Below are 68,324 nucleotides of genomic sequence, written 5' to 3'. Positions count from 1 at the left end.
TAGGTTAGCCTACGTCCACGCGTGTACACAGGTTAACATAGTCTAACCTAACTTAACCAAACCTAGCCTAATCCAAACTACCCTGACCTAATCATCACCATCACTTTTCGTATGTCTCTCACCTAACCTAATCGCACTTCAGTGATGCGAAAGTAGTCTAACATAACCAAATCTCATCTAACCTAACTTAATCTAGTCTAATCTAACCATACTCACCGGAATAGGTTAGGTTAACTTATCATGAGTACTCATGATAAGCACATGTTTGTGCATGTGTATACATGTGTGTAACTTAGGCAAGGTAAACTAGACCCAGGCACTAGTGAAATAGTCCAACTCGTGCATTTCAACGAGAAAAATTCAAAATTAATTTGAGAAACAAGAAACTGTAACTATGATAATTTAAACCATAAACAAACATACCTTATATATTCCAACTCTTGAATTTTAATGAACGAAATTCGAAATTAAAATTTAAAAATCAATGAAATGTAACAGTGAGCAGGTACACCAAAAGCAAACACTTCTGAAATATTCCAAATCTTGCATTTCAAAGAAATAAATTCATAAATTAAATTTTAAAAAACAAGAAAATTCATCTTTGAAAAGTTAAACCAAAACGAAACACTAGTTAAATATTCCATATCTTTCATTTCAACGAAAGAAATTCGAAATGAGCTTTGAAAAATCAAGAACATGTAACTGTGAGAAGTTAAACCATCACCAAACACCTCTGAAATAGTCCAACACTTGAAATTCAATGATATACAGTCTAAATGAACTTTTAAAAATCAAGAAAATGTAACTCCTATAAGTTAAACCAAAACCAAACACCACTGATATTGTCCCACTCTTGCATTTCAAATACATAAATTCGAAATGAAATTTTAAAAATAAATAAAATTTAAATTTGACAAGGTAAAACCACTACCATACAAAACTTAAATAGTCCAACTCTTCAATTTCGACGAAGGAAATTCTCAATGTTCTTTGAAAAATCAATAAAATGTGAAAGTAACAAGGTGAACCATACCCAAACATTACTTAAATATTCAAACTATTGAATTTAAAAGAAATAAATTCAAAATGAACTTGGAAAAATCATGAAAATGTAACTGTGACAAGGTAAACCACTACCAAGCACTACTAAAATAGTCAAACTCGTGCATTTCAAAGAAAAAAATTCAAAATTAACATTTAAAAATCAAGAAACTGTAACTGTGACAATGTAAACAACTACCATACACTACTGAAATATTCCAACTCTTGCATTTCAAATGAAATAAATTCAAATGAAATTTTAAAAGTAAAGAAAATTTAACTATTACAAGGTAAAAAACAAGCAAACCATAATTAAATATTCAAAATCTTTCTTTACAACTAAATAAATTAAAATTAACATTTAAAAGTCAAGAAATTTAACTTTGACAAGGTTATACACAACCTGACACTTGTTAAATATTGCAACTAGTGCTTTTCAACGAAATAAATTAAAAATGAACTTGGAAAAATCAAGAAACTATATCTGTGACAAGGTAAACCACAACCTAACTATACTGAAATATCCCAACTCTTGCATTTCAACAAAAGAAATTCAAAATGAACTTTGAAAAATCAAGAAAATTTAACTGTGACAAGGTAAACCACAACCAAACACTACTGAAATATTCCAACTCTTGCATTTCAAGGAAGAAATTCAAGATGAACGAAATTCAAAATGAACTTTGAAAAATCAAGAAAATGTAACTGTGATAAGGTAAACCAGAGCCAAACACTTCTGAAATATTCCATCTCTTGCATTTCAACTAAAGAAATTCAAAATGATCTTTGAATAATCAAGAAAATGTAACTGTGATATGGTAAACCATAACCAAACACATTTGAACTAGTCCAACTCTTGTATTTCAATGAAAGAAATTCAAGATGAACTTTGAAAAATCAAGAAAATTTAACTTTGACATTGTAAACCACGATCGAACGCCTCTGAAAAATTCCAACTAATGCTTATCAACAAAATAAATTCAAAATGATCTTTGAAAAATCAAGAAAATTTAACTGTGACAAGGTAAACCACGGCCATACACTACTGAAATATTCCAACTTTTGCTTTTCAACGAAGGAAATTCAAATGGGCTTTGAAAAATCAATAAAATGTAACTGTGACAAGGCGAACCATAAGCAAACATTACTGAAATATTACAACTCTTGCATTTCAAAGAAAGAAATTCAAAATGAACTTGGAAAAATCAAGAAAATGTAACTATGACATGTTAAACTACTTCCACGTACTACTGAAATATTTCAAATATTGCATTTCAACTAAAGAAATTCAAAATTAACATTTAAAATTAAAGAAAATGTAACTGTGACAAGGTAAACCACAACCAAACACTTCTGAAATATTCCAACTCTTGCATTTCAAATGAAATAGAAATTCAAATGAACTTTGAATATTCAATCAAATGAAAGAAATTCAAATGAACTTTGAAAAATTAAGAAAATGTAACTGTGACAAGGTAAACCACAAGCAAACACTACTGAAATATTCCAACTCTTGCTTTTCAAGGACAGGAATTCAAAATTAACTTTAAAAATAAAGAAAATATAACTGTGACAATGTAAACCACAACCAGACACAACTGTAAAATTCCAAATATTTCCTTTAAAATAAAGAAATTAAAAATAAGATTTGAAAAATCAAGAAAATTTATCTGTGACAAGGTAAACCACAACCGAACGCTACTGAAATATTCCTACTCTTTCATTTCAACAAAAGAAATTAAAAATGAAATTTGAAAAATCAAGAAAATGTAACTGTGACAAGTTATCCCACTAGCAAACACTACTGAAATATTTCAACTCTTGCATTTCAACTAAAGAAATTCAAGATGAATATTGAAAAATAGAGGAAATGTAACTGGGACAAGGTAAATCATAACCAAACACTTCTGAAATATTCTAACTCATTCATTTCAACTAAAGAAATTCAAGGTTAACTTTTAAAAATCAAGAAACTTAAACTGTGACAAGTTAAACCACAAACAAACAATTATTAAATAGTCCTAATCTTTATATAAAAATTAAGTAAATAAAAACTTAAAATTTAAAAATAGCTAAAATGTCAATTTAACTTGGTAAACCACAACCAAACACTCGTTAAATATTCTAATTCTTGAATTACAACGAAAGAAATTCAAAATTAAGTTTGAAAAATCAAGAAAATGCAACTTTGACAAGGTAAACCACAACCAAACACTACTGAAATATTCCAACTCTTGCATTTCAACAAAAGAAATTCAAAATGAAATTTTAAACATATAGAAAATCTAACTGTTACAAGGTAAACCACACCCTACCTCTACAGAAATATTTCAACTCTTGCATTTCAAAGAAAGAAATTCAAAATGAACTTTGAAAAATCAAGGAAAGGTAAATTTGACAAGGTAAGCCACAACCATACACTACTGAAATATTCCAGCTTTTGCATTTCAACGAAAGAAATACAAAATGAACTTTGAAAAATCAAGAAAATGTAACTGTGACAAGGTAAACCACAACCAAACACCACTGAAATATTCCAACTCTTGCATTTCAATGAAATAAATTCTAAATTAACTTTTAAAAATCAAGAAAATGTAACTGTGACAAGGTAAACAACAACCACACAATACTTAAATATTCCAACCCTTTAATTTAAATTAAATAAATTAACATTTATATTTTTATATTCTCGAAAATGTAACTGAGACATTATAAACTACGACCATCCACAACTAAAATGTTCCAATTCTTGAAATTCCACAAAAGAAATTCAAAATGAACTTTGAAAAATCGGGAAAATGTAACTGTGACAAGGTAAACCACAACCAAACACTACTGAAATAGTCCAACTCTTGCATTTCAACGAAAAAAATTCAATATGAACTTTGAATAATAATTAAAATGTAAATTTGATAAGGTAATCCACAACCAAACACTACTGAAATATTCCAACTCTTGCACTTCAACGAAATAAATTCAAAATGAAGTTTGAAAAATCACGAAAATGTAACTGTTACACGGTAATTCATAACCAAACACAACTGAAATATTCGAACTCTTGTAATTCAACGAAATAAATTCGAAATGAACTTTGAAAAATCAAGAAAATGTAACTGTGACAAGGTAAACCACCACCAAACACTAATGAAATAGTCCAACTCTTGCATTTCATCTAAAGAAATTCAAAATGAACTTTGAAAAATCAAGAAAATGTAACTGTGACAATGTAATCCAAAACAAAACACTACTGAAATATTACAAATCTTTCACTTCAAAGAAAGAAATTCAAAATTATCTTTGAAAAAAAATTAACATGTAACTTTGACAAGGTAACCCAAAACCAAACACCACTGAAATATTCCAACTCTTGCTATTCAAGGAAATAAATTCAAAATTAGATTTTAAAAATAAAGAAAATGTAACTGTGACAAGGTAAACCACATAAAAACAATTCTGAAATATTCATACTATTGAATTTCAACGAAAGAAATTCAAAATGAACTTTGAAAAATCATGAAAAAATAACTGTGACAGATTAAACCACAACAAAACACTACTGAAATATTCCAACTCATGCATTTCAACAAAGGAAATTCAAAATGAACTTTGAAAAATCAAGAAAATTTAACTGTGACAAGTTAAACCACAATCAAACGCTACTGAAATATTCCAACTCATGCATTTCAACAAAGGAAATTCAAAATGAACTTTGAATAATCAAGAAAATGTAACTGTGACAAGGTAATCCACAACCAAACACTTCTGAAATATTCCAACTCATGCATTTCAATAAAAGAAATTCACAATGAACTTTGAAAAATCAAGAAAATTTAAATTTGACACGTTAAACCATACCCAAACACTTCTTAAATATTCCAACTCTTGCATTTCGACGAAAGAAATTCAAAATTAACTTTTAAAAATCAAGAAAATTTAACTGTTACAAGTTAATCAACAACCAAACACTTCTTAAATAGTCAAACTCGTGCATTTCAACTCAAGAAATTCAAAATTAAATTTGAAAATATCATGAAAATGTAACTGTGACAAGGTAAACCACAACCTGTGTGTGTCTCTGTGTGTGTCTCTCTGTGTGTAGGTCTCTGTGCGTGTTTCTGTGTGTGTGTGTCTCTGTGTGTGTGTCTCTGTGTGTGTGTCTCTGTGTTTGTGTATCTGTGTGTGTGTCTCTGTTTGTGTCTCTGTGTGTGTGTCTCTGTGTATGTGTCTCTTTGGGTGAAACAGTTTGAGGCATTTTAGGCGATGATTTTAGAAAACAAAAGCAGAACTTTTAAAATCACAAGAACTGAAGGTCAGTAAATAATTCCTTTGTGGGGCCTGGGGAGGGCCTTGGGGGGTCTGGGTGGGCCTTTGGGGGCGCCGGCGATCCTGTGGGCGCTGGGGGGGCCTTGGGGGCGCACTGGGAGGGCCTTTGGGTGCCTGGGGGACTTTTGGGGACCGGTGGAGGGTCGTTGGGACCCCGTTGGACCGTTGGGAGCTCGATGGGCGTTTGGGGACCGGTGGAGGGCCTTTGGGGCACCGTTGGGCCTGTGGGAGCTCGATGGGCCTTTGAGGACCCGTGGAGGGCCTTTGGGGCACAGGGAGGGCCCTTGGGGGTCCGGGGGGCCAGTTGGGGGTCTGGGGGACATTTGGGGCCTGGGGATGGCCTTTGGGGGTCTGGGTAGGCCTTTGGGGGCGTCGGTGGCCCTTTGGGAGCTTGGGGGGCTTTGAGGACCGGGGGCTTCCTTCGGGGTTGGGGTAGGAGGATCGGAACCCTTTGGGGTTGGGTTAGAGGACCTCACAACACTGTTCAAATGAAGCTTGTGTATTATAACGACCACAGAGTTTCACCATTAAATTCTCTTCCAAAATCTCTTCAAAAATCTTCTTTTAAAATGTCTCTATCTGTTTTGCCGAAATAGTTCCATAACCTGTCTAAAACGGTTTCGCCCAAATAATCCCTAAACGTAAATTCAGCGTGTTCCTTTGTTATTGGTATCTCTGCGCTAACGCATTTCAAATTAATATGAAACCATTTCGCGCGCTAAAACAATTCATCGCTAAGATGTTTCTTGCCTAATTGTTTCCATGGCCGTTGGTTATTAATATCTTTTGGAGTTCGACCAGTAGAACTGTTCCCGAGGCGAAGACATTAATGACTTGGATCTATTCCTGGAGAAATGTTTCTAGGCGAAAATTTTTAAAGTCTGACAGATGATGTCATTGATTGATTGATCTGTCAGGAAATGGGAAATTAATTTGTTGTTTCTAAGAGGAATTATTGATTCACGATAGGTGAATTGAGGTCGACAGCACAGGTGTTATGGCTCGTAACAGCACCACGTGGTTTATGGCTTTCTAAGTGACAAAGTTCCTGTTTTTCAAATTCTCACTGAACAAAAACATAAAACATACAAAAATTTGAGAAATTTCCTGTTTTTCAAATTCTAAATCACAAATAACATAAAAACATAAACAAATGTTACAAAGTTCCTGTTTTTCAAATTCTCAATGACAAAATACATAAAAACATACAAAAATGTGAGAAAGCCCCTGTTTTTCAAATTCTCAATGACAAAAACCATAAAAACATACAAAAATGTGAGAAAGTTCCTGTTTTTTCAAATTCTCACTGACAAAAACCATAAAAACATACAAAAATGTGAGAAAGCCCCTGTTTTTCAAATTCTCACTGACAAAGTCCATAAACCACGTGGTTCTATGCCCATATATGGACTCCCGCTGGGAGTAGCACCCCCCCTACTACTGATAGGATGGAGGAGGGCTGAGCAAGGGAATGTCAAATTAGTTTTTAAGAAAGGGGAAAGGTTTAACACATTTTTTTGTCCAACCTACACATAAATAATGTTTTTACAGTGTCCTATATTTTATGGACGGTTAATTAGCGAGAAAGATCAAAAGGCACTATGAGGTGCCAGGATGTCAAAGCGACGTCTCGGGAACGACTTAGGTTATTAAAATGAAATCTTAAGGGAAAGTTTTGGTGGGAGGGGGGTCAAATGGATGTTGAATTGTAGCTTATGGGAATGGATTGAACTATATAAAAATACACTAAGTTCATCTAGGTTATCAAAATACCATATATCAGGGAAATTAACGGTTTGAGGGATCCAGTTGGAATTTTGAAAAAGAAGTGGAGGGGAAGGTAAAGTAGATTTTAAATTTATACATGGGAGATGGGCTAGGCAAGCCTAGGCAATAAATTCTCGAAGAAGAATTTGGTTATATTGATTCTTAGAGTAAACTGTTCTACTTTCTTTCGTTGATGATCATTCAGGCGATGAAGGCAACTCAGTTATAATTTCAGAACCGAAACCATCTCGATCAGAAAACAAATCTGGTTGTGTGTTTTTTTTTTCTTTTTTTAATACAAAAACGGGACTCATTTTAGGAAATCACCTTAAATGCATTTATTTCATTTTGAGTTTGTGGTATTAAATAAAAAAACACATTTTTTCCGCTGAAATTAGGAAGCAACATTGAAACTTAAAATGAAACGACATCATTCCGAATATGAGGAGGCTGTCCCCTCTCAAATCCCTCACTCATTACTCCAAGGTTTGTTTGTACTTTAAAAAAATATGTTTATTCCATTAAACGAAAAGTTGAACTTTAGCATAAAGAGCAAGGGATTGAGGAGGGGTAACAAGAGCAAGGGATTGAGGGTAACCCCTTGGGATAAGAGCAAGGGATTGAGGAGGGATTGAGGAGGGGTCAATTACGGAATGATTTCAGTTCATTTTAAGTTCTAACGCTGCTCCTTTCTTTCGGTTGAAAAAACTTGTTTTTTTTTATTTAATTTCTGATCGTTTTTCAAATCCTACTGGGAAATCCCCATCCTCTTTCCGTGGAAAATTCCACCTCATGGGGAACACTTCCCGTGTAAAATCCCCCAATCGTGAAAAATTCCGTACGTTTCCAAATGAAAAATATTATACGTGAACAACGAACAAATTGCATAACCTATAGCCGTTTCCCCATGGGATATGGAGGTCAGGTCATCATCAGAGGCATATTTATTGGACCTTTCAACTATTTTGAACAAAATGACTATCTCAAAATTGTTATCGGTCTTTTGGGGAAAATGAGCGTGAGAGGGGGTCTATTTGCCCTCTAATCTTTTTGGTCACTTAAAAAGGGCATTCTAACTTTTAGTTTCCGTTTGAATTAGCCCTCTCCGACATTCTAGGACCAATGGTTCGATACGATCACCCCTGTTGAAAAAATAGGTTTAATATTGCTCTTAACTTTTCTTGGAAGAACCTTTTCTTTCGGAAAAGGTTTTATTTTAATCAACTACTTACAAAGGGCCTAGATTTTCAGATGTTTATTCGAATGAGCTCTTTTCTTAAAAAGCTAGCATTATAGACTATGGATGATTGGATACACGGTCATTCTTCTCTGGAAAACTAAGAAATTCCATATTCTGTTGATAGGGGCTTTAGGGTTCTCGTACATATCAACTTTATTCGCATAATTTCCATCTAGACAACACATTTTTTTGGGGAATTCAATTCCTGTTTCTAAAATTTTTCAAATTTTATGTGCTAATTGCTTTTGATAAGAAACTTTAAAATTAATTAATTTTACATTTTTAGAATCAGCATAAACAATAGAATTTGTTGTTGCAAATATTTAATTTCATTTTTTTTTTTTAGAGTTTTGGTTTCCGCTAACAAGGGTCGCTCTTCACTTACTGTTCATTACTATAACTATGAGCTGTTTGATCCAAGACTAGTAAAATGTGAGGAAGCTACTATTCCCTCCTTCAGCACCCGTTTATTAAATTAAGGGCTAATTGAATATTCGTACAAGAACAGAAAATGATAATCGCCCTCTAAGAAAGTGTAGGCTACTCCTACAAATATTGATCAGGAGCTAGGAAAGTTATGAAATATCAAACATTGATTGTAAGCTCATCATTTCCACGTTTTTAGAGTGAATTCTTCAAACAAATCATTTTAATAAGGGCGCCTCCCATGGACACCGGCGGAGGAGCAAGGGGCAATACCTCCCTGGAAACAAAACAGTTTTAAAAAACGTTTATAAACAGGAAAATGAGAAATATTCCTAGTGAGAGATGAGAATAAACTTACAAGCCATCTATTACTCAAATAAAGAAATTCTCTTCGTTCTTTTTTACTGCAAAACATTAGAGTAGTTAATGCATATTAATCCTAGAAAATGAAAATTAATAAAATACACACAGCAGTTTAAATTCTGACTTACCAATGGTTCTGCATTGTAATGAGGCTCTGGTTTGAAGTGCACTTCATTCTGACAGGTGTTGGGTTTTGGTTTCCCACTGAAATTTGAGCCACTCGGGCTCAAAAACACTAAAATTTCAACCCAAGCTAGTGCAATTAAGATATACCAAACATTTCTTTCAATACTGCTTATACTAATCTTATTAGACATCCTTAGATTCTTCATGGTACGCAAAACTGTACTGCCTCAGTTCCAGACGTTAAAAAACTGAATCTTCTGGTTTGACGAGAACCCAAATACAGTTGAATGTACTTGCTTTTTATTTTGCATGTGAAAATAGGAACCGTTGTGGCAGAGTGGTTTAATTTAGTCGCGCAAAGTGAAAGGTATAACATTTTTTGGCGAGTGTTTTTTTTTTCGGGGGAGGGGGTCTTCGTCTTATTTTTCTGTTTCCATCAGCAGTTATTTTCTCTTGGGAAATAACCGACGTTATTCAGCATTTTTATTTCAACATTCGTGTTCTGCCTTTCAAAATATTCTGTTTTAGGTGGCTCGCTTTGCAAAAATAGCCCTATACAACTGAAAACTAGCCTCTTTATATTGTTGATGTGAAAAAAGTCTGAATTTGAAGTCAATATGTGGTAAAAGGAAATACTTTTGACTGCGTATGCCGGGTATTTGGTCTTCCGGGTATCTTAGGGTGTTTATGGTTTTTCCAACGTTCGCTAAAATAAATTAAGGCATACTGCCAAATACCAGATGACCTGTTTTTATAACAGAAATGAATTTCACATACAACCTAAGGAGGTAATTCTGTATTTTTCCTTCGCGAATAAGGTAATTATTACAAACAAACAAATTTCTAGGCCAGTTCGTTCAACTTGCTGTCTTTTCAAACGAATTTTTAGACTAATTTATTTGTTTTCAAACAAATAATTTTGCTGTAACATTATGATGAATTTTGACTTGTCATAGCCCTTGTCATGGGCGAAAGTGCTTTAAAAGAAAAGGCAGGATGTAAATTCTGCCCTTTTAAAGAATGGCACCTTAAGTCAAAAATTAAAGTTGAAAAGAACACCCATGTCAGACAGGGAGAGCTACGATTAGGGACGTACGCAGGGAGTATCCGGATAGGCTACAGGGAGTATCCGGACGTACCTGAAGTCTCAAGATTTGTTTTTTATTTTCCAATAATTTTACGTACCTGAAGTCTCAAGATTTGTTTTTTATTTTCCAATAATTTTCTGATTTTTCTCACAGAATAATGGGTTTGAAGGATTTGGCCCCCCCAAAAAAACAAATTCGTGCGTAAGTGCATGGCTACGATCTATATACACCGGAGTTAGGAGGGGGGATTATGGCTCGGTAAAAAAATTTGCTTGTATCAAAACTAGACAAACTACAAATTCAGCAAAAACCGTCGGAAAATATTTTAAAAATCGTAGAAAAATGTATATTTTCCATGGAAGGGAGGAGGTACACGGAACTATGGGTTCCCTCTCTCTGTTTAGACATTAGGCATATCTATCATTCTGCATTGAAAGGGATATATACCCTTGTGTGGTGGAGATTTAGCAACGGAAGTGGTTTTCAAAAGCCATTAGTTGGTCAGAATTAGTACGCTTTCGTCTAATCAGCATGTTCATCAGTTTATTTTAATCTCCAGTCTATATTGTTTTCAAGCCTCTTTTTTTAGAGTTGTAAATATTCTGGACATAGGTTGATCTTTACTTTTTGTTTATTAACTAAAAATGCTTAAAAATTGAGCTTGTATATCTAAGACTTGCAAATAAGAGGAAAACTAAGTTAAATACAGTTTACTTGCGGGTGCACTTGCGGCTGCTTCCAAATACACCACTCGTTTCAAATAATATTTCTCAATTAAGTTTTTCAGCACAAATAAAATCCGGACAATTTCATCGTATGTTTTCTTATACATTTGAAGTTGAAGTATCAGTTGCAAAGCTCCCGTTTATTTGCAGAACAATTTATTCTTTCACAAAAATACACGACAACTCTACCTATAGGTTGGTACATATGCATATCAAACGTGAATACCGTTAATAAAGTCCCTTCTCGCATCTCCCAAAAATAAAATAAAAAATAGCTACTAGATCCAATTTAAACTAGCTTTAACAACCTTGAAATCAAATTTACTCTACTGGACCCAGCTTCAAGAAGGAAACGCGAATGCTGAGACTTTCGCAAAGGCCCATCAGTTAGCAGGCTCAATGGAGCAAGGACAGTTTCTGACCAGTTTATTCGTAGCAAAAGAACTGTTTGGTCTTACGCTGGCGCTGTGTAAAATTCTTGAAGCTGTTGACTGTGACTTGGCGCTTGCATGCGTTCATGTTGAAACTGTGGTGCAGACAGTTGTGGGCCTACGCGAAGACGCAGACTCTTCGGTCGACTCGTTTTATTCAAAAATTGATGATTTTGGCAGAGATCTGAAGATAGAATTAGCGTTTCCAAGAGTTAGTCGTCGTCAAAACGACCATTATGACATCGGTTCGCCGAAAGAAGCGTACAGAGATTCCATATACATTCCATTCATGGACTACTTCATGTCAGAACTCAAGGAGAGATTTACGGTGCATCGTACAATTTTGACAACTTTAAGTGGCTTCATAAGTCCGAACTTAGACAAAAGAAACTTGTCTGACGCAGAAATCAGTGAGAGTACTGATATTTACTCCGATCTTTTACCAGAGCCAGATACACTAAGCCACGAACTGAAATTGTGGAAAACGAAGTGGCAGAACGTTAAAAACAAAGAAAGACCAGTCTCGGCTTTGGCTGCACTTGATAGGTGCAATGTTGATTTCTTTCCAAACATCAACCGCCTTCTTACAATTGTAGCTACTTGGCCTGTTTCAACTGTTACACCCGAAAGGACTTTCTCTACCTTGCGACGGCTTAAGACATGGCAGCGAAATGCAACCGGTGAAGAAAGTTTGACAGGTCTAGTGTTACTGTCAGTGCACAGGAATATTGCTATTGACACTGATACAGTTATTGAAATGTTCGCAACTCAAAATACACGTCGAAACGATTTTTTTCTGTGAATTCATTTTGTAACTATCAAGTTTCTTAACTTCAATATACAGTATTTTATGTTCCTATCTATTGTCTTCTTTTACAGTTAGACATGGATTAGGTCCGACCCGAAGAGAACCCCCCCCTCCCCCGAAATAATTTCCTAGATACGGCCTTGGTAGAGGACCTATGAATAGAAATGCAAATTGGGAGAATGATATCAAGATAGTGCTAGAAAATCAAATAATCCAAAAATGGAGCGAGGAGATAATGAAATCGGAAACATTAAAGTTTTATAAAGATGTTAAGGCAGTTTATGGGCAGAAGTTCTACCTTAAGCTGAATTAACCAGCTAGATATCTGACTCGGTGGATGCAGCTCACGATTAATTGCCTGTCAATTAGCGCAAGATTTAAAAGATATTCAAAAGAAAGATGTTCCATTGAAATCAGATATACTTGCCCGCATTGCAAAGTTAAACAGGAGGATTTGGTGCATTGCTTGAGCCGGTGCCAGGGGCTCTCTAATATAAGGGAAGGGATATTTGAAAACAGTGAGTTGATACTTCCAGGTGTCTTAAATAGTAGGTCGCCTCAGTTTATTTGTAGAATAGCAAGATATCTGGATATTTCACTTACTTACCTTAGACCTTAGATCCTTCTGTGCCTCCAGAGGCGCTTAGGGCATCCAAGAATAGTCGCCAGTCATCTCTCATTGCTGCGGCCGCCCAGACATCTTCCCATTTAGGTTGGATTGAGGCATTGAGGTTTGTGATGCAAGCCCGGTAGGTACATTGTAGGGGATTTTTGGGACGTCCTTTTCTTCAGGTACCATGTAGCCGCAACGGAAGGAGGGACTTTAGTAGTCAAGTTTCAGGCGGACGGATCATGTGGCCGAGGTATCTCCACTTCCTATATTTGATCACTTTGGTTACCAGTGACCGAGATGCCTTCTGTTGCATAGTAGCGTTTGTTACTTTTTTGGACCAGTGGATATTTAGAATGCGCCTTAAGCAAATGTTTTCAAACGCGAAAAGTTTCTTTTCAAGTATTTGATCTATGTGCCAAGTTTAAGAACCATAGCAAAGTGTTGAGAGGATGTTGCTGTTGAACAGCCTCAGCTTGAGTCGGAGAGAGTACTTCTGGCTGCGCCAAATTTGAGACAGTTTACTGAAAGATGTATTAGCCCGGCCGATTCTTAACTTGACTTCTCGCTGACACGATTCTGAATTGTGGATGGTACTTCCTAAATACTTGAACTCTACGACTTGCTCTATCGTTTGGTTGTTGCATCGTAGGTCGATTTCACTTACTAAAAAACCTAAATGTAGTGTTTCATTTAAGTGTTTTTTGATGATGGCTGATGCAAGTTCATTATATTGTGATTTTTTCTGATATGATTGCTGATGTAATTTTATGATATTTGTGCCTTTTTTTGCCTTCATGGCCATAGTTGTGGCTTTAAAATACACTTATCTATCTATAGAATTGTAAAAACTAGCGCTTTACTAAAAACTGAGCTTGCTTACAGTTTTTAGAGGATTAACTGTATTCTAAAAGTTATTGATATACTCGTCGGTAAAAAACCAGTGACAAAGTCATAAATTATTCTTTGATTTTTGCAGACTATTAATGGAACTTAGTAGAATTTTCCACTCCTAACAGGACATTCTGTTTTTTTTTTAAGTCGGTTTTCTATTTTCAGCAAAGCGCTAATTTTTTTTAGATTTCTACAGATATTGCAAAATATCACAAATTATTCTTTGATTTTTGTAGGCTAGTAATAGAATTTGGTAGAATGTTCTACTCCTAAGAGGACATCCTGTTTTTTAAGGTCGGTTTTGTTTTTTCAGCAAAGCGCTAATTTTTTATAGATTTCTACAGTTATTGCAAAATTAGCAAAGCGCTAATTTTCTTAGATTTCTACAGATATTGCAAAATATCACAAATTATTCTTTGATTTTTGCAGGCTGGTAATAGAATTTAGTAGAATTTTCTACTCTTAAGAGGACATCTTGTTTTTTTTAGGTCGGTTTTGTGTTTTCAGCAAAGCGCTATTTTTTTTTAGATTTCTACAGATAGTGCAAAATTAGCAAAGCGCTAATGTTTTTAGATTTCTACAGATATTGCAAAATATCACAAATTATTGTTTGATTTTTGCAGGCTAGTAATAGAATTTAGTGGAATTCTCTACTCCTAAGAGTACATCCTGTTTTATTGAGGTCGGTTTTGTGTTTTCAGCAAAGCTCTAATTTTTTTTAGATTTCTACAGATATTGCAAAATATTACGAGTCAGTTTGTATGAGCTCATTTTTTAGATATATCTTGCGTAATCGACAAAGGAATAACTTTTGTTCGTTTCAAGTTTCAACCTGGCTCTATACTTCCATGCGCCAGGTTATACATACTTTTTATATATATACTTTTTATGTATAATACATTTATACATAAATGTTTAAATGAACATTATACATTATATATATATTTTTATAGACTTTTTAGTTATAGGTTATACATACTTTTTATCTAGGATACGGAGTGTATTTACCATTTGGCAGCTTTAAGAGACCTCCCCCAGGCCATATACTTCTTCTCTTAAAATTAATCTGACGTTAAAGAAAATAAGAACAAAAAATATATGATTCAGAAAAAGCTATTGGCAGACAAGTTTATTTAGGATTTCCTTGTTTTTACGTAAATTGGAAGATGAATTGATACCTGAATAATTAGCCAGCCAAAGCCCCAGAATGGCCAATAGAGGGGGCATTTCCAATGAAACTGCCGTTCCTATTTACAGAGTAATAGGAAATAGTCTACACCGCTTGAACAGTTTAGTTGGTCTCGTATGATTTCCTAGACTTAGGTCACCTGCCGGGCGCTTATCGACGTAGAGATTGACACCAACCTCCTCCATCCGCTTCGATCCAGTGTGAGAGTTTTCGCTTCGCTCGGTCTGATGTTTGCTATCGCCAGGAACTCGGACAGGCTGTCGGACAATCGTTTCTTCGGTCGGCCGCGAGGTCGCTTCAGACCGGCTTTCATAGGGTCAAAGTCGAAGATTGTCTTTGCGGGTAAGTGCATGGGCATTGGAAGTAGGTGTCCAAATTTCATGAGAAATTACTTGTTTAAAAAAAAATCACTTATCTTTTTTTTTATTGTAGTTGTTACTGCTATTCTATTTATAAGGGTTAAAGTCGCAGCGAAAGAATTGAAAACATTTCTGATAAAACTTTCTTTAGTTTACAGTGAAATGGAGCCTAATGTACACTTTTTTGAAGGGTATTGTATTTTCGTGTACTATTTTGTTTAAGCATTATCAATTCCTGTTGGAAAACCTGTTTTATCTATCTTATGTCATTGTATTCGCTAGTATTATTGAATATGCAGAGATTAAAATACTTACAACTTAAAAAGACTAAGCTGTATGACTTACAGAAGAACATGCTATAAAGAACTATAATTAATATATTAAAAAATTAAGTCAGACAAAATAAAATTTAGGATTATACCAAGCCATCTCATAACAGTAAAAATCACTCATATTTGCAATTTTATTAAATCTATCAGTACCCATTGCTGCTTGAGAATTAAACCTAATAAATCCATGCTTTTCCAGTTTCCATATTTGCTTGTATTTATAGTAATATCTTTGACGATCTTTTTCGTCCATTGAGAAGTTGTGAGTTTCTAACGCTATTTGCTTGATTTGTTCTGTAACACCTACGAAGAAAAAGAAAACTTAATATGGTCAGCGTTCAGCATTAGATGTTTAAACATATGGAATATATATATATATATATATATATATATATATATATATATATATATATATATATATATATATATATATATATATATATATATATATATATATATATATATATATATATATATATATATATATATATATATATATATATATATATATATATATATATATATATATATATATATATATATATATATATATATATATATATATATATATATATATATATATATATATATATATATATATATATATATATATATATATATATATATATATATATATATATATATATATATATATATATATATATATATATATATATATATATATATAAATAATGTATCTATTGACTTGACAACTAAGACGGCTAGGTAATTTTAGGTTATATATACATATTGGATAGCGTGAATTATATACCAATACACACACACACACACACACATACACACACACACATACAAACACACAGACACACACACACATAGATACACACACACACACACACACACACACACATATACACACACACATATACACATATATATATATGTATATATATATATATATATATATATATATATATATATATATATATATATATATATATATATATATATATATATTGCTTATAATTTACGCTATCCAATGTATATATATATATATATATATATATATATATATATATATATATATATATATATATATATATATATATATATATATATATATATATATATATATATATATATATATATATATATATATATATATATATATATATATTTAGCTTATAATTTTACGCTATCCAATGTATATATAGCCTAAAATTACCTAGCCGTCTTAGTTGTCAAGTCAATAGATACATTATTTTAAAGACAATTTCTTTCAATTTGGTTTTAATTTTCCTGGATGCAAAAAAAAATTTACTGTATTGAGGGTTTTTCTATAGCTCAGGGATATGGCGAATTTAATTAAAATGCCTGTTTTCTTTTGGGCAATGACATTAAAAGGTAAAATAATAGGGTAAGAATTCCAGAAAGAATCAGAAATAAAACCTTACCCCTTTTGCTCTAAGCAAATATGTAGGTTAGAGAGTGATCGATTAAGGAAATGAGAAATGACAACACCTCTTTTAACTTGCGGGGAATGATTGGAATTAAGGTGAAGGTGTCTATTATTTTGTGAGTTTTCTCTATACTGTAAAATCAAGTTTTCAATATAATGGATAATCAAAGGATCTAAATAAGGAATTTTGCAACTTTATCTGCGTCTAATGTAAATGGAAGACTCCTATCTTAAGAAATAAGATGTTGAAGAAAACACTGCTTCGTTTAAGATGTTGAAGAAAACACTACATCACTAGAACTCTTCATTCAGGGATGCAACATAAACTTAATCAGCATTAAAAATATTCTAAACATCTAAAAAGAAAGTCTAACTTCTTTCTCTACCTCTAATGTGAATTTATTTACGCTAACGCTTAAAGAAAAAAGTTTTTCATAGAAAAATAGAGAGGAGAATTAAAACCTGAAAGGTGCAGACGCAGTAATATGATAAGTTGAATCTAAATCAAGTAGAAATGAGGATGAACAATCGATTCAAACCAAAATCAGACAAAAATTACTATAAACAAAGAAGGGCCATTAAATTCTCTACAGGCTAGGGTGTCAATGATACCATTTGTGATTTACTGAAAACGATCTGTATTTTGACTACTGTCTTTTTTAAATATTAAATTAAAAAAATAAGTTTTTTCAACTGAAAGTAAGGAGCAACATTAAAACTTAGAATGAATAGAAATTATTATGTATATGAGGGGGTTCGACCCCTAGTCAATGCTTCACTCTTTATGCTAAAGTTCGAATTTTGTTCTAATTCTTTAAGAATGACCCCCTGAATCACAAAGGCCGTTTAAGTAGGATAAATAGCTCTTTTGAAAGTACTAAAAACACTTTAGCGGAAAGAGCGAGGTATTAACTAGGGGCGTACCCCCTCATATATGTAATAGTTTCTGTTCTTTTTAAGTTTTAATATTGCTCCTTGCTTTCAGTTGAAAAAACTTGTTTGTTTTTTTATTTAATTTCAGATCGTGTTTTAAATAATGCTGGCAAATCCAGCGCCCTCGTCATTGAAATATACCTTCCCCCATGAAAACTCCCTCCATGGAAAAATCCTCCCACGTAACCCCCGCCCCCACCCCCCCTCCACCAGAAAAATCCCCCTTGAAAACGTCTGTATACTTCCCAATAACCAATACTATATGTAAACAATGGGAAAAGTTCATAAATTGCATCCCTTTCCCCGGGGACTTTGGGGGATTAAGGTATCCATAAATACATAGTTATTAGATTTGTCGACTATGCTGAACAATAAGGCTTTCTGAAAATTTTTATCGGGTGACTTTGAGAAAACTTAAAAAGGCCACTAGAACTTTTAATTTTCGTTTGAATGAGCCCTCTCGCAATATTCTAGGACCACTGGGTCGATACAATCACCCCTGGGGAAAAGAACGATCTTTCTTCACCCCTGGGGAAAAGAAAGAATCCGTGATCTTTCTTCTGGCAAAAAATATAAAATTTCACATTTTTGCAGATAGGAGCTTGAAACCTCTACAGTAGGGTTCTCTAATACGCTGAATCTGATGGTATGATTTTCATTAAGATTATATGACTTTCAGGGGGTGTTTACTCCTTTTTCTAAAACAAGGCATATTTTCTCAGGTATAAATATCCGATTCTTTTGGTCTATAATGAAAGAAAGGTTGATGTTGTGCGAATGAAAGATGATAGATTGCCGAAGATTGTTCTTTTCGGCCAGCCATCTAGGGCTAAACGGAAAGCAGGTCGCCCCCGTCGGCGGTGGGGGTACGTCATCAAGAAAGATCGAAAGGACATGGGAACTTCGTGGGTGGAGGTAAAAAGGGAGGCTTTGAATAGATTGGGGTGGAGGAGGAGCGTGCGTAGCTGTGTTGGCCTCAAGCGGCTTAGTGCTGCGATGAGTTGTTAGTAGTAGTAGTAGTATCTATGGTACTAACATTCCGTATTTTAGAGTTTCGTTTAGGATTGTGCCGGGTCGCCCCTTACTTACAATTCGTTACCGCGGACTGTTTGAAATGGGAACAACAAAAAAGGAAAGTGCTATTGATGACTTAAAAATAAGATTTACCACGAATAGGAGTTAGGCTACCGCCTCCTCAAACCCTTTGAAAGGTCACAGTCATTTTTACTCCCTGAGAACAATGTGCATTTCTAATATAGTGTGCTTTTCAGTTGTCAAATCATAAAAAGTAAAGAAGAAGAAAATGTTGTTTAGGTAGTCATTATATGCATAGCTTTTAATTTAATTTATTATTTTAAAAGGACACTTTTTTATAAAAAATTTTCCCTTTGTTTTATTTAATTCAAAAATATAGAAAATTGATGTCCTGATAAAAACTTTTGAAAAAAAAAACATTGATAATTTGTGAAGCAATCTGTAAGTTTTGTGAACCAATATTTTAAAATGTGCAATGAATAAATAATTCATCTATTTGCTTTCTACATATTTGAAATATATTCAAAAGCAAGAACGTATTTATGAGAGTTTATTGGATATCAGACTATGAAACTAGATTGATGTTTCAACTATAGTTAAATATAAAAGAAAAAATTACTGGAAATTGGAGCATTTTTTTTTATTAAAGCTGTAATGATAAAAGTGAAACTATTTAAAATCTCTTTTAAGCCTAAAAATGTGTGCACTTTATAGTTTCCTTCACCTTTAGGACTTACAGAAGTAGATCACAAGCCGCTAGGGAAAAAGTTTTAGGCCCGTTTTCGGATCCATTTCTTAGCAATCCAATGTTTGTATTTTCTTTTTAATGCACATTAGGTTTCCCTTGGCCCAAGAGCTTAGGTGTTCTATTCTCAAACAAACAGAGAAAAAGTTTTTGGGTCCATGGTTGGACCCCTAACGCTGTTTCATCCCAGTTTTCAGTCTGATCGAAAAAACAATATCTTCTGGCCTTTTTTAGGCCTTAATTAGGCGTTCCAAGTACCAAACCTAAAAATTTGCTTCCGCATTAGGGTCCTCTTGGCCCAAAGAATTTGGATTTAGTTTCCACGCCGTTTGAAATAAAAAATTTCTCAGACCTTTTTTCGTACCCCTTTTGGGTAAGCCATTATATTTTTAGTTTTTCTTTCGCATTAGGGTCTCCTTTGCTCATTGTTGTTGAATAGACATAAGTTTCAAGGTACTTAAAAAAAGAAAAAAGTTTTGGTCCAGTTCAGGAGGCTGTGCCCCAACTTAAATTGTGCATATCCGAGCTCCTTTGGAATAAGGACTTAAGGTTGCAAGTTTCAAGACGTTCGGAAAAACAAGGTTTTGGTCTTTTTTTTGGGGCCCATTTTTGGACCAACCCATATTTTGATGCATTGAGATCCACTTGGCTCAAGGACATAGATATATGACTTAAAAGTCGAAAAATTAGTTTTTGACCCGGTTTAGGCTCTATTTTCAACCATCCCTTGTCCCAATCTATTTTTTGTGCTATAGGACCCCCTTTTCCAATGAATAGAAGCAATAAGTTTCAAGCCGATCAGAAAGATATACTTGGCCCATTTTTTGAGGGCGCGTACCTCCACACTTTTTTTCTTATGCGCATTAGGTTCTCTTTACGGCAGTGACTTACAGCCATCAGTTTCAAATAGTAAAGGAAAAAAAGTTTTCAGCTTTTTTATTTGGCTCCATTTTAAGGCCAACCAGTATTTTTCATTTTTGTTGGGCATTGAGGTCCCAAGGACTTGCACATCATATTTATAAAAAAACGTTTTGCCCATTTTATCCCTTGTTGTAGTAGGGGTGTGCTCCCCACTAAAATTTTGTGTGCATTAGAACCCCCTTGGCTGAGGAGTTTACGGATATGAGTGTCGAGACGTTAAAAGACAAGCTTTTTGGAACAATCAGGACTTAGTGAGTTCTTCAAAATGATACGGTAGTCAACGCCGGTTCAACGTGGTCAAGTAAGGTGGGGTGAGGCAGTGGAGTTGTCAAAAGCTCCAGGGTCCAGGAATTATGTGTAGCAGTATTTGATCTTGACCCTGAATCCAGTAAAGCATAAGAGTTTTGCAAAGAGTTCTAATAAATTTCATGAGTTAAGCCTTTTCGCATAATTTGGGGCTCTAGTCCAGTAGTAGCGTGCTCTTCAATTCAAGGCAAGCATGTTACTAAAATTGCATTTTTTTTAGATTTAGCCTTAAAGCTATTATCAGCTAGCTCACAAATCCTTAAATACCAAATTTAATTGGAACAAAAAACCATTTTTCAAACATTTGCTTTAAGTGTTCTAATTTTGGACTTTTATTCTTGCAATACAAGACTTAACTTCGTTATAAGGCAAGTTCAAAAATTATTAAATACTGACTTTGGATGAAATCAGACACCATTCGTGAAACTTGTGCTTAGTTTGTTTTATTGCGAATTAAATAATTCTCACTTAGTACCGTTATATACCTAGATCAATCCCTTAATAAACTTACTTAGAATGAACATGAGTCGAAAGAGGCAGAACATTTCAAGTTTGATGACGTTCAGGAGGGGGAGGGGGGTTAAAAGGAGAAAGGCCCGAAGTTTTTCCCATAGATTATACACATTGGACATCTTACCTTGAATCCGATACCAAGAAGGTATGGCATGTGAAAAATTTATATATGTATTTAGTGGTATTGATTTAAGACAGCCATATTTTAATTTGCATTGACCATACTTAGAGCCCTCCAATCACTCATATCATAAACCCTTGAATGGTGAATTTCAGCTAGGAGGGATAAGCCCAGTACATAAAAAATTTGTACTTAGCAAGTTTTGATGTTGAAGTCTGTACTGGATAACTAGCCTTAGATATACAATCAGCAGGCTCATCAACTTTAAAATGTTGCGCCCCTTCATGAACGCAAGGTACATGGTCTAGTTTCCCTCTGAGGTTCTTTCTAGTCATTTTCCATTCCTTGTTAAGTGCTTGAACAATACCGATGTGTTTATTTTATAGTTACATTTGTATACATTTCCCCCTAAAACGCTTAGGGAATAGACCCTGTCAAGTAACACATGGTATATCCACTTCTGAAGTTTAAACTCCAGTCGGGAGCACTGAAGAAGTTTTATCCATATTGAAGGGATATATTTCTCCAATTTAACCTTTGCTTAATCATAGCAATATTACCCCCCCTCCTTTCCTCTCCAGTACGTACCAAGTGGGCCCCTGAGCCTCAAAAGTATCGAAGACGTAGAGTACATATCGTTTACCAAAGAGGGCCAGAGACGTACAGCATCACTATTTGTCGGAGTGTGTACTGCAAACCAAAGGTAAGAATCACCGACAAAAGGAGGCACTGTTTATCAAAGAATGTAGGAAACGGAGCATATGCACTATTTACCTGAAGAGGTCAGAGACTGAGCGAGCACATTGCTGACTTAAAGAGGGTTAGAAACGTAGCGTACTCTCTGTTAGCCTAGGGAGGGTAAAGCATAGCATATATTAAATATGTAACTTAACATAGGTACCTCTCCCCCCTAAACCCCAGAAAACTAAAGTTTTAAAATTTTCGATGTTATGACGGGTCGAGGTTCTGACGGATTTTTTGTCGATGCTATGACGGATTTTGTACTGCTCCTGATGTTCGTGCTCCTGAAGGTTCGATGTTATGACGCCTTCCTGATCTGCACCTGTCATACCACCTCTGAAGGCATATCCATTCGACCTTTCGACTGTTTTAATTAAAATGACTACAGTAGACTGAAGTTTTGATATGATGCCTTGTTCAGCTACAGAAGCCGTCGAGGCACTGAAAATTCAAGTTAAAGGTCCATTTACTTCCATAAGATAACAATAACAAAAACAATATCCCAAAGGGCTCAGTGGCCCGTATTTGGGAAACGTTATTTTGTAATAAATAAATAATTTTACTTGGAATCAACATACTAAACAACGCCTAAATATAAATCTATAAGGAAAATAAATCAACTAACCGACAGTCCCCACAAAACAAGCGACCCTCCTATCACCCAAAAATAAAAAATAATTTAAAATTGTCTACGTCATCGAGGTTACAATACCAGCAAAACAACAACCCCAAAAATAAAACCACAAAACAACTAAAAATGATTTAATATTTTCCCTTAATAAGAAACCTTTCATCTGTCTCTTAAAGGAGCCAAGTGTTCGTGACTGCTGGATCTCCAGCAGGAACCAAGTTCCAAGCGCGTCCCACAGTCACGGCCAGACCGAAATCTGAACGAACCGAGGGATTAGCCGGAATCATCACACCCTCCCAGTTTCGAATTGTGTAAAAATTTACTTCGCTTACTAGTTTAAGTGGTCCAAAAAAACAACATGGGAGATCTCCGTGGAAGTATTGATATGCCAACGAAGATAGAGATATAACATGAATATCTTTAATCTTAAGGTGATCAGCAGGAGTGTGTATACTCGACTGGAGAGCTCTTGCCGCTTTCTCATGAAGATGATGAACAGGAGAAAGTACAAAAGAAAATGTAGACATTCACAGAGATGAAAAGTAACATATATAAGGGTAAATGAGAGAGAAATTTTAAAGACAGACGATAGCAAAAGAAAATAAACACTTTAATTTTCGGATGATTCCAAGTCCACAGGAAATTTTCACTCTTATTACTTGAACATGCCACTTAAATGACATATTTTGATCCAAAAGAACTCCCAGGAATCGCACATATCGATCCAAGGGCGACTTTTGAAGCCTCTTGGTGTACGAAGCTCAGTAATTGTGGGGCACCTCACACCTGTACAAGAAAAAATAAGAAGGTACGACTTTTTTACATTTAAAGCTAGTTGATTTATGTCAAACCAATTGAGTATCTTCTCAGTAATTGCTTGAAGCTTTAGAATGAGGGAAATAGAAGATTTCACCCCTCCCCCGAGGGGTAAAATGTATAGGCCTGCATGGAAGAAGCAACACTCTTTACTAAATCGAGTGTATTGTGTTAACGTTGAAGCTATTGACTATTCAGCCGGCTGGAGAGAAGGGTTTTCACTTTTGTTGTAGAGAATCACTAGTAATTTTTTAAACTTCACGGGAACTTTTCCTCTCGAATTCACGATCTCCATACCCGAAAAAGCTCCAAATTTTCATCTCTCTCCATTGTTGAACTAGAGATCATTGATCACGAAAAGACCACACAAATAACAAACTGTAGTGCTGATTCGCAACACAATTCATGTTAAACGAAATGGATTGAAATACATCATTTCGATTAAAAAAATAAAAAAATAAAAAAATAAAAAGAATCCGCACATTACCTGTTTCAATCATATTTGGGATAGCTTCATATTCAGACTCTTCAATGTCCAGCTTAATGAAGTCAAGTATGCGATTTTCGTGACCGAGAAGCTTCATAATAGATCTCAAAGTTTTCATCTGCCAGCCGTTTGCATTTACTTCGTCTTTACCTTGGAGACCTAAAAAATACCAAAATTTCAATGACAGGCATGTAGTTTTAAGTTAACATTAAATAAAAAGGAAGGTTTTTTCAACTGAAAATAAGAAGCAAGATTAAAACTTAACACGAATAGAAATTATTCCGTATATGAGGGGGGTTGCCCCATCCTTAATACCTCGCTCATTACGCTAAAGCTGGACTTTTTCTTCCAATTATTTAAGAATGACTGCTGAAACACAGGGGTCGTTTAATTAGAATAATCAGCTTTCTTAAAAATTCTAAAAAAAAAACTTTAGCGTAAAGAGCGATGTATGAGGAGTGGCATTCACGGTAATTCAGCTACAGCTGAGAGTATTTCATACTCTCAGTTTTATATGTAGGATTGTAGGGCATATTAGGGATATAGACTATTGATAGACTATTTGAATTATCCTTACTCCATGCCTAACTACCTTAGTATATCTGTCTTAGTATATTTAGATAGAATATCTATCAACAAGCGAAATGAATAATTTTTAACGTAATTCTGAATAAGTCTATTCCAGCTTTGTCTCTCACTGAGACAGGGGCGCATCTAGAGAAAAATATTTGGGGGGGGGGGGGGAATATGACAAGGGTGCCAATAAGCAAAATCTTGGGGGGGGGGGGATTTGACAAGAGTGTCAGTAATTGACCTAATTGACAAATTTATTTTTAAAAATGAGTGAAAAACAGAAGAAAACAAGGAACAAGGACATCAGAAAAACCTCGGTGGGGTGAGGTCCCCCCGCCTCCCCCTGGACCTGCCATTGCATTGAAACTATTTGTCTTGTTGTTTTACACTTTTCCTGAAGTTATTTTTTAGGCTTCATGGATTGTACTGAACCATAGTCAAAAAAGTATAGCCTACTCTAGGCAACTCTTTACATTTACAACCCACTAAACAGAAGGAAAAAGATTGGTGTGCTGTAGCAGCTGATAACTAACAAAAGAAAAAATTGCGTTGTTAATCATGGGCGTAGGGAGGAGGCAGGGGGGGCTGCTGCCCCCCCCCTAGACCTTTAAATTTACATTAGATATGGCTGAAAAAGCAGATGGTTGGAAAAGCAGTTGATAAAAGGCCCTCCATCACACTATCGACTGCCTCCCCCTAGACAATATGCTGCCTACGCCCATGTTGTTAATTTGCGCAGTTGGTTTCAGCATAATTAATTTAAGCAAGCGCCTTTCAGTAGTGAGCTTGACCATGTACCCTTTCTAAATCTTTAGGACTTGGTGTAAAAAAAAGAAATAAAACACTTGATTATTTCTACCTAAAAAATGGCAAGTTGACAACTCAGTTCTCACATAGCATTGCGGATCCCCCTAACCCAGTGGTGGTGGATTTGCAGTGCTAAGTGAGAACTTAGTTGCCAACTTGTCTTTTTTGAGGGAGAAATAATCAGTTGTTTTGACACCCAGTCCTAAAGATTTGGAAAGAGTACATGGTTAGATTTGGGTGGTGGCTGTACTCCTCTCTCCCGACCTCCATTAACAAAATCCTTAGCTTTCATTAAGCTAATGCCAGAATCCCGCTTAATTTTCTAATGACTTCAAGCAGTGTCTTACTTTTTAGGAACTTTCTTATGTCTTATATAAATTAAGATTAAAGCTTGATGCGAATTATAGTCACAGCTGTCGATAAAAAGCCAAGATATATGAAATATATCTTTTTTTTGTGATTTCAATTTCATATTGCACTACAGAGGTGGAAATTTGAAATGACTAAATTAATTTGAAAATTAGTATGAACTCTAATTTGTTCACGACTATTACCGCTAAAACTGGTGGCCGGCGTTTACCCCCTCCCCCCGGTGATTACCCTTCGGAAAATACCCCCGCAGAAAATACCCCCGGGAAAATCCCCCCGGAAAATTCCAATCCGTGGAAAATAAGGTTTTCCAAATTTTAGAATTGTATCTAAGTTTAATTTTTTTTAATTTCCACAGGGGGAATGAATTTTGATACTTGTGTACGCCACTCACTCAAGTTTACCATGTGTAAAATTCGAGAACACACCGGTTTTTTCGTTAGTTTCTTCGCTACTTCAGAAAAAAATTTGGGCTATATATTTGCACATTAGGGGGGGGGGGGTAAAGTAGGCACTATTGTTCTGCATATTATGAGGTAAGAATTATTTTCTGACTTCAAACTATCCAAATACTTTACCCCCCTTCTTATGTGCAAATATACAGCCCAAATTATATATTTCCCATATATTCTGTCACTTGCCTTTGTCTTGTCTCGCGCTAAGCTAAAAAAAACTAACGAAGAAACCGGTTTTGTTCTCGAGTTTACACAGCGTAAACTTCAGTGAGTTGCTCACAATACACAAGTACCAAAACTCCTTCCCCCTACGAAAATTAAAAAAAATAAAACTCAAATAAAATTCTCAAATTTGGAAGGCCTTCTTTCCCACGGGGGGGGGGGGGGTAATCTCCGGGGGGGTATAGTATTTGGACAGTTTGAAGTCAGAAAGCAATTCTTTCTAGATATATGGCCACTAAGAAATTACAGAGGAATAGCGAGGCATCTGGAAATTTTGTTGACTAAAAAAAAAAAAAAAAAAAAAAAAAAAAAAATCCCAGATAAAGTAAATGTAATGTTTCATTTAAGTGTTTTTTTTCCAATTTTTTTTGTTCTTTTTTCAATGACCGTTTTTCCAAATATTAAGTACTATTATTAGGTTAATGTAGTGTTTCATTTAAGTGTTTTATTATTATTATTATTATTATTTATTGGAAAATCCGTCATACAAAAAAGGAAAAGACGGAGCAATAAGCAAAACAAAAAAAAAGCAATACACATAAACTTAGGAGTTATACATGTGGTTTTTGGTGACGAACGCTGGAGCTAAGATCTAAATCAGCTCCTAGAACAAATTACACAAAACGAAAAAGAAAAACACAATTATACACTGCTCTGTAAGTACGCGACATGTTTCTTTTCTTTTTTTTTAGGCTCCTAAATACTGAAAAAACATAAATAATATGAACATCATTGCATCAAGCCGTAATTGGTAAAAAAAAAAAAAAAAAAAAAAAAAAAAAACAAATAATAAAAAGTTAATTAATTAATATATACAGTATATAATAATATTAACTACTTTAAATTTGACAAGAACCTTTAAAAAAATATACAAGACACTTGCGCCCGCTGGTCTTGAACTCAGATCACTCTCAACAAATGATTCATTTACTCCAATATTCATAAATAACAGAAACTAGGAAATTATTCAATCACGAATCCTTTTACAATTTTGCTTAAAGCAATATGCTTAAAAGAACCGATAATTAATAAACAATTAAATTATTAGTAATATACGCAATATATTATCAAAAAAAAAATTGAGTCAGTTTAAAAACTGCAACAATTACACTAAGCGCGAAAACAAACACTTAAAAAAAAAAAAAAAAAAAAAAAAAAAAAAACACACACACAACAAATACATCTTAACTAATGGGCCAATACTGACGACCAGGTATGATTCAACTTCATTAAACGGGAATTATAAGCACGAATTTGCTTTTCCACAGCTATAATTGGGTCAGCAATGCTGAATTTTCTAATCAGATAAGAATTGCGCGTCCAAGAGGGAAAACGTAAAAGATATTTTGCGAACCGGAAGGAAACTGAACGAATTTTTGACTTGTCAGAATTTGTGAGCATTTTCCAAAACGGTGATATGTTCAGATAGAGTAGTGGAGTTAAAGAGTTAAAAAATTTCGAGACAAGATAGCAGCTCAGCCATAACTAATTAGTTAAAAAAACAGCATAAGATGACACAACTCTGCGCTGAATTTGAAAACGTGACAACTGTTGTATGTGGGTAATTGATAAAACGCTGGGAAGACTGAGGTAGGTAACATGAGCTACTTGCTTAATCCTACTATTTCCGAGAGGAATATCCCTAGGCGACACTTGCTTCCAATTGAAGAATACAACTTCGGACTTTTCAGCATTGAACTGAAGACCTAGTTTTGCATACTCAGATTGTAGCGTTGCGAAAATCTCGCTTATGCGCTGGATAGTGCGGCTCACATTCAGAATGTCGTCTGCATAACATACGAGAGATAAATCAAGACCGGCAAAGATGAATGATGTGGGAACAGATGACTGTGCATCAAGACCTCCATACTTGAAGAGTGAAGGGGAACAAACAACACCTTGACGGGTACCTTTTTTAAAATTGACAAAAATATAAGGGGTTAGTGCGTAGACTTGAGAGCCGTCAGCTTTATCTAATGGATGAATTACTATGCGAACTTTGAGATAATAATACATGTATTGAAGGGTTCTGATGTATGAAGCGCTCACTCCACGTTTTGCTGCATGGAGTAGCATAGCGGCGTGAATGAGAGAGTTGAACGCTTTACGAACATCATGCCCAGCAAACACAAAAGTTTCACCTGATGCATCAGCATCGATCAATGCGTTCGCGACAACCGACAAAGCGTGGGCACAACCGAGACGTGGCTGGAATCCAAATTGGTTAGGTGGAAAATAGCATTTTGCGTTCAGTTGGTCAATGAACAGAAGTTCAAAAAGCTTACAGAAGGTAGTAGCCACTGTTATAGGGCGGAAGGACGAGCACTGTGTTGCGAGTTTACCTTTCTTTGGACTTGGATTGAGATCTCCGATTGAGAAAGAAGACGGTACAATTCCTTGGATAACAATCATCTGCATCAAAAGAGCAATATGGTTTACCAGCAGCTCGCTTCTATACAGAATGTGAGGAGCGCTCACTTTATCGATGCCAGAAGATTTCTTACGTTTTAGGCGTTGGATTGCTCGCAGTACAGAATCAGCTGAAACAACATAATTGTCGGTTGGAGCCCTAAACAGAAATTTATCAAGCTTATCTTCATATTCAGACTGTAGGGCGGCATCTGGTGGGGAGAATTCAGCAGAGAAGTCTGAATTCCATTCGGAATCAGAAATAACTTGAGCAGATAGGCGGGCCCTAGGAGGATCTCTTGATACATTTCTCCAGAAGGAAGGTTGGGACAGAGAAGCTAGCTGGGATGTTTCTTCAACTATGTGGTTCATGTGGATACATAGTTCTCTTGCAAACTTTCTTTTGGTAGAAAGACGAATGTCAGAAACCCAGCCAGAGCGAGGACGGTCGCACTGGAGCCGCAAATGGTACCAAAATTTGGATTTTCTCCAAGCTTTACCTAAGCTTGGATTACTGGAACAATGCTTCGTAATACCCCGACGTATACGCTTAAGAGGTATACTAGATTTTTCTGCGCATCGCAGAGCATGGCAAATTTGTGAAAGATAGATATCTAGCAACATCCGTATTTCATTTGCATCAACTTGCGGATTTTCCATGAGCAGCTGGAACGGAACATGAATTTTATGTAGGACAGAATTAGTTACTGCAGTAAAAAGATCATCTTGGATATTTTCCCAATCCCTGTAAAATTGGGCGTGGGGCTGAGGTGGCTGTGTAGTGGGAGAAGACTGAGAAGAAGAACAATAAGTAGATACAGATATTGGAAGGTGGTCTGATAGTTGGAAATCAGTAACGACGTGAACAGGTGACACTTGGAGATTTATAGAAGAAACTGCATGGTCAAGGTTCGACACGTGACTTGAATGGTGTGTGTAGGTGTAATCAACATCTTTCGGCAATATCCTAAGCCAATCGTCAAAAATACCAGACAAAATAGAAGTACGCAATAACGAAGCGTCAGTTAAATTACAGTTAAAATCTCCTATAATAATACAACACTTACATAACAAGCGAATCTTTGAATGGCAAGACCATAGTTTCTCACACGCAGACGTAAATAAAAATTCCGATCGGTCATTGCGATAATCTGTTGGGAGATAGACGTTTACAATAACATACTCTTTTACACGGACAGCAAGAAAAAAATCACATGAATCAAAAATACTCGACCGGCACGAGGTCCTAACAAGCATTGCAATACCACCCGAGGGGCTGCCACTAGAAGCGGATCGCTTAGCGGGCACCGAATAGCTAGTAAAATTATTGTCAATTTTCAGAAGGCCTAAACTATGACTCGTCAAAAAATGCTCTTGCAAGCACAATATGTCACAATTCGAAAGCAAACCTTTTATTACAGGAATTTTGACTAAAAGTCCACCATTAATATTCCACGAGAGTACAGCTTGCGTAGTAGTAGACACATCCATGTCATACCATGGCCTTTGCTAGTTGACTGTTGTTATTAGGACACTTTAGACTTTAACAAGTATGGCTAGCAACTTACATTCTAGAAAGAATATTTTTTACGAGCTCAGTGAGGCACTGTTAGAGGTGTGGTGGCATGATTCACCGCGACAGCAGAGGGCCCAATTGGTGCACTTTGAGGCCAGATGCCCAGTCTTATGACACGAGAAACAACGCTTGGGGAGATATACAAAATGCTTGTGCAGAAAGCTTTTCGTAGCCAACTTTCACAGAAACTTTTAAGAACTGATCCAGGTTTTTTTTTTACTCAAAGTAGACCTTGAACACTCGGGACTTTCCGCACTGTGAAACTTTCACGCAATTTGGTACAAGAGATTTTACTTGATTCTCATCGTATTCGATCGGTACACCTTTCAGGATCCTTATAAACAGTGGGGATTTCATACTCACCGAGATACCTGAGGTACTGTTTTTAGCATTCTCGGCTATTTTGTTCGCTGCACGCTTTGACTTAACAGCAAGTTTCCATTCTCAAGTCGATTTTTTATGTTCAGTTATTTCACCTGAGGCCTCAGGGCAAAGTTTATCGACGAAGTCCTTGCGAGAATTAGGTGAGGTCAGGTTTGCAGGACAGTAACCGCTGATCAAAGTTTATGTTATTTGTGCCTTTCATTTATGTTATTTTACTGTGTTCATGGCTGTATATTTGGCTTTAAAATACACTTATTTATCTATATATCTAATATGCAGAATGTGTACCAAACACATTTTGCATGCAGACCCGGTATACTTTACTCCCCCCCCTAATATGTAAATCTATAGCCCAAATTTATTTCTAAAGTAACGAAGAAACTAACGAAAAAACCGGTGTGTTCTCGAGTTTTACGCAGCGTAAACTTGTGTGAGTGGCGCATAATACACTAAGTTTTAAACTTGCTACTTACTTTAGTTAAAAAACCTTTACTATTTGTTTCATTACAATTCATGAAACTGTAAAGTTTTATGAATACAATACTTTGGTATCGCAGATAAAACTAATCAAAATTTCAATGATCTCTATTTGGATTTTGATGGATAATCAAAATGCAGAATAATTGTACCAGACACATTTTGCATGCAGAGCCGCTATACTTTACCCCCCCCCCTTCTAATGTGCAAATCTATAGCCCAAATTTATTTCTAAAGTAACGAAGGAACTAACAAAAAACCGGTGTGTTCTCGAATAATACACAAGTACCAAAATTCCTTCCCCCTGCGGATATTAAAAAAACAAAACTCAAATACAATTCTCAAATTTGGAAGCCTTATTTTCCACGGGGGGGGGGGTACTTACGGGGGGGTATTTTCCGCGGGGGGGGGTACTTTCTGGGGTATTTTCCGCGGGGGTGGGGGGGGTGTTTTCCGGCGGGTATTTTCCGCGGGGGGGTATTTTCCTCGGGGATATTTTCTGGGGGAGGTATTTTCCGGGAGGTATTTTTGTTTTCAGGGGTAATCCCCGTGGGGGGGTGGGGTAAACGCCTAGAACCGCTAAAAATATATCTTTGTGGCGGGTAGGAAAACTGATGCTCCACCCTTCTTTTTTTTTTAATTTCCAGAAATTGTGCCTTACATCTTTACTTTGATTGGTTAATTAAAAATACTACGCTCTAAACTTGAACATGGTTCAGTTACGAAGCAGTGCTGGAGAGGGGTTCTTCGTTCAAAAAGGTTGGTAGGATAGGAGATCATGCTCACCAAGTACAATTTTGATAAAGATCTTAGACGCTTTGGGGGAGAAGATCAAAAACACATTGATTGTACTCTGATGGAGAGAAGCAATCATCATGGATTATAGACTGGGGGAATCCATATCTTTAACTTATTTTTGTTATGATATTTTTCTTTTTGTATTTAGAGTTTTTGCCATAGGCAGGGGCATATTTTCATAGAGATTCTCCCAAATGACGTAGCAACGGGACAGAAGAGCTTGGAAAGAAATAAAAAGTAGCCTAGATACTGGGACAGTCACTTTAAAGCTCGAAAATCTCACCAATTTTATGAAAAATGAATTGTCGCTCTTCTGTTTGTTTTGGCACATCGATGCTTGGATCAAAACCATGGACTTCGCAGCCATAGTTCATCATTGCATTTTCAAAAGACCAGTCATTCTTCACTCCAAAAGAATATACGAGACAGTTACCAGGGACTGGTCTGATATTTTCGTCAAGACAGAGTGCTTTGTGCCCATCCATAAGTTCTTGGTATTTCACGGCACCCCTCCAAATCCATCCTCCAAAAAATCTCATATTTTTGCATGCTCCTAAGTTGTTCCAATAATGCCAACGGACAATATCCTATTAATTATAAACAAAATTAATATTTTTTATATTTAAATGCACCGAAGGAAATAGAAGGGGTGCAGCTGGACCACGCTGCAACGACGTTTCGAAAATGTTTTCTTAGAAATGAAAAAATATAATTAAGTAGACCTAAAACAATATCTCATCTCTTTAAATGACCAAATAATTGTGTATTTATGCAAGTTTTTTCCTTGAAAACGGCCCCATATTTTTTTTTTGGGGGGGGGGGGGATTTGGCGTCCTGGGATTTTCTGGCAGGAAAAATGTTTGAGAAAATTCGTTAACAGCCTTAATTTTGGAAAAATTCATATGACTGACGTCATATTTATGAACATATTTCACGATCATAAATACATTGTTTTCGTCTCGAGACTGGTTGTAACGTATTTAGTATTTATGACGCATGCAAAATTACACAAGAAACCTAGCTAAGTTTAAAATACCAATTGGAATGAATCTATTTACAAAATACGTTTTCAGCAATTTCATAATACCTAGGGATAAAAACGTAAATTAACAATTGCTCAAAATGGACAAACTGGACCATCAAATGAGATGAGATAAAGAGGACGACCTGAGAAAAGTAAATTCATAGTGGGTGAAAATGAGCAACCTAGAGCATTAAATGTGACAAAACCCATCCAAGCTGCAAAGGCAAAGGGTATTGAAAGAATATCTGAAATAATGATAGACGAAAATGAAAAACGAAGAAATACGTGGTTAGAGTACTTGCGAAAACAACAATTACAGTGAGTCAAAAACGAAAGTGAAGAACAAAGAAATATGCAGTTACAAGATATACGACAACGGGGTTCAGAACGAAAAAAATGAATGTGAAGAACAAAGAAGGTGTTTTCAGCAGTTTCATAATACATAGAGGACAAAAACACAAACTACCAATTGCTCAAAATGACCAAACTGGACCATCAAATGAAACAAGATCAAGAGGATGACCTGAGAAATGTAAATTCACGGTTGAAAATGAACAAACTTGACCATCAAATGTGACGAGACCAGTCCGAGCAGCTAAGGTGAAATGTATTGAAAAAAAAAATGTCTGACGTAATAATAAACGGAAATGAAAAACAGAGAAATATATGGTTAGAATATTTGCGAAAATGACAGTTACAACGAGTTAAAAATGAAATTGAAGAAAAAAAATATATGCAGTGAAAAGATAAGCAGCAGCAAGAATCAAGACGAAATAAAATGAAAGTGAAGAACAAAACAAACACATATGCGGTTACAAGAAATGCAACAACGAGGAACAGACCAAAAATAAACATGGAGAAAAAAAATATGGGGTTAGAAGCGACAACGAGAACAGAGAAATATGGGGTTGGAAGATAAGCAGAAGCGAGAATTACAAGCGATAGTGAGAATCAGAATGTGTCAAAAAGAAAGTGAAGAAAAAAGAATTGCGTGGTTAGCAGACACACAAAAGCGAGTATCAGAATGTGTAAAAACTAAAAGTGAAGAACGAAGAATTGTGCTGTTAGAAGACAAGCGACAGCAAGAATTCAACAGCAAGAAGCGACAACAGGACGAATCAAAAATGAAAGTGAAGAAGAAAGAAACATCACGTTAGAAGAACAAAGCCATCACAATCTTTGACGCTGACAAACTGTGGCGGAAAACCCAATACAAACCTATAAAGATGCAGTAAACTACGAAAGTGTTAATTACAAGTCATTGGAACCTTAAACGTTATATATTTTCACCGTGGACTCCTCCATTTTCCCAAAGAAAGAGCAGCCAACAAAGGTGATTCATTTGGAGGTTGCTGCTTGCTTGGTCGAACTGCATCACCACCTCCACAATTTCGAAATGAATTCGTTTGGCCTTTTATAGGACGTCACTTTCTCTCTAAAGAGTTCCAAAAACATATCCGAAACTTAAACTCTTATTTTGCTTTAGCTTCATTCAACGTAAGCGATGATCAAAAGATCAATAATCGTTATGTTTTCAGCTTCAAAGTAGCTGGCCAAATTTATCACAATATAAATTTAGTGGCACATCCTTTATAGACCCCTGAAGGTGATTTTGAACTACATTTAAATGGCAGACCGTACTTTTTAGACCCCGATGAAGCTGTTGAAGAATACCTTGCAAAACCTTTAAATTATGGGATCTCTTATAAACCAGAGGATCTCCTGGAAGAAATATTGCGAGGCACAAACAACTATGCCAAAAGTTAAAAGAAAATGCGAGAAGTGGATGATGATGTAAGTCAACTTGCAGATTCACTGGGACAACAGCCTCGGTTAAAAGACAAGCGACAATGAAAATCGATATAAAAAAGCCTGCCACATAGCTGTGCCAGGCACCAACGGCAAACCTATGTTTGCGAACTTATGGTACCGGTAAGCACCGGCAGCCGGTACTTATGTATTATAATATGTATAAATACTACAGTTACGATTTACAGAGATTTTGAGTTGAAACGTTAGTGCTTTTGGATGTGAATCTAATTTCTACAACGAGCAATTTTATCTGAATAGTTATAATATTGACAACGAAAACAGAACGAGAAAATGCAGCCATTGTGGCTTAAAATACCAAAGATTACGCATAGAGTATGGGTAACTTATAAGATTGGAGACTGGCACTAGCCTAGAAAAAAATCGATATAGTCATCGATTACCAGGTCTTGAGATATTATGGATAGGTCCTTTTGACAGTCTGGATGCATTTGATGCCTTTTGATCTAGATTGACAATTTCATTTAATGTCCTAGGCCATTGAAAGGACATTGTAGATACATTTTTCTGACAACCTGTCTGCACATTAGTTCAATACCCCTCTCAACACGACCTGAAAGTTCCAATTTAATAAACTTGACACATAGTTAAGTACTTAATCAAGACAAATAATGTCCTGATTTAGTTCTATTACTTGCCCTGAAAGTTCTAGCGTAATACCCTTAGCTCTTCCTTGGAAATTACACAGACGCCCTTTTGACAATCTGGATACATACCCCTCAACTTTCCCTATAAGTTTCAACTTAATTCCCTATTCTCTTCCTAAGATAATGCATCTATACCATTTTGACAACATGGATTCACTTAAACTCTTTTGACTCATTTAATACTTGTAGAAACTAATTGTAGTAGTGGCAGTAATAGCAGCAGAAGTAGCAATAACAATAGTCGTAACAGAGGAAGTAGCAGGCACAGTAGCAATCGCAGTACTAGTAGCAGTAGTTCTCTCAAGAAGTCAAAGTTGCAAGTAGTTGCTAGCCACCATCATCAGACAAACTTGAGTATAATAATGGGCCACCCCCCTCAAAACACCCTGAAAGTCATGACTTAATATCCTTAGTCACTCCTCGGATATTACAGATACGTTCTCTAGGCCAGCAGAAAACGCATAGTGTCAGTTGATTTAGCAAAACATGAAAAATTTACCTTAATATCTTTGCAATTCCTAAAATATTACGGACATGCCCTTTTGACAACCTTGGTGATATGGTTTTTTTTTTATTGAGTTCAACAACCTTCTCAAAATGCCCGGAAAGATTCAACGTAATAAACTTGACCGTTCCCTATATATTGCAGATATGCCCTTTTGACAACCTGGGATGCACTCAGTGTCTTTTGATTTAGTTCAACAGTCCTTAAAAAATGACATAAAAGTTCCAACGAGTTGTTTCTAGGATATTGCATAGACTCTTTTTGACAATCTGAATACACATAGTGTCTTTTGATTTAGTTTTTCAGTACCCTTAACTTTCCCTGAAAGTTTTAACTTAATACTCTATTCTGTTTCTGTATTCTGATTTAGTTCAATAGCTGTAACAGTAGCAGTGGTAGCAGTAGTAGTGGCAGTAATGGTTATAGCAGTAGAAGTAGCATCCGCCGTCACAGTCAGAATCACAGTAGTAGTAATAGTAGTCGTCGTCAAAAGCAGTAGCAATCAAAAGCAGTCACAGTTACAAGTAGTCGCAATCTCAATCGCAAGTAATCACAGTTGCAAGCAGTCGCAAGTAATCACAGCTGTAAGTAGTTCTAGTTGCAGTTGCAAGTAGTCGCAGCCACAAGAAGTCGCAGTAACAAGCTGTCGGAGTAGTTATTTTCGATTCTGAGTATTTTTAGTTTTCCCTCCAAATTTAACCCCCCTCCCCTGCTCTCCGAAATGGGGGAACGAAGGGCCTCTGAGCCTTCCCCTTGAGGCAGATCCCATTTATTTTCGATTCTGAGACTTTTTGGTTTTCCCTCCAAAATTGACCCCCCCTCCTCCTCAGCCCTCAGAAACGGGGTAACTTAGGCCCGTAGAGTCGGGAACTATATGCTGAGCACATTGTTATTCGAGGCGTATTTTTGTTGGTGGTCCATAAACAAATGACCCCCCCCCCTCCCGTACTCGCAGAAAGGGGGGTACGAAGTGGCTACTAGTCTTCCCCTTTATACGTATCCCATTTCTTTTTAATTCTGAGCTTTTTTAATTTTCTCCCCGAAATTGACTCCCCCCCCCTCCCCGGCCCTCAGACATGGAGGAAGGAGGACTGGTAGAAATATCTTCCTATAGGATCGGTAGAAATGTCTTCCTATAGGACCAGTAGAAATGTCTTCCTATAGGACCGGTAGAAATGTCTTCCTATAGGACCGGTAGAAATGTTTACCTATAGGACCGGTAGAAATGTCTTCCTATAGGACCGGTAGAAATGTCTTCCTATAGGACCGGTAGAAATATCTTCCTATAGGACCGGTAGAAATATCTTCCTATAGGACCGGTAGAAATGTCTTCCTATAGGATCGGTAGAAATGTCTTCCTATAGCACCGGTAGAAATATCTTCTTATAAACGTTAGACCCTATTTTAAATTGACAATAATGTTCAAACATCACTTGTGTATTATAGAGACCACATCGGAGAGGTAAAGCTAGGCCAAGTCACAATTTCATTCTATCGTCGTTAGCCATTTTCATAGACTGATGTTGTTTCAAATTTATAACAAATTACCTGAGTTAACAATCCCCTTCAGGGATTACCTTAACTGTTAATCAGTTTAATCCTTTTTTTTCTCCACCTTCATACAATCCAATCACTAATTAGAATCATTCACACTCCTATTATTCAAAACATTAATTAATATCGTTCATAGTGTCCAATTTGCGAATTCATTATCCCTTTTTGCAAAAATGTCAATCAAAACAATTCCTAAATACGCAATTTGACAATCTCTAGTTTTCGATTTAAAAAAAAAACAAAAAAAAAAACGAAAAAGTAAAGTGTAATACTCACTCTATTTGAAAAACCAAACCAGACGATACCCACCAAACCAGACTATACCCACCAATCCTGACTATACCCACCAAAACAAAACATAAATTACAAACCAGACTTTGACCACAAAGAAAGAAAATGACCACCAAACAAGAAAATAAATACACAAACATACTAAACCACCAACACAAGACAATACCCATCACTACAGACTATACCCACCAGAAACCTGTCTGGTTGGCCTTGGCAAGTCAATAAACCAAATAGCACAGGACGGAACATAGTCTAGGCAAATAGCATGGAGATTCCTATACGTCTCCGCAAATAGCATGGAGATTCCTATACGTCTAAGCAAAGTATAACATTGATTACTACTTACTGCTGCGACTGTAACTGTGACCGTGACTACTTGTGACTGCGACTAATTGCAACTTTGACTGCAGCTATTTGGAACTGTGACAACTTGCGACTGGGACTACTTGCAACCGCAGCTACTTGCGACTGTGACTATTTGCGACTGCAGCAACTTGCAACTGGTAATGCGACTACTTGTGACTGCGACTGCAACCACTTGCAACTGAGACTGCAAGTGAGACTTACAACCGTGACTGGAATTATTTCTGACCCCGACCACTTGTGATTGCGACTGCAACAACTTGCGTCTGCAAATATTTAAGAGTGTAGCTATTTACGACTCCAACAGCTTGTGACTGCGACTTCTTGTGGCTGCGACTACTTGCGACTGCGACTACTTGCGACTAGAACTACTTACAGCTGTGATTACTTACGACTGCTTGCAACTGTAATTACTTGTGATTGAGATAGCGACTACTTGTAACTGTGACTGCTTTTGATTGCTACTGCTTGCGACGACGACTACTATTACTACTATTGTGATTCTGACTGTGACTGCGGATGCTACTTCTACTACTATAACTATTACTGCCACTACTACTGCTACCACTGCTACTGTTACAGCTATTGAACTAAATCAGAATACAGAAACAGAATAGGGTATTAAGTTAAAACTTTCAGGGAAAGTTAAGGGTAATGAAAAACTAAATCAAAGGACACTATGTGTATCCAGATTGTCAAAAGAGGGTCTATGAAAAATTCTAGAAACAACTCGTTGGAATTTTTATGTCATTTTTAAGTACTGTTGAACTAAATCAAAAGACACTGTGTGCATCCAAGGTTGTTAAAAGGACATATCTGCAATATTTAGGGAACGGTCAAGTTTATTAAGTTGAATCTTTCAGGGCATTTTGTGAAGGTCGTTGAACTCAATAAAAAGAAACCATATCACCAAGGTTGTCAAAAGGGCATGTCCGTAATATTTTAGGAATTGCAGAGGATATTAAGGTAAATTTTTCATGTTTTGCTAAATCAAGTGACACTATGCTTTGTCTGCTGGCTGAGAGAACGTATCTGTAATATCCAAGGAGTGACTAAGGATAATAAGTCAAGACTTTCAGGGTGTTTTGAGGGGGGTGGCCCATTATTATACTCAAGTTTGTCTGATGATGGTGGCTAGCAACTACTTGCAACTTTGACTTCTTGATACAACTACTGCTAATAGTACTGCAATTGCTACTGGGCCTGCTACTTCCTCTTCTATGACTACTGTTACTGCTACTTCTGCTGCTATTATCAGCAAGATCCCAGGAATAGCTTAGAGTACTAAGTTGAATATGTCAGGGGGTATTAAGGGGGTTATAAAACTAACCAAAAGACACTGTGTAAAAAGTACTACTGCTACTCCTACCCCTGCTATTATTACTACTGTTTCTGCCACTACTACTGGTACTGCTACTAATACTACAAATAATACTACTACTGTTACTACTACTATTACTGCTACCACTACTACTTTTACTGCTACTACTACTACTAAGGCTAAGGGTATTAATGTGAAACTTTAAGAGAATGTTGAAATAAATCAAAACACAGTAAGGTTATGCAGGTTGTCAAAGGGCGTATCGGCAATATCTCAGGTTGGGGCATTAAATTGAAACTTTCAGGGCATGTTGAGGAGGATATTGAACTAATCAAAAGGCACTATGTACCTATTACTAATACTACTGATACTATTACTACTACTAATGCTACCATTACTACAACTACTACTATTTCTACCACTATTACTACTACTGCAGGAGTAATCAATGTTATACTTTGCTTAGACGTATAGGAATCTCCATGCTATTTGCGGAGACGTATAGGAATCTCCGAGCTATTTGCCTAGACTATGTTCCGTCCTCTGCTACTCGGTTTATTGACTTGCCAAGGCCAACCAGACAGGTTTCTGATGCGGAGAGTCTGGTTTGGTGGGTAGTGTTTTGTGTGTGAGGTAGAGATTGGTGGGTTAGGTATAGACTTGTTTTGTGGTTATTTACTTCTTTTGTGTGTATTGTCATGTGTGTAATGTATTGTCTTGTTTGTTGGGTTTAGTCTTGTTTTGTGATTAAGGACTGGCGTTGTGGGTTTAGTCTGGTTAGGTGGTTAAAGTCTGGTTTTTTGGGTAGGCTATGTTTTGGTATGTATATTCTGCTTTTGTGATTATCGTCTTTATTGATGTTTATATTATGTTGTGTTGGATTAATTCTGGTTTGGTTTTTCAAAGAGAGTGAGTATTACACTTTACTTTTTTGTTTTTGTTTGTTTGTTTTTTTGTCTTTTTAAAATAGAAAACTAGAGATTGTCAAATTCCGTATTTAGTAATTGTTTTGATTGACATTTTTGCAAAAAGGGATAAGGAATTCGCAAATTGGACACTATGAACGATATGAATTAATGTTTTTGAATAATAGGAGTGTGAATGATTCTAATTAGTTATTGGACTGTATGAAGGTGGAGAAAAAAAAAGTATTAAAATGATTAGAAGTTAAGGTAATCCCTGAAGAGGATTGTTAACTCAGGTAATTTGTTATAAATTTGAAAAAACATCAGTCTATGAAAATGGCTAACGACTATAGAATGGAATTGTGAGTTGGCCTAGCTTTACCTCTCCGATGTGGTCTGTATAATACAAAAGTGATGTTTGAACAGTATTGTCAATTTAAAATAGGGTCTAACGTTTATAGGAAGATATTTCTACCGGTCCTATAGGAAGTCATTTCTACCGGTGCTATAGCAAGACATTTCTACCGGTCCTATAGGAAGATATTTCTACCGGTCCTATAGGAAGACATTTCTACCGGTCCTATAGGAAGACATTTCTACCGGTCCTATAGGAAGACATTTCTACCGGTCCTATAGGAAGACATTTCTACCGGTCCTATAGGAAGACATTTCTACCGGTCCTATAGGAAGATATTTCTACCGGTCCTCCTTCCTCCATTTCTGAGAGCAGGGGAGGGGGGGAGTCAATTTTGGAGGGAAAAACAAAAATGCTCAGAATCGAAAATAAAGGGGATCGGCCTCAAGGGGAAGGCTCAGTGGCCCGTCGTTCCCCCTTTACTGAGGGCTGGGGAGGGGGGGCTCAATTTTGGAGGGAAAACCATAAATACTCAGAATCGAAAATAAATGGGATCTGCCTCAAGGGCAAGGCTCAGAGGCCCTTCGTTCCCCCATTTCTGAGGGCAGGGGGGAGTCAATTTTTGTGGGAAAACCAAAAATACTCAGAATCAAAATTAAACGGGTTCTGCCTCAAGGGGAAGGCTCAGAGGCCAGTCGTTCCCCCATTTCTGAGGGCAGGGGAGGGGCGGGTAAATTTTTGAGGAAAAATCAAAAAATACTCAGAATCGAAAAAAAATGGGATCTGCCTCAAGGGCAAGGCTCAGAGGCCCTTCTTTCCCCCATTTCTGAGGGCAGGAGAGGGGGGGGGGGTAAATTTTTGAGGGAAAACCAAAAAAAAACAGAATCGAAAATAAAAGGGATCTGTCTCAAGGGGAAGGCTCAGAGGCCCTTCGTTCCCCCATTTCTGAGAGCAGGGGAGGGGGGGTCAATTTTGGAGGGAAAACCAAAAATGCTCAGAATCGAAAATAAATGGAATCTGCCACAAGGGCAAGGCTCAGAGGCCCCTCCTTCCACCATTTCTGAGGGCCGGGGAGGGAGGGTCAATTTTGGCGGGAAAACCAAAAATACTCAGAATCGAAAATAAATGGGATCTGCCTCAAGGGCAAGGCTCAGAGGCCCCTCCCCCCCCCCCATTTTTTTAAAATAATTTTTGAATTTTTTTACTATGGCGTTTTTTTTACTTTTTTACGTATCTTAAAATGACATGAAATATGCTTACGGCTCTACCAATCGCACTCTGTGCTTGTTCATAGACAAGACGTGGCTTTCCCACTGGTACTCTATGGCAGGTTATCGACACTACCTAGTTTATTGCGTGCATTAAATCAGTATTTTTTACGCAGTGGAAGGATAAACACACAATTCATATCTGTAAAAAAGTGAAGATGAATTATTTGACGAAAGTATGTGCACATGATAAAATCATCGTCTTGTTGAATGCTGACAAGGAGAAATACCTGAACTATGAAACGAGCGCAAGTGGTAACACTATTGGAAATGTATGCATGTGTTGTCATGGCAGCGAGAAGTTAGATTTCTTTGGAGTACCCAAGAATTTCAATCGGGTAAACGGTGGATATGCGAGAGTAACATTACCAGAGAAATTAGTGCTCAAAGAGTATGCAAATTTAAAAATAATTGTCGATGATCGGGGACAACTCCTTGCTACTGTTGCCGGTAACACATTACTTGTTGATACATTCTATCATCATCTTTCTAATATTAGTATTTTAGAGAGGAGAAGTAGAAGACAGGCATACTCCTGCACTAATGTCATTAATCATATCTTGTGAATGTGACAGTACTGCTATCTATGTAAAAACAATGTGACAATAGACAGTGAAATCGCAGACAGAATAAAAAGGACGTTAGTAGAAAATACCATCAATGAATATAAAGATGAATTGTCGGAAAGTGAAGCGCAAGTGTACTAATAATGTATAATAATGTATTTAACATATTTTTATATTAATATTCTACATGTCGTTATTTCCTTAAAAATATCTTATGCATTATTTTGTTAAGTTTTCATTATTTTTAGGGTATGCTAGAACATCAAACGCTCAGAAGATCTATTGAAAAGGTCAGATATGTAAGAAAAAGAATTTTTAGTGATAAAGGTACTACTAACAGGCTCAATGTTTCTTAGAGGATAGAAACGTTCAAGTTCTTTTTTGAATTTCACCATAGAACACATTTAGATTCTAATTTCACCAAATAAAATAAAAAGCTTCCACTTCAGTTTCAAGTTCACCAAGACATAAAAAATTTAAATTTCACTTCTAAATTTTTCCATAGAAGATAGGAAAAGTTACACTATGATTATGATTATTTCCCATGAAGATAAAAAGTTTCACTTTAATTCAAAATTTTATTAAATTCAATTCCGACCTTTCTCAAAGATTCAAATTTAAAGTTCAGTTTTAAATATTTTCCTTGAAGAAGAAAAGTTCAACTTCGATCCAGAATATACTCAATGAAAATGAAATAAGTTATTGATCAATTCTATTTTCCCAAAATAATATAAAAAGTTTCCACTTCAATTCAGATTTTTCTCAAAGAGATGAAAAAAACTAAAATACTCTTCCAAATTTTTCATAGAAGATAGAAAAGTTCAAGTTCTCTTCTGAATTTTACCAAATAACAAAATTCAATTCTAATTTCTCCAGAGAAAATAAAAAGCGTCCTCTTCAGTTTTAAGTTCACCAAGACATAAAAAATTTAAAGTTCAGTTCTAAATTTGTCCATAGAAGATAGTTAAAATTATACTGTGAATGTGATTATTTTCCATGAACATAAAAAGTTTCACTTTAACTCTTAATTCTCTTAAATTCAGTTCCAACTTTTTTCGAAGAGATAAAAAAATTTTAAGTGTCGTTCTAAATATTTTGTTGGAAAAAGATAAGGTAAAATACATAAAAATTTAAAGTTCACTTCTAAATTTTTCCGTAAAAGATAGGAAAAGTTATACTATGATTGTGATTATTTTCAATGAAGATAAAAAGTTTCACTTTAATTCTAAATTTTCTTAAATTCAATTCCGACCTTTCTCAAAGAGATTAAAAAATTTAAAGTTAAGTTCCAAATATTTTTCCAGAAGAAGAAAAGTTCAATTTCGATTCTGAATTTTCTCTATGAAAATGAAATAAGTTATTGATCAATTCTATTTTCATCAAATAGTATAAGATTTTACCGTTCAATTCAGATTTTTCTCAAAGAGATGAAAAAATTTTAAATACTGTTCTAAATTTTTCATAGAAGATAGAAAAGTTCAAGTTCTCTTCTTAATTTTACCAAAGAAAATAATTCAATTCTAATTTATCCAGAGAAAATAAAAAGCTTCCACTTCAGTTTTAAGTTCAACAAGACATAAAAAACTTAAAGTTCACTTCCAAATTTTTCCGTAGAAGATAGGAAAAGTTATACTATGATTGTGATTATTTACCATGAAGATAAAAAGAATCACGTTCTGTCAACAGTTTCTTAAATTCAGGTCCATCTTTTTTCACTAATATAAAAGATTTAAAGTTCTCGTACAAATATTTCCTCACAAGACGAACATTTCAATTAAAATTCGGAATTTTTCTCAAAGAACATTAAATTAATCATTGATCGATTCTATTTTCCCAAAATAATATAAAAAGTTTCCACTTCAGTTCAGATTTTTCTCAAACAGATGAAAAAATTTAAAATGCTGTTTCAAATTTTTCGTAGAAGATAGAAAAGTTCAAGTTTTCTTTTGAATTTTACCAAAAAATAAAGTTCAATTCTAATTTCACCAGAGAAAATAAAAAGCTTCCACTGATTATTTTCCATGAAGATAGAAAAAGTTATACTTTGATCTTGAATGTTCAGGTTCTCTCCTGAATTTGACCAAAGAACATAATGCAATTCTAATTTCTCCAGAGAAAATAAAAAGCTTCCACTTCAGTTTTAAGTTCACCAAGACATAAAAAATTTAAAGTTCAGTTCTGAATTTTACCGTAGAAGATAGGAAAAGTTATACTATGATTCTGATTATTTTCCATGAAGATAAAAAGTTTCACTTTAATTCTAAATTTTCTTAAATTCAGTTCCGACTTTTCACATAGAGATGAAAAAATTTAAAGTTCTGTTCCAAATTTTTCATAGAAGATAGGAAAAGTTATACTTTGATCGTGAAGATTTTAAATATTCAAGTTCTCTTCTGAATTTTACCAAAGAACATAATTCAATTCTAATTTCTCCAGAGAAAATAAAAGGCTTCCACTTCAGTTTTAAGTTCACCAAGACATAAAAAATTTAAATTTCAGTTCTAAATTTTTCCGTAGAAGATAGGAAAAGTTATACTATGATTGTGATCATTTTCTATGAAGATAAAAAGTTTCACTTTAATTCTAAATTTTCTTTAATTCTGTTCCAACGTTCCTCAAAGAGATGAAAAAATTTAAAGTTCTGTTCCTAATATTTCCCTGGAAGAAGAAAAGTTCAACTTCGATTAGAGACGACATACATAGAGGGACAACACACACACACACAAAGACGAAAAACACACAGGGACAACACACACACAAAGATGCCACACACAGAATGAAACTGAATTACAATATGAATATGATCAGGAATTGTTTATAAGTCAGGTAGGCCGAGTGATTAAGGCACTAGACTCAAGATCTGATGCCCATACGGGGTCATGGGTTGCAACCCCACACCTGACAATTTTTTTCTTATGTACTTTTTTTTTCATCATGTCTTGTGATTTCACTAAATAACTTCCGTAAAAGGATTTATGCAGAACCTAAATTGTTAGGGCCTTTAATAGATTAAATAAAAAAAAAACTACAAAAGTGCAAAATGTTCAAATTCTCTTCTGAATTTTCTTAAAGAAGAGAAAAAAGTTAGCTCAATTCTGAACTTTACCAATGAAACTGAATTACAATATGAATATGATCAGGAATTGTTTATAAGTCAGGTTGGCCGAGTGGCTAAGGCGCTAGATTTAGGATCTGATCCCCATACGGGGTCGTGGGTTCGAACCCCACACCTGACAATTTTTTTTCTTATTCTAAATCTTTGGAAACATCCTCTATTTCTGACCGTTTAAGTTTTGATGTTAGTGTTGTCAGTCAAAAGCTATGAGCTTGAGAAAAGAGCTTGAGAAAATTGCCTGATTATCGAAAAATGGGGAAACACCCTCCAAAAGTCGACAGGAATGCCCCCCTCCGGCGTGCCGGAGGCTTCCACTGAAGCTTCCACTTCAGTTTTAAGTTCACCAAGACATAAAAAATTTAAAGTTCAGTTCTGAATTTTACCGTAGAAGATAGGAAAAGTTATACTATGATTCTGATTATTTTCCATGAAGATAAAAAGTTTCACTTTAATTCTAAATTTTCTTAAATTCAGTTCCGACTTTTCACATAGAGATGAAAAAATTTAAAGTACTATTCCAAATTTTTCTTAGAAGATAGGAAAAGTTATACTTTGATCATGAAGATTGTGAATATTCAAGTTCTCTTCTGAATTTTACCAAAGAACATAATTCAATTCTAATTTCTCCAGAGAAAATAAAAAGCTTCCACTTCAGTTTTAAGTTCAGCAAGACATAACAAATTTAAAGTTCAGTTCTAAATTTTTCCGTAGAAGATAGGAAAAGTTATACTATGATTGTGATTATTTTATATGAAGATAAAAAAAGTTTCACTTTAATTCTAAATTTTCTTAAATTCAGTTCCGACTTTTCTTAAAGAGATGAATAAATTTAGAAGTTCTGTTCCAAATATTTTCCCGGAAGAAGAAAAGTTCAAATTCTCTTCTGAATTTTACCAAAGAACACAATTCAATTCTAATTTCTCCAGAGAAAATAAAAGGCTTCCACTTCAGTTTTAAGTTCACCAAGACATAAAAAATTTAAAGTTCAGTTCTAAATTTTTTCCTTAGAAGATAGGAAAAGTTATACTATGATTGTGATAATTTTCTATGAAGATAAAAAGTTTCACTTTAATTCTAAATTTTCTTTAATTCTGTTCCAACCTTCCTCAAAGAGATGAAAAAATTTAAAGTTCTGTTCCAAATATTTCCCCGGAAGAAGAAAAGTTCAACTTCGATTAGAGACGACACACATAGAGGGACAACACACACACACACACACACACACAGAGAGAGACGACAAACACACAGAGACAACACACACAAAGAGACGACACACACAGAATGAAACTGTATTACAATATGAATATGATCAGGAATTGTTTACACGTCAGGTTGGCCGAGTGGTTAAGGCACTAGACTCAAGATCTGGTCCCCATACAGGGTCGTGGGTTCGAACCCCACACCTGACAATTTTTTTATTATGTACTTTTTTTTATTTCATCATGTCTTGTGATTTCACTAAATAACTTCTGTAAAAGGATTTATGCAGAACCTAAATTGTTAGAGCCTTTAATAGATTAAATAAAAAAAACTAGAAAAGTCCAACATGTTCAAATTTTCTTCTGAATTCTCTTAAAGAAGAGAAAAAAGTTAGCTCAATTCTGAACTTTACCAATTAAACTGAATTACAATATGAATATGATCAAGAACTGTTTATAAGTCAGGCTGGCCGAGTGGTTAAGACGCTAGACTTAGGATCTGGTCCCCATACGGGGTCGTGGGTTCGAGCCCCACACCTGACAATTTTTTTCTTATTCTAAATCTTTGGAAACATCCTCTATTTCTGACCGTTTAAGTTTTGATGTTAGTGTTGTCAGTCAACATATACGAGATTGAGAAAAGAGCTTGAGAAAATTACCTAATTATAGAAAATTGGTGAAACACCCTCCAAAAGTCGACGGGAATACCCCCCTCCGGCGCGCCGTAGGGGGGCATTCCTGTGTAACAATCGCTTTCTTGAATTCGCTTCCTGGACACAATACAGATATTTAATTCAAGAAATCATGATAAAATCGTAAGTAAGTAATAAACTCTTTATTGTTTTCAGCTATTGGATACACAATACGGAAATTTCATTCAAGAAATTAGTAAGAAATTGTAAATAGGTAACAAACTCTTTCTTGAAGTCAGCTCTTGTATACATAAATCAGAAAGTTCATTCAAGAAATTATAAAAAAATTGTAAGTAAGTAACAATGTGTCAGTGTGTGTGCAAGGCAGAAAAATTTCCTCACAAATTCCACTATTTAATGCCCCCCCCCCTCCACCCCACCGAAGGTTAATTTAGACGAGGTTACGTGCGTGCCCGTAACCTCGGCTAAATTAACTATAAAAAATGTATCAATGTTATGTCAACGGTCAATGTCTCTCTCACTGTGGATGCACCGTCGTGGTGTAAATTCAGTGTCTTTATAGGAGGTGACTTCAAGAAAGAGTTTTGCCAGAGGGGGGCATTAAATAGTGGAATTTACAATTTTTTAGGAGCCAATCAGAGACATCGGCGGTGTTCGCCCCCTAGTCAATACCTCGCTCTTTATGCTAAAGTGTTTTTAGTACTTTCAAAAGAGCTATTTATTCTAATTAAACGGTTTTTGTGATTCATGGGTCATTCTTAAAGAATTCTAGCAAACATCGGGGGCGGGAACGCCGCGGGGGGGGGGGGGGGTAGGGGGGCCGCTGCGGTGGGGTGGAGGGGGGCATCAAATAGTGGAATTTGTGAGGAAATTTCTCTGCCTTACACACACACAGACAAATTGTTATTTACTTACAATTTTTTCATAATTTCTTGAATGAACCTTCTGAATTGTCTATACAAGAGGTGACTTCAAGAAAGAGTTTGTTACCTATTTACAATTTCTTCATAATTTCTTGAATGAAATTTCCGTATTGTGTATCCAATAGGTGAAAACAATAAAGAGTTTATTACTTATTTACGATTTTATCATGATTTCTTGAATTAAATATCTGTATTGTGTCCAGGAAGCAAATTCAAGAAAGCGATTGTTACACAGGAATGCCCTCCTACGGCGCGCCGGAGGGGGGCATTCCTGTCGACTTTTGGAGGGTGTTTCCCCATTTTTCGATAATCAGGCAATTTTCTCAAGCTCTTTTCTCAAGCTCATAGCTTTTGACTGACAACACTAACATCAAAACTTAAACGGTCAGAAATAGAGGCTGTTTCCAAAGATTTAGAATAAGAAAAAAATTGTCAGGTGTGGGGCTCGAACCCACGACCCCGTATGGGGATCAGATCCTAAATCTAGCGCCTTAGCCACTCGGCCAACCTGACTTGTAAACAATTCTTGATCATATTCATATTGTAATTCAGTTTCATTGGTAAAGTTCAGAATTAAGCTAACTTTTTTCTCTTCTTTAAGAAAATTCAGAAGAGAATTTGAACATTTTGCACTTTTGTAGTTTTTTTTTATTTAATCTATTAAAGGCCCTAACAATTTAGGTTCTGCATAAATCCTTTTACGGAAGTTATTTAGTGAAATCACAAGACATGATGAAAAAAAAAAGTACATAAGAAACATTTTTTTTGGTTTGGGGTTCGAACCCACGACCCCGTATGGACACCAGAGCTTGAGTCTAGCGCCTTAACCACTCGGCCAACTTGACTTGTAAACAATTCCTGACCATATTCCTATTGTAATTCAGTTTCATTATGTGTGTGTCGTCTCTTTGTGTGTGTTGTCTCTGTGTGTTTGTCATCTTTCTGTGTGTGTGTGTGTGTGTGTTGTCCCTCTATGTATGTCGTCTCTAGTCGAAGTTGAACTTTTCTTCTTCCGGGGAAATATTTGGAACAGAACTTTAAATTTTTTCATCTCTTTGAGGAAGGTTGGAACAGAATTAAAGAAAATTTAGAATTAAAGTGAAACTTTTAGTCTTCATAGAAAATGATCACAATCATAGTATAACTTTTCCTATCTTCTAAGGAAAAAATTTAGAACTGAACTTTGAATTTTTTATGTCTTAGTGAACTTAAAACTGAAGTGGAAGCCTTTTATTTTCTCTGGAGAAATTAGAATTGAATTGTGTTCTTTGATAAAATTCAGAAGAGAACTTGAACTTTTCTTCTTCCGGTAAAATATTTGGAACAGAATTTCTAAATTTTTTCATCTCTTTGAGAAAAGTCGGAACTGAATTTAAGAAAATTTAGAATTAAAGTGAAACTTTTTTTCTTCATGGAAAATAATCACGATCATAGTATAACTTGTCCTATCTTCTACAGAAAAATTTAGAACTGAACTTTAAATTTTTTATGTCTTGGTGAACTTAAAACTGAAGTGGAAGCCTTTTATTTTCTCTGGAGAAAATTAGAATCGAATTGTGTTCTTTGGTAAAATTCAGAATAGAACTTGAATATTTAAAATCTTCACGATCAAAGTATAACTTTTCCTATCTTCTATGAAAAATTTGGAACAGAACTTTAAATTTTTTCATCTCTATGTGAAAAGTCGGAACTGAATTTAAGAAAATTTAGAATTAAAGTGAAACTTTTTATCTTCATGGAAAATAATCACAATCATAGTATAACTTTTCATATCTTCTATGGTAAAATTTAGAACTGAACTTTAAATTTTTTATGTCTTGGATAACTTAAAAGTTAAGTGGAAGCTTTTTATTTTCTCTGGAGAAATTAGAATTGAATTGTGTTCTTTGGTAAATTTCAGAAGAGAACTTGAATATTCACGATCAAAGTACAACTTTTCCTATCTTCATGGAAAATAATCAGTGGAAGCTTTTTATTTTCTCTGGAGAAATTAGAACTGAATTGTGTTCTTTGGTAAAATTCAGAAGAGAACTTGAACTTTTTTATCTTCTTTGAAAAAATTGGAACATATTTTAAATTTTTTCCTCTCTTTGAGAAAAATCTGAACTGAAGTGAAAACTTTTTATATTATTTTAGGAAAATAGAATTGATCAATAACTTATTTTATTTTCATTAAGAAAATTCAGAATTGAAGTTGAACTTTTCTTCCTCTGAGAAAATATTTGGAACAGAAGTTTAAATTTTTGCGTCTCATTGAGAAAAGTTGGAACTGAATTTAAGAAAATTTAGAATTAAAGTGAAACTTTTTATCTTTATGGAAAATAATCACTATCATAGTATAACTTTTCCTATCTTCTACGGAAAAATTTAGAAGTGAACTTTAAATTTTTCATGTCTTGGTGAACTTAAAACTGAAGTGGAAGCTTTTTATTTTCTCTGGATAAATTAGAATTGAATTATGTTCTTTGGTAAAATTCAGAAGAGAACTTGAACTTTTCTATCTTCTATGAAAAATTTGGAACAGTATTTTAAATTTTTTCATCTTTTTGAGAAAAATCTGAATTGAAGTGTAAAATCTTATATTATTTTAGGAAAAAGAATTGATCAATAAATTATTTAATTTTCATTGAGAAAATTCAGAATCGAAATTGAACTTTTCTTCTTCCGGAAAAATATTTGGAAAAGAACTTTAAATTTTTTCCTCTCCTTGAGAAAGGTCGGAATTGAATTTAAGAAAATTTAGAATTAAAGTGAAACTTTTTATCTTCATGGAAAATAATCACAATCATAGTATAACTTTTCCTATCTTCTACGGAAAAATTTAGAAGTGAACTTTAAATTTTTATGTCTTTGGACTTTTCTTATTCCGAGAAAATATTTGGAACAGAACTTAAAAATTTTTTTATCTCTTTGAGAAAAGTCGGAACTGAATTTAAGAAAATTTAGAATTAAAGTGAAACTTTTTATCTTCATCGAAAATAATCACAATCATAGTATAACTTTTAATATCTTCTATGGAAAAATTTAGAACTGAACTTTAAATTTTTTATGTCTTGGTGAACTTAAAACTGAAGAGGAAGCTTTTTATTTTCTCTGGAGAAATTAGAATTGAATTGTGTTCTTTGGTAAAATTCAGAAGAGAACTTGAACTTTTCTATCTTCTATGAAAAATTTGGAACAGTGTTTAAAATTCTTTCATCTGTTTGAGAAAAATCTGAATTGAAGTGGAAACTTTTTATATTATTTTGGGAAAATAGAATTGATCAATAACTTATTTCATTTTCATTGAGAAAATTCAGAATCGAAGTTGAACTTTTCTTCTTCCGGAAAAATATTTGGAACATAACTTTAAATTTGACTCTTTGAGAAAGGTCAGAATTAAATTTAAGAAAATTTGGAATTAAAGTGAAACTTTTTATCTTCATGGAAAATAATCACAATCATAGTATAACTTTTCCTGTCTTCTACGGAAAAATTTAGAAGTGAACTTTAAATTTTTCATGTCTTGGTGAACTTAAAACTGAAGTGGAAGCTTTTTATTTTCTCTGGTGAAATTAGAATTGAATTATGTTCTTTGGTAAAATCCAAAAGAGAACTTGAACTTTTCTATCTTCTTTGACAAATTGAGCCTGCTAGTAGTATCTTTATCTCTAAAAATTCTTTTTCTTACATCTCTGACCTTTTTAATAGATATTCTGAACGTTTGACGTTCTAGCATACCCTAAAAATAATGAAAACTTAACAAAATAATGCATAAGATATTTTTAAGGAAATAACGACATGTAGAATATTAATATAAAAATATGTTAAATACATTATTATACATTATTAGTACACTTGCGCATCACTTTCCGTCAATTCATCTTTATATTCATTGATGATATTGTCTGCTAATGTCCTTTTTATTCTGCCTGCGATTTCACTGTCTATTGTCACATTATATTTACATAGATAGCAGTTCTGGCATATTCAAAAGATATGATTAATGATTTTATTGCAGGAGAAAGCTTGTCTTCTTCTTGTTCTCTTTAAAATACTAATACCGGAAAGATGATGATAGGATGTATCAACAGGTAATGTGTTACCAGCAACAGTAGCAAGGAGTTGTCCTCGATCATCGACAATTATTTTTAAATTTGCATACTCTTTGAGCACTAATTTCTCTGGTAATGTTAATCTCGCATATCCACCGTTTACACGATTGAAATTCTTGTGTACTCCAAAGAAATCTAACTTCTCGCTGCCATGACAACACATGCATACATTTCTAATAGTGTTACCACTTGCACTCGTTTCATAGTTCAGGTATTTCTTCTTGTCAGTATTCAACATTACGATTATTTTATCATTTGCACATACTTTCGTCAAATAATACATCTTCACTTTTTTACAGATATGACTTGTGTGTTTATCCTTCCACTGCATAAAAACTACTGATTTAATGCATGCAATATACTATGTAGTGTCGATAACCTGCCATAGAGTACCAGTGGGAAAGCCGCGTCGTGTCTATGAACAAGCACAGAGTACGATTGGTAGAGCCGTAAGCATATTTCATGTCATTTTAAGATACGTAAAAAAGTTAAAAAAACGCCATGTTAAAAAAATTCAAAAATTATTTTAAAAAAATGGGGGGGAGGGGCCTCTGAGCCTTGCCCATGAGGCAGATCCCATTCATTTTCGATTCTGAGTATTTTTGGTTTTCCCTCCAAAATTGACCCCCCCTCCCCCCCCCAGCCCTCAGAAATGGGGGAAGGAGGGGCCACTGAGCCTTGCCCGTGTGGCAGATCCCATTAATTTTCGATTCTGAGCATTTTTGGTTTTCCCTCCAAAATTAACCCCCCCCCTCCCCGGCGCTCAGAAATGGGGGAACGACGGGCCGCTGAGCCTTCCCCTTGAGGCAGATCCCATTTATTTTCGATTCTGTTTTTTTTTTGTTGTCCCTCCAAAATTCACCCCCCCTCACTTGCCCTCAGAAATGGGGGAACGAAGGGCCTCTGAGCCTTCCCCTTGAGGCAGATCCCATTTATTTTCGATTCTGAGCATTTTTTGATTTTTCCTCCAAAATTGACCCCCCCCCCCTCCCCTGCCCTCAGAAATGGGGGAACGAAGGGCTTCTGAGCCTTCCCCTTGAGGCAGATCCCGTTTATTTTCGATTCTGAGTATTTTCGGTTTTCCCTCCAAAATTGTCCCCCCTCCCCTGCGCTCAGAAATGGGGGAACGAAGGACCTCTGAGCCTTGCACTTGAGACTGATCCAATTTATTTTCGCGGAGGTGCTTTTTCGATTTTCCCCTACATATTTGACCCCCCTCCCCTGCCCTGTGAACTTGGGGACCTAAGGTTCTAAGTGCCTTCCTCTGCGGGCCGATTCCATTTATTTTCGATTCTGATTTTTTTTGTTTTACCTTCCGAAATTGACTCTCCCCCCCCTGCTCTCAGAAATGGGGGAAGGAGGACCGGTAGAAATATCTTCCTATAGGACCGGTAGAAATGTCTTCCTATAGGACCGCTAGAAATGTTTACCTATAGGACCGGTAGAAATGTCTTCCTATAGGACCGTTAGAAATGTCTTCCTATAGGACAGGTAGAAATCACTTCCTATAGGACCGGTAGAAATATCTTCCTATAGGACCGGTAGAAATATCTTCCTATAGGACCGGTAGAAATGTCTTCCTATAGGACCGGTAGAAATATCTTCCTATAAACGTTACCCCCTATTTTAAATTGACAATACTGTTCAAACATCACTTGTGCATTATACAGACCACATCGGAGAGGTAAAGCTAGGTCAACTCACAATGTCATTCTATCGTCGTTAGCCATTTTCATAGACTGATTTTGTTTCAAATTTATAAAAAATTACCTGAGTTAACAATCCCCTTCAGGGGTTACCTTAACTGCTAATCAGTTTAATCCTTTTTTTTCTCCACCTTCATACAATCCAATCACTAATTAGAATCATTCACACTCCTATTATTCAAAACATTAATTAATATCGTTCATAGTGTCCAATTTGCGAATTCCTTATCCCTTTTTGCAAAAATGTAAATAAAAAAAATTCATAAATACGAAATTTTAAAATCTATATTTTTCGATTTAAAAAAAAAAAAAAAAAAAAAAAAAAAAGTAAAGTGTAATACTCACTCTCTTTGAAAAACCAAACCAGACAAATTAAAACAAACCAATCTTCAACAACCTATCCCGACTATACCCACAAAAACAGTCAATGCACATATTATCAGACTTTAACCACCAAACCATACTATACTCAAAAACCAAGACAATACCCACCAAACCAGACTATATCCACCAAACCAGACTATACCCATCAAACCAGACTATACCCACCAGAAACCTGTCTGGTTGGCCTTGGTAAGTCAATAACCCAAATAGCACAGGACGGAACATAGTCTAGGAAAATAGCATGGAGATTCCTATATGTCTCCGCAAATAGTATGGAGATTCCTATACGTCTAAGCAAAGTATAACATTGATTACTACTGCAGTAGTAGTAATAGTGGTAGAAATAGTAGTAGTTGTAGTAATGGTAGCATTAGTAGTAGTAATAGTATCAGTAGTATTAGTAATAGGTACATAGTGCCTTTTGATTAGTTCAATATCCTCCTCAACATGCCCTGAAAGTTTCAATTTAATGCCCCAACCTGAGATATTGCCGATACGCCCTTTGACAACCTGCATAACCTTACTGTGTTTTGATTTATTTCAACATTCTCTTAAAGTTTCACATTAATACCCTTAGCCTTAGTAGTAGTAGTAGCAGTAAAAGCAGTAGTGGTAGCAGTAATAGTAGTAGTAACAGTAGTAGTATTATTTGTAGTATTAGTAGCAGTACCAGTAGTAGTGGCAGAAACAGTAGTAATAATAGCAGGGGTAGGAGTAGCAGTAGTACTTTTTACACAGTGTCTTTTGGTTAGTTTTATAACCCCCTTAATACCCCCTGACAGATTCAACTTAGTACTCTAAGCTATTCCTGGGATCTTGCTGATATGCCCTCGTGACAATCTGGATGCAGATAGTGTGTTTTGATTTACTTTAACATCTCCCCAACATGCCCCCTTTTCCCATTGACAAAATCTATATGTAAACAACGGGCAACTTGTATGACTTACAGCCCTTGCCTCAAGGGATTTGGGGGTTACGTCATCCTCGGAGGTATAGTTACAGGACCTTTCATCTTTTTCGTACAAATTGCTATCCCAAAATTTTGATCAGATGCTTTTGGGGGGAGGATAGAAAATAGGCGTAGGATGGGGGATTGTTGCCCTTTAATCACTTTTGACTCTTAGAAAGGGCATCGGACCTTTTAATTTCCAATCGAATGATTTCCCTCCAAAGTTTGAAAAAAAAAAAAATAAAAATAATACATTGAAACCTTATCGCTCCTTACTTAGTCAGCTCTATTGCGCTATTGTGCTGCCTATAATTCCAGATAAATAAATTAAAGTGATTAGTGTTAAGTACGAGAACAATATTGCTGAGGCTAAGGTTTAAGGCTCAGGTTCGACTTGGTGCTCAACTGGGTTGCCAGTAATAATTGTCGTAATGAGCTTCTTTGTAGCAAAACAGGAGGCTAAGGGGGGAATTTTGTTAAAACTTATAACAAACAGAAATAATCCCCCCCAACCCGTCGCTAGCGATTATCTGGTACAGGAGTATTATATGGTTATATAATACTTATACAACCACGATCATATGGTTCAGGTAAGTGTTACTGTTCGTTTTAGTTTATTGTCACTCTTTACTTTCATTTGAAATACACTCGTTTTTTATAAGCTTCTTTTTAAACAAAGTTATGCTCCTTTTAAGTTTTGAATTCACTATTTATTTTCCATGAACTTTTTTTTATTGATTTATTTACTTACTGAAAAAAAAGATATTTTTCTGCAGGAAGTGTTCGTAGCTTTGTAGACACTTACTCTTTGTAGCTCTGTAGACACATGCTTTGTAGACCTAGACACTGCCATACAAGCACTAAACTAATAGCTATGCTGCATTGCTTATGAATGAGTCCCTTTGTGGAAAAGCAAAATGGGTGGCCAATTATCAAAACATACCTAGTGCCCAGTGGAGGGGAGTGGGGATGGTCAAACACATAGCCTATGATATGACAGTGGAACTTAGAAATAAAGGTAAGACATAGGGTAGAAATCAGAGAGGAAAAATGCCATTAGGTTTTTCATTCAGTGCTCTTTCCGGTCATTGCTGTCGAAAACTTGTCCAAGTCCATCCTAATGAGGCCAAACGTAGCCAAGTATAAATAGTCGAGGACATAGCCAAGTATATAGTGTACAGAGTCGAGACTATATACAAAGGTTCGCTGGTTTTGTGGATTTCCACCATCTTTTGTGCTTATATCTTATCAACAGTTTTTCAAATGTCAAATAAAGCCCACTGAAAAAAAAACATACTTCTGTATATCTCCTAGGGCTATATCTGCCCCTATTAGGGGGCTGGGACGCAATTGCGACAGCTTAGAGCCATCACAGTTCAAAATAGCTGTTACATATGCAGGAGATGGAATAAACAGGAACAGAAAGCGAACTGCAGCAGGATCCATTCCTTTATTTTTGGCTGTAAATCAGGATAGAGCTACGTTTTATAATCGCCGTAAATAGATGTTATTAGGATAGTAGATAGCCCAAAAGAAATTGAGTCAATGTTTGCAAGGGAGTTTTAGTCAGCAATGATATAGGTTTTACAGAAAGAAGAAAAACAACTTTTACTTACAAGCGGTCCCGCCGAATCGGATAATCCCCCGCTATGTCCAAAAGGTCGCTTTTTGGCCTCTTCACAACTATCTGAATCATGTTTAATGTTTTCAGAATATAGTATCTTCCACAATATAATAATTTCCAACCAAGCTACGGTTAGAATAATCAACCATGAAAAAAATCCACGGCTTTCTCTTAGGAACATTTCAAACTAAATAAGTTCCTTAAGGTGAACGAACCTAAAAATTTTCAAATACTTGGATTATCGTAATGATTTTGAAACTGGTTAGAACAGTTTTATTTACACCTTAGATTAAACTAAAAACAGGTCTGCTAGATGATACTAGTGAATGCAGGACCCGTTTATGCTGGTATTTGCTGGCAGCACCTATATATTTCTTTTTTTTCTTAACTTGTCATGAACAAAATTATATTATTATCTTTACTTTTAACAGCCGAGTGCACAAGTTAGCACTAAAATCAATAGGCTCGTATTTTCATAAAATAGCATTTTCAATGAATTTAAATTATGGTTGGGGTGATTAATTATTGAAACCCATAAAGAAATTATTGGCGGTACTTGTCTAGAATCAGGTAAGTGCGCGATAAGTGAAGTTTCGTTAATGCTAATGAAATAAATCAAAATAAGATGAAAATATAATAGTTTAGAAACAAAATCAGGCTATATATTTGCAAAATAAGGGGCGGGGGTAAAGCATAGCTTATATTAAATACGTAACCTAACCTAGGTACCTTTTAGTCCCCCTAAGCCCCCAAAAACTAAAGTTTAAATATAGTTCCCGAAGTGAGAAACCATTTGTTTATACCTCACAAGGCAGCGAAAACCTGTTTTCATAAAGATCTTTGCAATACAATTCAAGGGCACCGGCAGGAAATTTTTCAGGGGATGGGGCAAACGCCAAAATATCAGTGGTGGTTGGATGACAGGGCATATATTTAAGGATTTTTTTTTCGTAGGATTAAGTTTATTTTTAGACACTTTTAGGAAAAAAATCTCAAATAAAAAGAGCAACTAAATTGCATGCAAAGTGAAACAAAACACCCCCCCCCCCCCTAAAGAAAGCCATCTTATTGAAAATACCTTCATTAGATACATCATATCAGAGAATCCTACCGTAGAGGTTTCAAGCTCCAATCTTCAAAATGTGGACTTTTGCATTTTTTTTTTTCATAAGAAACATCCTCTATGCAGGGTCATTTGTTCTGTTTTTTCCCAAAGGTGATTAGGGGCGTTTTTAGACTCATCAATGTGCTAAGATCTTACATCTTTTGTCAGAATTAAATATAAAAAAACAAGTTTTTTTTACTGAAAGTAAGGAAAGACGTTAAAACTCAAAACGAACAGAAATTATTCCCTATATGAAAGGGGCTGTCCCCTCCTCAACGCCTCGCTCTTTACGCTAAAGTTTTTCATTGTTTAAAAAAATAGAGTTGTGAGAAAGTCAAACTTTAGCGTAAAGAGCGAGGCGTTGAGGAGGGACAGCCCTTTCATATACGGAATAATTTCTGTTCGTTTTAAGTTTTAACGTCGTTCCTTACTTTCAGTTAAAAAAACTTGTTTTTTTTATTTAATTTTTGAACGTTTTTGAATTAATGCAGGTTTTGATTTTGGCTCACCGTACATGTGTAATTAAAAAAAATTGAATATTAATTTTACTTTTATTTGGTTAAATGGCTTTCTCGAAACGTGCTTAATTTTATTTACGAACGTTTTTATTAGTAATAAATATACGTAACTTACCAATTAGCTTACCATATAGATCTTATGGTAGAGGCTCCACTGTGCCAGGTAAAGAAAGTAAAGCCTCGAAACCCGTTAAGGCAGGTAGTATTTCTTCTGATGAGCCCTAGTGGAAGGTTCTACTTGGAAATATTTCGCTAGATTTAAGGTGCTTTTGCTTGTAAATTTACAACGACTTACATTTATTGATAACGACTTTGCATGGATTTGGACATTTCTATTTTGTTGATTGTTCGGTTATACTGTTTGGTCCTGGATAGTTGGATAGATGAGTAAGGTGAAAACCTCGTTCAAATGCACATTCGTCTCAATTGCAGGATTAGGGACGACAGTTTGTTTTTGTTTTTTTTTTTTTTTTTTTTTTTTTTTTTTTTTTTGCCAAGTAATTACCTCTTAAACATAATATAATTTCTGATCTTTATTTAAATAATGCTGGGAAATCCGGTGCCCCCTTCATAGCAATGTCCCTTCTCCCATGAAAACTTCCTTCATGGTAAGATCCTCCCACATAACCCCCGGCCCACGCCCCCCCACTACCAGAAAACATCCCCGCTGAAAACGGCTGTATACTTCCCAATAACCAATACTATATGTTAACATTGGGTAAAGTTCATAACTTTCAGCCCTCACCCCGGGGACTTTGGGGGATTAAGTCATCCTAAAAGACATAGCTATTATATTTTCGACCATGCTGAACAAAATGGCTATCTCATAATTTTGATTGGGTGACTTTGGGAAAAAATGAGCGTGGGAGGGGGCCTAGTTGTCCTCCATTTTTTTGGTCACTTAAAAGGGCACTAGAACGTTTAATTTCCGTTCTAATGAGCCCTCCCGCGACATTCTAGGACCACTGGGTCGATACGATCACCCCTAGGAAAAAAAAACAAAAAAAAAACAAAAAACAAATAAAAACGGATCCGTGATCTTTCTTCTGGCAAAAAATGGAAAATTCCACATTTTTGTAGATGGAAGCTTAAAACCTCTGCAGTAGGGTTCTATGATACGCTGAATATGATGGTATGATTTTCATTAGGGTTCTATAACTTTTAGGGGGTCTTTTCCCCTTTTTTCGAAAATCAGCCAAATTTTCTCAGGTGCGTAACTTTTGATAGGTAGAACTAAACTTGATGAAACTTACATATTTGAAATCAACATTAAAATCTGATTCTTTTGATGCATCTATTGGTATCAAAATTCCGTTTTCTACCCTTTCGGTTACCATTGAGCCGGGTCGCTCCTTACTTACAGTTCGTTTCCACGAAATGTTTGAAACGCTTAAAAGGGAAATCTTTGAATAAAGATCTAACATCTTTAGTTGTTTTTGTGCAAACGTCTTTCATAATTCTGCTCTGATCAGCGGTCTGAGAACAATGATGAGTAGATCATCAAGTTCTCTCATCATTGTTCTATATGGTAGAACAGTGGTAGTCTTCCCACTTTTTATTAACATCAGAGAGCTGTAAGACCTTAGAACAGAGATAAGTTAAAAAACGATAATCTTTGCAGAAAGATCCAAGATCTTAGAGGCAAGATCTTAGTGCCAACAAATGGGCCTCAAATATCAAACTGAAGGTTTAAGATAATTGGGAGGGAGTTCATTCAAACGTAAACTTAAAGCTATTTTTTAAGTGACCATACAGATTGGACCAGGGAAAAACCTTTTTTTCTCTCTATTTTAGGGCACAAAACTACGACTTTACCCCGAAGAGGATGAATTTGCAATCAAATTAAAATTATGAAAAAGCTAATTGATTTAAAAGTATGAATAACTATATTTTAGGCTTTCCAGTTGTAAAAGAAGTAATGCCACACGGGGGTAGCACTTGATTCGACCAAGTTGATTCAGCTTATTTGTAATGAAATTAGGCTATGTTTGGCGTATCAGCTATAATGAGGGAGGGATGAGTAATTGTTTAGGTGGGGGTAGGGTAGAATCCTAAAAAATGCATTTTAATGGACAAACTGCTTACTTTTCACGAGGCTTCAAATAAATGTTTAAAGAGGTAGAGGGAGTAGGAATTAATTAAATTGTTTCTCTACACAGCTAAAATGTTACATTCCGATTTCTACCAGCACAGAGGTGGAAAAGGCAAGGCAGGTCATCATCAGCCCCGCCAGGAAATTTCTTTGGGATGGCAAATACTGCAAGGAATTTACTTTTCAGCAATTTTAAATGGTGTTATTTTCTTTTTTCTATTTACATGAAGTATTTCAATGTATTTAAACAAATGTATGTAATGTATTTATCGATAAGAAAATCTTATTGCAGAAGTTGTGATGGCTTCATTTAAGTAGAAGATCAAAAGTCTCACAGAATTTCCATCCATACAAACAATAATACTCGTTCGTGGTAGGGTTCGTGGTAAAATAGTAAAATAGTTCGTGGTAATGAACTGTAAGTACGGCTCAATATTAACCGACACTCTAAAAAACTAAAGTTTGATACCAATTAATATATCAAAAGAATTGGCTTATTATGCTGATTTCAAATATATAAGCTTCATTAAGATTAGTTTTACCCATCAAAAGCTATGAGCCTGAACAAATTTGTCTGATTTTCTAAGAAAAGAGGAAAAGACCCCCTCGAAGTCATATAATTTTAATAAAATTACACCATCAGATTCAGCGTATCAAAGAACCCTACTGGAGAGTTTTCAAGGTCCTTTCTACAAAAATGTGGAACTTTGTAATTTTTACCAGAAGAAAGATCATGGAGGCGTGTTTATTTATTTTTTTTTTTTCAGGGGTGATAGTATCGACCCAGTGGGCCTAGACCATCGAGAGAGGGCTCATTCTATTTTGAATGAAAGGTTATATTGCCCTTTTTAAGTGACCAAAATAATTGGAGGGCAATAGGCCCTCCCTCACTCCACCTTTTTCCCAAAATCGTCCCATCAAAATTTTGAGATGCTGTTTTCTTCAGCATAATTGAAAGGTCCAATAACTATGTCTCTAAAGAAGATAAAATGACACCCTACAGCCCCTGGGGAAAGGGTAATTTATAAAATTTGCCTATTGTTTTATTTGTTATTGGGAATATGCATACATTTTTAGGGTGGGGTCAGTCAGCCTTAAAGTAGAGCCCAAATAGGGGGACGGAATTACTTTTCCGAACGGCTAAAAATATGCACCATCAGGGTCCTGGACCAAAATGCATCGAAAATACTTATATCTGTAAGTCCTTGGCCATGGACCTCTAAATACGACAAAATAAATGAAAAAGCGTTACTTCACCATGAAACGGGTCCAAAAGAGGCCCAAAATATTTTTCTGAACGGCTTGAGACTTAAATCTGAAAGTCCGTGGACCGGTGCAAATGGTATCCTGGACTTTAAAAGGTTTAAGTTAGTGATGGGCTTGGACATATTTGTGGTAATTCTTTTTCGTTTCAAGCTTCACTTGATTATTTGTTCAATTTTCTATTCATTTTAGGTTTCATTTATTCAAACATGGTAATATCTATTATTTTTAAGCTTGACTTGGATATTGTGTTATGTATTTTTTCAAACATATAATATAGCCAATAAGGTCTAGAATCCGTCAAGTACTGGTCTAGAATGCGGTAAGTGCGCGAAAATTGTATCATGGGTGCCGACAGGGGGGGGGGGCAGGGGGCCATGGTCCCCTTGAAATTTGGGACTATAAAGTAGTTATAAGGAAACCAAAAGAAAAAAGGCAGGAACGATGACACACAAAATGTGTCTAATCGTTGAGAGCCTCCCAATAGATTTTGACTTTATAACGAAAGTGTAATAGCCTAACTATTGATAACACTAAATAAAAGAATCAACTATTTATGGCGATCCTAAATATGTATTTGTTTATTAGTAATTAGTGCAGTTATTAGTACACAAGATAGTTCGTATAATTAAAGAAACACACAAGGAAAACAACTTAATAAGAGGCAATTTCGGTAAAAAAATTGCCGTCAACTTTTGCTTGAATTGCCAGAGTGCCTTTGAGCTGATATATGAAGCCACTATAATCAGAAATGTTTCCCCTGAACGGAATGCTGAGAATTCTTGTATTTTCCTCCTGAACAGATACGTTTTTTTTGTGTTTTATTATCATTTATCTATTGAAAGATCTTAAGCCGAACCGGCCAGCCATGTTGGTTTTTTGTCATTTATCTATTTTTCCAGGAGTGACTGTATTTATCTAGTTGTCGCTTTGAAAACATTTGATTTTTTACAGTTATGAAGTATAAATTTGTCAAATATATTGGTTTTTGGTATTCAAAATTAAATTTAAAATATTGAATTCAAAATTTTTATTTGTTTTTCTTAATCTTAGTTTTAATGTTTAACTTTGAACAAACTAGTTTGATTATACGTTACTTTTTATAAACAATTGATTCTAAAGGCATTAAATATTTTGGTGTTTGATAACCAAGTTCGAAACTCCCATTATTGTTAAAAAAATATCTGTCCATCACTTCGGTATTGCTTAACAGAACTGAATGCTGGGAGTTTGTATCTTAGTTTTTGTAAATAGGCTATTGTTTTGTGTGATTTTTTTAGTTACTTACTTTTTCAATTTTATATACTTTTACTTTAATTGACATGCTTTTTTCATCGCCTTTAGAAAAATGGTTGTAATCTTCATTAAATAAAAAAAAGTTTTTTCAACTGAAAGTAAGGAGCAAAATTAAAACTTAAAACGGACAGAAATTATTGCCTACATGAGGGAGTTGCCCCTCTATATTCTAATTAAACGACCCTTGTGTTTCAGGAGTTGTTTTTACAGAATTGGCACAAAATTTAAACTTTACCGTAAAGAACGAGGGGTTGAGGAGGGGGCAACCCCCCTTATATACGTAATAATTTCTGTTCGTTTTAAGCTTTAATGTTGCTCCTTACTTTCAGTTGAAAAAACTTGTTTTTTTTTTATTTCTGATTTTTTTTTCTTAATAACGCCAGGATACCTGGATCCACCTTCACGAAAAAATCCCCCTCCGCGCAGAAATATCCTCTAGGCAATTCAATCCAGGCGAAAATTTACCCCGGACAATTACCCTTAACATCTCCACGCCTAAAATTGAGTCGGTAAAGAAAAAGCAAGACATATAGATTATATTTGTCAGATAGCCTGGCGCCAAATTTCAAACGAATAAATGTCACGATAAATAAATGCAGTGTTGACGTCTTCTGCTGGTTTCTTTTTTCTTATGCTGATACTTATTTGCAGGCTTTCTCTTTTAAAGATTCTTATTTTTTCAAGTGAATTTTTCCTGCAACAATGTTTAAGAAAGTTAAACAACGGGCATTAAACCGTTGACGTGGAGAGCCTCTAAGAAGTTAATGTTCCCTGGAAATAATTAGATTAATAAAAAAAAACAGTTTTTCACCTGAAAGTAAGGAGCAATATCAAAACTTGAAACGAACAGAAATTATTTTGTTGATGAGGGGAGCTGCTCCTTTCTCAACGTCTCAGTCTTAATGCTTTTGTTGGAATTTTAGCCCGCTTACAACAGGCAAAAAAGAAGCGGAGTTAAGAGAAAAAAAATTAAAAAGAAAAATCAATTTCTAAACGAGAAAAATACTTAATACAAAATAATCCAAACAGCAATTAGTCCAATTAATACAAAATTATGTATATAATATATATATATATATATATATATATATATATATATATATATATATATATATATATATATATATCTTATTTGTTACTCTATGGCATAATTTTCATACATTCATTTCGAAATATTGGCTCCAAATTTGACCCCCCCCCACTAGGAATTTGAAGAAATTACACCACTAATCCCCACCCATGTCTGAATATTGTCCTGAGCCATTCACAAAAGTTCGTCGATTTATCACTTTTTGCGTTTATTTCCAATCAGCCATTGACAATTGAAACAATTAAATTAAAAATCACTTAATTATGCATATTGCCCTCGAAAATCCAAGTTTTACCGGAGCGTAGTGGTACTGAGACAAAATTGCGACGATAGGATGTCATTATACATTTTCGCCATTAGATACCTGTGTCATACCGATATATTACCATTTCATGTTTTGAAATACCTATCGATATAAATAAAACCTTAAGTCTGCTGCCAGCTAAACAAAGAAGCGGTTATACATCAAATATTGTAACTCTTCTTTGAAAAGAATGTGAGTATAGTCTTTGACAAATTTATACCCATAATACCTTACGATAGCGTAGTGGATTTGGCCGCGGCAGCTGATCGTTAATGTCTGTGTTCGATCACTCCTATCGTAAGGAAATTTGAATCTAGTAAAGTCTTGATTAATTTTTTTTTCTTTATTGTTTGAATCAGTTTCTTCTCTGTTTCTTTCTGACTCTACATGATTTTCCCTTTTAGACAAATAAGAACAAGTTGAACCTTGAATGCGCCACGATGCGCAATTCTGAAATGTATTAGCTATTCCAAATTTTTATTCAACAGCTTTTTGGTATTAACCTAAATAATAGTTGCCATTTTTAATTTAGCTTCAAATGCAAGTTCTTCCTCATTTAACAATTATTCAAGTTCCTAAATTTCCGTTACTATGGGTAGCAGTTCGTTCTTTACTAGGTTGTGGCGCATACCGCAACCATGCTCTAAAAAAATTTACGCAAGTACACTGGGATTTATCCAGGGGGCAGGGCATAAATTTTAGGTGGGGTAGAGGGGCAACTGTCTGCTGTATTCCCCCTCCCTCCTGATTTTCAACATACCTATTGGGTTGTTTTATTGAAAAATATTTCCTTTTTGGTATTTTCATTAGAAAAAATTGAAAAGCTGGAAAACTGACCACCTCCGTAGATTTTGAAATGTATAGTTTTGCCTCCACCTCCCTACATTTTCGTTTATTAATGATCCTGATTGGGGACTTGGAACATCGAAAAATAAAACAGATAAACCAAACGAAAAATATTAGACATTATGGTTAATCATAAGAATCTACAGTATATTTTGCAGATAGCCTGGTGCCAAATTTGAAACGAATAAAAGTCCTGATAAACAAGTGCGGTGTTGTCGTCTTCTGCTGATTTCTTTTTTCTTGTGCTGATACATATTTTGCAGGCTTTCTCTTGTAAAAGTTCTTATTTTTTTCAGGCAACAATGCTTAAGAAAATAAAACACCAGGCAAGAAGTGATGATTCAGGAAAAATTAATTTCTTTCGTTGATGTATTACAACCGCAGTAGAAACAATTGTTAATAGAACAAAGAAGTATATAAAACAGGCTGATAAAAGTTAATTGTCGAGTTGTAAACTGTGGCACAGCCAAATTTATAAACCTGCCATTTAAAGTATACGAAAGATGTGGTCTGATCCCACTTTCAGGGCTATGATAAAAGAATGATCGAGAGGGTTTAACACAAGTTTCACGAAGGAAGAATTGTTGATTATTTGTCCCTGGGTAATAATAAGAGGTTTTAAGGAAATTGGAACTTTATGGAGAGGTAAAGAATGAAGCTTTGAAAATAACAGGATGAGTCTGAGCAGCTGTATCGACCTCAGGCAGAATGGGGCTGTAGTGAGAGTAATCTGCTAAAAGCCACAATCTAGAAAAACAATCATCCTTTTCAGTAATATTGTCGAATTCACAGTCAATAATATAAGACATGATCAAGGGTGTATCCAGAATTTTTGTTCGGAAAGGGGGGAGGGGGGGGGGTAAAAACATTAAAAACACATCAAAATTTGATTACATGTATTTTTGATACGGTTTTACGAGTTGGACAAAAATTTTAGGGGGGAGTATATCTCCCCTGGATACGGCTTTGGACCTGGCAATCCTGTTTGTCACTGAAATAGTCTTTTAAAGGTTTATATAGCTGGAATGAAATATTTTACAATCCATATTGTAAATTTACAATAGGGTTTGTCAGTGGAAAAGGTTTCTTGTTTTGAAAAATTGTTAAAGCCTTCTGTTGCTGGGTTTTATGCGCGAAACGGAAAAAAAACTGGTACTTATTTAAAATCCGATAAACACGCGAGAAGTGAAGTTTCGTTAATGTTGATGAAATAAAACAAAATAGGATGGAAATATAATAGTTTATGAACAAATTTGGGCAATATATTTGCACATTAGGGGGTGGGGAGGGGTTAAGACATAGCATATATTAAATACGTAACCTAACCCAGGTACCTTTTTTTACCCCTTCAACCCCAAAAAACATAAGTTTAAATCTTTGTCACGGAGTGAGCAATATCTCGCGAGGCAGCAAAAACCTGTTTTTCATAAGCAGCAAAATCCTGTAATTTCAAAATTACAGGATATATTTACTTATATATATATATATATATATATATATATATATATATATATATATATATATATATATATATATATATATATATATATATATATATATATATATATATATATATATATATATATATATATATATATATATATATATATATATATATATATATATATATATATATATATATATATATATATATATATATATATATATATATATATATATATATATATATATATATAAAAAAATAAAAAAAATATATATATATATATATATATATATATATATATATATATCGTCCTTATATGATCTCGTCCGAGACTGATCAGATAGAGAGGGAAATCGATAGCAGCAGTGGAGAAAAGATGGCTCACTAGCCAAAGACAAGTTTCCACTTAAGCAACATCCCAGGCTTCTATCTGCTTGTTATTCAGAGGCAATTTCTAACCCTGGAGTCAACCGGTGGATGACTGGAAAGTGTTCTATGCTAAGGAACTCTGCGGCGTCCTCAGAACCCTAGTGAATGGCTTGGACCACAGTTTATATAATTATCCAGTAAGTTTACCGCAGATGATTTCTGGCTCTTCATTCTCGGTGCGAACAAAAAGCTCCTCCCACTTA

General features: G+C 35.1%; 2 protein-coding genes across 2 annotated transcripts; one reads left to right on the top strand and one right to left on the bottom strand.

The window, feature by feature from the left end:
• Positions 1 to 11,498: 11,498 nt before the first annotated feature.
• Positions 11,499 to 12,332, top strand: LOC148954533 (52 kDa repressor of the inhibitor of the protein kinase-like). Its single transcript, XM_089086316.1, has one exon. The coding sequence runs from the start codon at positions 11,499 to 11,501 to the stop codon at positions 12,330 to 12,332; it is 834 nt and encodes a 277-aa protein (XP_088942442.1).
• A 3,417-nt stretch (positions 12,333 to 15,749) lies between these two features.
• Positions 15,750 to 57,996, bottom strand: LOC148954532 (putative methyltransferase-like protein 24). Its single transcript, XM_089087133.1, has 4 exons — positions 57,727 to 57,996; positions 32,742 to 33,045; positions 24,389 to 24,547; positions 15,750 to 16,022 (listed from the first exon to the last, which is right to left on the bottom strand). Exons 1-4 carry the CDS (start codon positions 57,913 to 57,915, stop codon positions 15,784 to 15,786), a joined length of 891 nt encoding a protein of 296 aa, XP_088943259.1. The 5' UTR covers positions 57,916 to 57,996; the 3' UTR covers positions 15,750 to 15,783.
• Between the last annotated feature and the right edge of the window lie 10,328 nt (positions 57,997 to 68,324).

Source organism: Artemia sp. Qi Xiang Cuo, chromosome 3, assembly GCF_049724085.1.
Source record: "Artemia sp. Qi Xiang Cuo chromosome 3, ASM4972408v1, whole genome shotgun sequence".
Classification (NCBI taxonomy): Eukaryota; Metazoa; Arthropoda; class Branchiopoda; order Anostraca; family Artemiidae; genus Artemia; species Artemia sp. Qi Xiang Cuo.
Note: the sequence above shows the minus strand (reverse complement) of the source record. Positions and strands in the feature narration are given on the sequence as shown.

Excerpts from the sequence above, each read along its gene's own strand:
- LOC148954533 (XM_089086316.1), top strand. The coding sequence starts at position 11,499 with ATGGAGCAAGGACAGTTTCTGACCAGTTTATTCGTAGCAAAAGAACTG.
- LOC148954532 (XM_089087133.1), bottom strand. The coding sequence starts at position 57,915 with ATGTTCCTAAGAGAAAGCCGTGGATTTTTTTCATGGTTGATTATTCTA. Across the intron at positions 33,046-57,726 it reads CCGATTCGGCGGGACCGCTT|GATATTGTCCGTTGGCATTA; the intron begins GTAAGTAAAAGT and ends TATAATTAATAG. Across the intron at positions 16,023-24,388 it reads CCCAAATATGATTGAAACAG|GTGTTACAGAACAAATCAAG; the intron begins GTAATGTGCGGA and ends TTTTCTTCGTAG.